This window comes from Colius striatus, chromosome 5 (genome assembly GCF_028858725.1).
Source record: "Colius striatus isolate bColStr4 chromosome 5, bColStr4.1.hap1, whole genome shotgun sequence".
NCBI classification, from domain to species: Eukaryota; Metazoa; Chordata; class Aves; order Coliiformes; family Coliidae; genus Colius; species Colius striatus.
Window position 1 is genome coordinate 38,603,344 of NC_084763.1, and position 66,182 is coordinate 38,669,525.

Below are 66,182 nucleotides of genomic sequence, written 5' to 3' on the forward strand. Positions count from 1 at the left end.
TATGGACTTGTGGGGACAGTGATACCAGACTTAACTGGTTATTTCATTTGTAGTCCTTTATGGTGTCTTTAGATTGTTTACGTTCTATATAGCTGTTGGTATATAGGCAGACCTGCTTGAGCAGAGGGTTGGACTAGATGATTTTCATAGGTCCCTTCCAGCCCCTACCATTCTGTGATTCTATGGAGCTTCATGAGGGCTGGTCAAACCACCTTCTAGTGAAGTTTGTTTGGAGGAAGTGCAGGTCCCTGGCTTTCTTAGCACATAGACCAGGCGTGGTCGCAAGCAGAATTATGCATAACAGCTCTTCCAGTTCTATCACTGGTGTTACTGTAATTTTTTTTAGGACTGTGTTCCCAAGTCTCGTTTTGAAAATGTGCAGAACTCATTGTCAGCAAAGTTAGTGAAATACTATCAAACAGCACACTACACTTCGTAGTACACCTTATCTCTGTATGCTTCTGCCTAGTCCTGTCAAGGCAAATTAATTTCAACAGGTGCCTTATAAAAACTTGAGGAAATTTGGAGGTATATTTGAAACTCAGATGTTTCTCAGACACAGCATCTTGGTTTTGGCCTAGGTTTAAAAGGGTCGGTGATATAGTTCATTATTTAACGTCAATGGAAATATTCTTTCATCGAACTACCTATGGTAAAGCCTTAGTTGTGGCCACGTTCTCAGTTGGCCACTCAACAATTAGAAAAAAATCTTCATGAGCAGAGCTTTTCAGCCATAACTGAATGGTATGAGGGAATGAGTTAGGAGTCTGAAGAACAGGAAGAACAAAGCACAAACATTACTAACAAATCAGTGGAATCAGAGGTGTGCAAATCTCAAGACTGTAAGGTAGAATCTGCCATTTCTTGTGTTGTTTTTACTACAAGCCATAAATATCTCTTTGGATATACTCAGAACTCGACAGGATGATGTTGATGTTGTTGATGTTGTTGATCTTGCTTTGAGTAGGGGATTGTGGTGGTTTAGCCAGGTGTCCACCAAGTCATAAAAACACTCCCACTCCAAACTGGACAGGAGAGAGAATGAAATATAATGAACAGTTTGTGAGTTGAGATAAGGACGGAGAGATCATTCAGCAATTAGTGTCTTGGGTAAAACAGACGCAACTTGAGGAGAAAAAGGTTTGGTTTATTAAAGGAATAATCAGAATAGGGAGATGAGAAATAAAACTCAGTCTTAAAAACCCCTCCCTCTTCCTGGCACTCCTCTTCCTTCCCCCCTAGAGGTGCAGGGGATGGGGGTTGCAGTCAGTTCATTACAGATGGACTTTGCTGCTGCTTCCGAGGGAGAGGCCTCCTCACACTTCCCACTACTACAGTGTGGGGTTCCTCCCAAGGGAGACAGTCCCTCACAATCTTCTCCCACATGGATCCTTCCCATGGGCTGCCCCCGTGGGAGGCCTCATGACTGAGCAGTTCATGAGCTGTTCCTCATGAACTGCTCCAGCATGGGGCCTCCCACGGGGGCAGCTCCTCACACCCTGCTCCAGTGTGGGTCACCCACCAGCAGAACAGCCCTTCAGGTACCAACTGCTCCAGCCTGAGTCCCTCGCAGAATCACAAGTCCTGACAGCAAACCTGCTCTGGTGTGGGCTCCTCTCTCCCCACGGGCTCCCAGGTCCTGCCAGGAACTTGCTCCAACGTAAGAGTAACAGCTTCCTTCAGGCCTCCATCCGCTCTGGTGTGGTGTCCTCCACGGGCTGTAAGTGGGCCTCTGCTCCCCAGTGGCCTCCATAGACTGCAGGGGCACAACTGCCTCACCATGGTCCTCACCACAGGTCACAAGGGAGACTTCCAGGGCCTAAGAACCCTCCTCCTCCTCATTCTCCACTGACCTTGGTATCTGTGGAGATATTTTCATGTTCTCATTTCCTGTCACTACTGCAGTTGTGCAACCACATAACTTCTCCCTCTCAAATATGTTATTCTGAGAGGCATTACCTCAGTCACTAATTGGCCAGGCCTGGGTCAGGTGTGGAGTTCATCTATGAATTGAGTGGCATTAGCCCTGTCAGCTATAGGGGAAGCTTCTGGCAGCTCTTTGTTTAAAGAAACCACTCCTGTAGCTCCCCCTGCTACTAAAAAACCTGGCCTGGGCAAAACCATTACAGGGATGGATCCAGTGATCCTCAAGGTCCTTTTAATTAGACCCTTTTGTGATCCAGTTAAGTGTCAGGGGTGGTAGATTTGGAGCTAACTTCCATTTGCAAGGAGGACAGAGGTACAGTAACTAAGGTTCAAGGCTGCTGGTACTGTAAACTGCTACAGAGAAAAGCAATTATGTGATTGTCAGAGTTCTGATAGAGATGTGATTTGTTACTTCCTAGCTGAAAAGGCAAAGAGTAAAAGTATCTTTTCTGAAACTTAAGTTATACAGGGTGGATCCAGAGTCAATTGTTGATCTTTGTCAACCTTGTTTTACGTTATTCTTTCTTCTAAGTGAATATGCTTCCAATTGGTTTTGCTTTATATCCTGGGATGCATCACACACGGGATAACCAACAGTCAAAACAGGTGATTATCTCACTTTATTCAGCATTGGTGCAGCCTCCCCAAGTGCTTTGTGCCGTTCTGGGCCCCACAATTGAAGAAGGATGTGAGTGTCCTTGAATACATCCAGAGGAGGGCAACAAAGCTGGTGACAGGACTGGAAGGCATGTCCTGTGAGAAATGGCTGAGGACTTTAGGCTTGTCTATGTTGGAGAAAAGGAGTCTGAGGGGCAACCTCATTGGTCTCCAAAGCTTCATGAGGAGGGGAAGTGAAAAGGGAGGAGCTAATCTCTTCTCCCTGTTACTGAGTGGTAGGATGTGTGGGAGTGGTCCAAAGCTATGCCAGGGGAGGTTTAGACTGGATGTTAGGAAGCATTTCTTTACTATGTAGGTGGTCAAACACTGAAATGGGCTTCCCAGAGAGGCAGTCGATGCCCCAGGCCTGTCAATGTTTCAGAGGCAGATGGACAGTGCTCTTAACAACATGCTTTAATTTGTTCAGCCCTGAGTTGGTCAGACAGTTGGACTGAATCATGATTGTAGATCGCTTCCAAACAAAATAGTCATCCTATCCTATCCTATCCTATCCTATCCTATCCTATCCTATCCTATCCTATCCTATCTTCATATAAGTTTCACAGAAGGCTGAAGTAATTTATCTAATGGGTATTAGTTTTGAATTGTGTGTTATTTCTGTTATTTTCTAATTGTCAGTAGCTTTCTCTTTTAAGTTACTTCTAGCACCAGATATAAACGTATACAAGGAAAAATGGATTCCTTCTTTTGGCCACCTGAAACCAACAGCTTTCGACGTTTCACCCCTGAGTCCTTGGCAGCTATTGGGGACAGAATTGCTAAGAAAAAAGAGCAGCAAGGCAAAGATAAAAAGAAGAAAAAGGACCAAGGATTTGAAGAAGATAAAGTTACTCCTCAGCTTGATCTGAAAACCTACAAAAACCTGCCATCTCTGTATGGGGACCTTCCTGTGGAGCTCATTGGAGAACCCCTGGAAGATCTTGATCCATACTACAGTGATCACAAGGTTTAAACCTTCAAAGGCATTTCTTAAATTTAATTTTGTCTGATGAACTCTCAAGAGATAGTAAAAGCTCTGTTCAGGAGATGCTGGTTTTTTTTATTGTTCTGTAGACAGATCTTTGAACATTACTAGCATTTTGGGGGGCAGGACTGCTAAGGTATGCTCTGCATTCTGTAATGAAAAAGCATTTTAAGTTCCAATCAGAGTTAATTATGAAAACATGATACACTTGACATACACTTTTATAGGAAATATATTCTGAGATAACTGATGCTTTATTTTCAAGAGCAGTTTCTATGATGTCTGTGGGGCTGAACCCACTATCATATAAACAATGCCAGTCAAACAGTAGATTGTGCAGAAATCATTGACTTTCTGCAAACGCTTTTGCTGAATTACAAACATTATGCAAATTCAGAGACATTTTTGAGTTATTTGCAGTTCTTTGTGCAGCAAAACTGTATGTTATCATGAAAGTAAATTAATTTTCCTTGATTTCATATCTCATCATCTTTATTTATTGAACTATGTTTATAATTGCACATATTCCATACTAAGAAGTGGTTTGTGTTGTTGCCTACAGTAATGTGTAATCCCTTCTGAATGAATTGTCTATTCGGTGATCACTTACTATTGAGAGGGACTTGACCCTAAGGAGCAGAAGATTCCATCCAGTCCTAAGTTGCTGTCTGTTATGTATACCAGCAAGTCACTGGAATACAATAATTTAGTTGGAGAACAGAGAGAAAGCTCTCATCTTCCAGAGATGTTTTTTTTCCCCTCAAAGTAATCAAAGCAGTATTCTTGATGAAGTGAAACTGAGGCCCAATTCAGTTGAAGAAATTTACATACAAGCTGGTGAACAGCGTTTTTGATTTAAGAGATTTTTACTTAGAGTGACAACTTTGAGATAGCTTAGAGGGATGTTACAGTGTTAATTGATAGTTTAGAGGTATTTCAAAATTAAACTTTTTGCTTTGACTGGACTAGGTTATGTCAGTCCTACACAATATGTATTTTGTAAATAAACATTTGTAGACTATGTATGTATTCCCATTCCTACTTTATCCTCACAGGCAATGATGCAATTTTGTGTTGCTGATGTCTTTCTTTCAAAATGTAGTATGCCAGGTCACAGCTCCAAGTGAGAGTATAGGAAAACTGTACTCATAATTGCAGTTAGATACAGTTCTAGATGTACATTTTAGAACCTAAACATTTAATTTTATTAAGAAAAATTTGTTTCATTGAAATGTTTCATGTGCTATGAATCCTTTTTTATAGACTTTTATGGTGATAAATAAAAGGAGGACTATTTTCCGGTTTACTGCCACACCTGCCTTGTGTATATTTGGCCCTTTCAATCCAATCAGAAAAGCATCAATTAAAATTCTGATCAATTCATATCCTTTTAATGGTTTCCTTTATTTCCATTTTAAAACACATTGTACAATCTCCTGTCATTCTATTCCTCTACTCATAGTGTAAAAGCAAGTTCATGTTCATATTAATGCAAATGTGGCTGTAGTAAGGATTTGAAAAGTTATACTGAATCTTGTTTTATGGTAATTAGGATATTTACACTGTGTTGGTACAAGTAAAAACGACAAAAACCTCACATTTAAAGTCAGATTTGCAGATACTGCTCTGAAACGACATTTACAAGAAGAACATTGAGGTGCTGGAGCATGTCCAAAGCTGGTAAAGGGACTGGAGAACAACATTAAAAAAAAAAAAAAAACCAAACAAAAAACCCCACCCCAAACCCGTAACACAACAGTGACTCCCTAATTATTAAAATGTGAAGGATGTGATTTATGGCAATTCTTCGCTGAAAGAGTCTAATGTTATCCTAAGCATTATATTTCACAGTGGAGTTGAGAAGGTTCTGAAGAGTGCCCACTATTTATATTTTTGCAAAAATATAAACATATTTTCAAGAATGTAAAAATATGAAGGAATGCAAGAGCAAAACCATAGGCTGAGTAATTTCTTCTCCTTCTGCCAAACATCTGTTTTAATTTGGACTTTCCAATTTGTATAAATAGATCCTTTTTATAGGAGCTTATAGCTGACTTTGAATGTGTATTCATGTTATGAGAAATTACTGGATTTGCTCTTCAATTTCAAATAAACCTTAAATGTAAGACCACTGTTTGGTTTATAAAAAAACCTCACTTTTATTAGGTGGGAAAAAGTGAACTTGCATGAAAGAACACTTTTTCTTATGTATATTTTCATCATCTGTCTCATAAAATCAGAAAGCTTTCTGAACTTGTAGTAGTATATAGGTGTCTCTTGCAAGAATGTCTATTTGGGCTCCCAGTTTCAAGGAACACTGGTTAGAAATAACTAACCTTTTAAAGCTGATTTTCTAGGCCTAGGCTTAAAACCTTTGTTATTATGGCATTGTGGTGCATTTTTCTTTTTGTTTTTTTTTCATTTATCGATGTTCCTCATCTGTCAAACATATTACGTCTCACTGATACCTTAACTTCCTAAACTATCTCCACAGGCATATAATTCACTCTTACTTTTAAATCTTGAAGTTTAACCACCTGAGCAGAAGTTTGAGCTGACACAAATTTCTTTGGAAAGCACATAAAAAGTCCAGAGCATATTCAAAACTAATGTGGTATTTGTTTATCTGCAGGGGATTTTGTGTGTAAATCAGCAACTTTTCTAAACTGTATTGTTTTATAATACAGCATTTTTTCCTTAACTTATTATTCACATTATTTGTTGGCTTTATTACATGTACTGTGGTACTCAATTGTGCTTCCATGGCTGTAAAGGACTTTCCAGAAGCACTCAGCTGGACTGAGTAAGTATCTCAGTTCCCATTTGTTTACTCCTTTTCTAAGGATAGTATTGTGCTGGACTGAAAAATTTAAATAATTTAATGATCTAATTCCAGCTCCTGAAAATTCTCTGACAGACCTCTAAGGGAGATTTAAGGTTGTGATTATCATATCCCACTGTCTTCTGTGGAGCTTTAGTGCCTTTTCTTAGACTTAGACTATATGCCCTTTTCTGTATGTTGGCTAATTTTGCTACCTGGTGTAACATAGAAGGTTGCCCCATTTTAAGTCTTTTATAGAGACTATGCCACAGAATTCTAACTTAATATCTCTCATTCTAAGGCAATAACCTGAATGTGTGTTATGGCTGGCTCATACAAAAAGCTACAGGAAGATAAATATACATTTCAGTCTTTCCTAGGGACACTCCTGGTTCTCTTGTTTATGCTAGGAAGCCATCTGTTAATAATATCTTGTTACCTTTTGTAATTGTACACTGTAACCAATGTGACTTGAGTTAATGTTCTAGATTTAGATCTTGAAAATGTGTCTGAAACCTCAGATGTTCTATAATTTTAATTCCTCTTATTTTGGGGTAAGCATGGTGAGAATGACAGTTTAATTTTATATAGGATTTCTTTCAGTTATAGAGTACTGCTCAGAATAAATGCAAACTTTACAGGCTACATTAAATCTTTGCTGTTATTGTTCTGCCAAAATGTTAAGGCTTTGAAATTTCCCAGCCTGCTTTAGAACATACAAACACAGTCTCAAAAATTTTTCATAAGGAAATGTGAGCTATCCTTCATCCAGAAATAGTGTGGTATGCTTATGTGAACATTTGTGATTATAGTTTTACATGGAAATCTCACTAAAATTCAGGAGGGTGACTTCTTATACCCATGATGTTTCTGAAATTAATGGAACCTGTCCTATTTTACTTCACATTTTCTTACATTCATCTTCACCCAGTGACTAAATCTTAGAAAAGAGAGAAATGTGCCTGAATGTATCTCAAGATCATTAACATTTTAATTTCTAGAACTTTAATATCCAATTTCCTTCTCAGATATCTTTTTACTGGCATATATACTGTTGAAATATTGATAAAAGTAGTAGCAAAAGGATTTGTTTGGAATGAGTTTACCTTTCTTCGAGATCCATGGAACTGCTTGGATCTTGTCGTCACTGTCATAGCGTAAGTAGAACTCAATTTTTCTTTCACCATCGAGGGACAAACATACAGAAAAAAATGCTATTTGATATTCCTGAAATTCTTTACAGTGGTTGGCGTCCTACCAGCTCAAAAGTTTCTGTGATTGAATCACTTTTTTGCATATCTTTGAATAGAAAAATAGTCACAGACCTTAAAGCAAGACCTAAAAGCAAAATTCAGCTTAGAACTGTTTCATTGTTCTCAATTTGGTACATATTTAAACTTTGTAAAGAGTCAACAGCCAAAACCAAGCATGCCTCCGTATTTTGTCTTAGCTGTGCTCTGAATCAGATGGAACTCATTTGAGCGGATGCAAAGTGAGTCACAAGAGAAAATGAAATCCCAAGAATGTAAAGTGATGCTTAAGGGAAAACAGACCTAGCTTTGCATACACACAAGCTCTGAAATAGCTGTCACTTGTGGGGAAGATGATGTTGGTGTTAAAATAGACAATCTCCTGAAAACACCACTTCAGTGTGCAATCATGATCAGAGAAGGACATAATGGGTAAGAAATAAAGACAAAAGCAGAACACATAGTTGTTACACTGTGTGGCCTGTATTCTTCTTCTGTAGTTTTGCTCCTGACATCTCAAAACATGCTTGAAGCCTGTGGCACAGAGCCAAAGAGAGAATAAACAATTTATTTTTTTTCTCCAACAAGTGCTGAAGGCACAAAATGAAGTTGTCAGATGGCAGAATAAAAGGGGAGTAGTTTTTTCCTCTGCATGTAGGCATATTCCCATAGGAGGTTGTGGATGCAAAAAAACTCAGTTGCATGCAGAAGACTTCTGGACAAAATTCTGGATGACAATGCATTCAGGGTTATTTTTAACACAAAGGTACAATGTCTTGTTTAAGAAGTCCTTGAGCTATAATTTTGCTGGAAGAAATAGGGGAAGTGTCAGTGGCTTGATTCTAAGCTTCCCTGTAAGCATCTGTTACCGGTGAAGACAGGGTAATAGGTCACATGGATAACTGCTGTGGTCAATTTTAAATTCATATCCAAACCAGCTAGCTAGGTGGACAAGAGCCAAGGAAGAAACCAAGTGAGAACTTGCATCTCAAGTACAGAATGTTAATCTCAAAAAAAAAAAAAATAGTCTTGCAACAGTGAACAGATTCACTTCATGCCCAGCCTCAGAGCTTTCAAAGCAAGTCTTTGTCATTTAGCTGTTCTGAATAGTTTTCAGTTATCTTGTTTTAATTTATTGTAGGTGTAATTTAGATTGGAAGAGACCCGTGGAGATCATGTAGTCCAGCTCCATGCTAAAAGCAGAACCATTTTAGATTACGTTGCTCAGAACCTAATCCAGTCAAGTTCTGAGTTTCTCTGAGCATGGAGATTCAACAACCTCCCTGAGGAAGCCATTCCAACCACATTGTGGGGTTTTTTTATCCCAAATTTCTAATTGAAATGTCTCGTATAGTAACTTACATCTGCTACCTCTCATCCTTTCATGGTTCTTATAGGTAATCTATAAACCACTAAGAAGCTTAAACATTGTTAATCATCAGTAACTGTCAAGCAGTCCAACAGCTATATGAACAATTTCATTTTATGGTCCTACTTCCCTGCCCATACTCCTAATTCATCTGTGTTCAAGCAGATATGAGCAGTTTGCAACATACCATCTCCTGGGATTTTTTGCTCGTATTGTGCAACAAATGAAAGTATCACTTAAGGTACTTGAGAATTATATAATCTTACAGGTTAGGCAAAGCCATCCAGTTCTGAACTATTGCTACAAAGTCAGGCTTTGAGTGGGAGGTCACCTCCAGAGATACTTTCCGACCTACGTTTCTCACATTCTGTTACTGAGACTTTTTAGGTTAAGAATTTATATTACCAGTTATCATAGAATGGTAGGGGTTGGAAGGGACCTTTAGAGATCATCTAGTCCACCCCCCCTGCAGAAGCAGATTCACCTAGATCAGGTCACCTTGTCATAAGATGAGCCACAATTCATGTCCATTCCAAGGTGAAATAAGGCTTATAAAATAAGGGGTAACCTGTTAAAGTGCTGTATAGATTGTGTAATTCTTAAAATCCTCATTTCCTCAAATTTTCAAATTGTTGAAACCATTAAATTGAATCTAGTTTCAGTACTCAAGTTCTTAGCTGACTATTAAATAAAAGAAAGATAGCCATGTAGTACAGAATTAACATGTTGTAAAAGTAGTTTAGCTTAACTCCCTTCACCTAAAGTATTGAATAGTTTTGAGATAGCTGCAACAGGTATTTTATGTGTTCGTCTAAATAAGATTATCCACTGTATGAGAGGATGTGGTTATGACATTGAAGGTTTTATATTTATTTGACATTTCGGTAGACAAACACTTCAAAAGTTAAGCATCCAAATCCTCACTAAGTAAGAACTTACTGTGTTTCTTCTCAGAAGCACTATTCAAAAATCTAATTATTTTATATCAACAGCTAGAAATGCACTTAAATTCCTACCTTTAGACATTTACCTTAGGACACACTCAAAATATTTTTTTCTATATTTTACCTATTGCTGTGTGCTCAATATGCATATGCCATGAAAAGCTACGTCTTTGTCATTCAGTTATATGGTGGTTTGATTTTGTAGGTATGTTACTCTGTGTACTCTTAAAGAGAAGTTTTCAGCTCTTCGAACTTTCAGAGTACTGAGGACTCTGAAAGCTATTTCAGTAATACCAGGTAAGGAAAAACATATGTTACTAATTTTCTCTCTGCTTCAGCAGTATATTATTTCTAATTCCTCTGCTATTCTCGTCTTTCTAGTCAGTTTCTGTGATGGTTAATGGTACCTAAGGTGTGACTCATTTGCAGTCTGTGGTAACTCTCAGCAGAATCCTAAATGGATATTTTTTATCATATTTCCTCAAAATGATTTTGATACAGGCAAATTTTTGTATCACTAATGTTCAGTTTTGCTTAGCTCAGTGCCTTTTTGTTTTTCCTGAGCAACATACCCTATTCAATACATTGTCTTAACATAGTATTGCTATACCAACGTATCTCTGCTTTCGCATTACACTTTGTTACCTAAGTATTAGTATTCATCTTGTTTGTCACAAGGCAACTTTGTTGGCTCATGTTTGAATTGGTGTCCATCAGAACCTCAAGATCCTTTTCTGCCAACCTGCTTTTACAGCTGGGTAGTCCGCCACATGTATTTGTTCCCTTCCCAGTGTCATAAATGTTATTTTCCTCTTAAACTCATGACACGTGTGAGGCATTGTCTTCTAAGACAAAATTCCCTGAAATCAGCAGAAGCTATTATTTACTGTAATGTGTATTTGGCACAATGGGAAGTGCTCATTTAATGTTAATCAAGCACAGAAATCTGTCCATATTCATCAAAGCTCTCATAAGTGTTTAGATGACATCTTAATTTAGAATTTTCAAGTTAGCAGGATTAGTGGTAGGAAGAAGTAAAAGCTAAATGAGTTGTGATTAGGGATTTAAGTAAAAATACTCATTCCTGTGCTTTATTTTAACTCATTTAGTACTCAAGTTACAAAACCATTTATACTGCTTGTTTTTAACATATTTGCAACTATTGGTCATATGGGAACACTACTGCATTCATCTTCTCATTTTGCATATTATTGAATCTCATTTTTCTAGGTCTGAAAGTCATCGTAAATTCTCTTATTGAATCTGTTAAGAAACTCACTGATGTGTTGATCTTGACTGTTTTTTGCTTGAGTGTATTTGCTCTAATAGGCCTCCAACTTTTTATGGGCAATTTAACATCCAAATGTGTCCTCGAAAATACTACATACCATGACATATTATGTAAGGACGCCAAAATATACGTACCAGACAATGAAGGTAAGTTTTGTCCTTTTCTCCCTTTGCATAATCTGTTTCTCTTCCAATGTATGTCTTGTTTTTTCACAGAGATGTTAAAATATAGTTGTGTGTATTTCTCATTAGAAGATACGTCCTTCCATTTGCACAAGTCTCTGGGACAACTGAAAGTGAGATTAGTGAACCTTGCATTTGGAGAAAGATGAACAGTTTCTGGGATAGAAGAGATTGAAATTTCTATAAGCATTTACTTCTTTATCTATGCACATTGCAAGGTGATCTTAAGTTTAGGAGTACTGCACAGAGAATTATTTTTTTCCACTACTTAATCTGTATTTTGCCTACCTCTCACAGAGATTCTTATTTTTACTGGAGAGCAAATAAAATCATACATTGTGAGTTGTGCAGTTAATAGGGATAGATCTGTGGAGAAACAGCCCTACACACCCTTTGTCCTTCACAGAAATTTGGTGCATCAGAGTGTTTTTTGAAATGCAGTAATATACGTTTTATTGTCAAGAATGCAGTAGGGACAGACAACTTCTGATTTTATGATTCCTTGATTTTTTTTTTTGTTAGATATCTGCTACAGAATGAATAAATCTTCTGAAATATTGCTTTGTGGGTTCAGTTCAAATCCTAAGTAAGTGAATAAAACAGTTTTAGTACTTTCTTGTTTTTGCTCCGGATGTACTGTGGTTTTATTTTTTGCCTATATGAATGGTCATGATTTTTCAGGAAGGTGAGATGTCTATAAAAGAAAAAACAGCTATATAACATCAGAAAAATGATGAAGTACTAAGATGCAAGCAATTATATATGTGCTTTGTTGCTAACCACTAGTAGTATAATGGCAATGTAGAATGATTTAAAGGAGAGGAACAGATCAGTAAAGAGTTCTGAGATATTAGTAAGCTGTCCTCATCTTGGTGAATTATTTAAAGGTAACATATTTCCATTTTTTTCTGTACGTATTTGTTTGCATGTATCCTACATTTGTGGAGAGTTTTCCATCTAGACAGAGCTAGAGTGTCTCAAATTTATTTGACTATACAAATGGCTTTCTAGGACTGTCTATTCTAACTCGGCCCCTCTGACAGAATTACACTGGGGAGTAATGAAATAGACTTTCAGATAAACTGAACAAATCTGGGTACTTTCAGATACCATCTAATACTGCAAGTAAGTATTGTTTAATATTTCTTTTGTGGCCCCTTAGAAAAGAGTGTCCAGAAAACTATACCTGTAAGAAGATTGGGAAGAATCCTGACTTTGGTTATACAAGTTTTGATCATTTTGGCTGGGCTTTCCTTTCTTTATTCCGTCTGATGACACAGGATTACTGGGAGCGTCTCTACAGACAGGTAAGTACTTTTGTTGTCTGCTAGAATGACTTTAGCTGTACAGTTTAAAGTTTTATGTCTACTGGAAAAGTCTGCACCCTTTTTAAAATTAGTGACAACAAATTTATATTAAAATCAACTTAATCATTAAGGAAGCAGCTTCAAGTGACAAGTTGTAACACCTTCTGGAAGTAGCAATGGATGGGAACAATCCTGCTATGAGTACTTATTGTTGGAGAACACACTTGGGTCAGTAATTAATAGCTAAATGTTTACATGTAACCACCAGAGGATGCAGATATGGTATCTGGCTAGTAGATCTGGCTAGTGAGGTCACTGCTGCTGCAAGGGATATGAAGAGTTGTTACATGCTCTGTTTGTCTTACTTTTGAGTCCTCACTCCTCATAGTATTTTAGTTCATAGAACTAAATCTAACTTTTAAATTCTGCTTTTTTACAAAAATGAGGAATTAGCTGGATATTAGGAAGAATTTTTTTACTGAAAGGGTTGTCAGGCATTGGAACAGCCTGCCCAAGGACGTGGTGGAGTCACTGTCCCTGGAAGTGTTTTGGAGACGATTGGATGTTGCACTTAGAGAAGAGGTCTAGTGGTTGATAGGGCTGGGACAAAGGCTGGACTCAATGATCTTAAACATCTCTTCAAGCTGAAATGATTCTATGATTCTATGACTAAGATTGCATGTAAAGAACTCTCTATATCCCTTATATCTATGCAGTGCCTTTGCAAGAAGGGAATTATCTTTTGCCTTGTCCTGTAACTTTCACACAGTGCACTTTAACTTTTCTTTTCCAGCAATCTTTATTAACTGAGATTTTTTTAAATGGATACATCTTCTTTTTGCCATTTGGAAATCACACGGTTTTTAGTTTTTAATGTCTAAGGGCTTTTGAGCCATCTGCTGCCATAAAAAAAAAGAAAGTAAGAGTAAGTCCTGATTCTCTAGTTACAACATCTTTCATGATTGTTTAGATAATCCTACCTTTTATCATTACAACTGAGTTTCATTAATTTCATCTGTAGTCACCTGAATATCTCTTTGCAGCTTAAGTTGTCTTCTCATAACTTAAACTCTGACATCATTTGCCTGATTTGCTGGGAGATATTTCATTTAATTTTAAGAATGGATCTTGTTAATTCTTCTCTGCAGTATGTGGCATAATTATGTTTGACAGTCTGTTACATAAAGAGAAAATATTGTATGATCACAGAGTTTAAGAGATGAAATTTATTTACTTTAAGGCCAGGGGAACTCCTGATAAGATATACTTCTACACCTTCTGTATAACTTAGAGCAATGCTACTGTTGTTTAATGAAAACAGTGTAGTATGTTGATCTTTTGTACTGTAGAGGAAAGTAAATTGTTTAAAGTTAGTTCTATTTAGTAAAGTTAAATTCTATTGTAAATATTATTGTGATAAGAATTTATTACAGCTTTTACCTTTTTCTCACAGACTATCCGTACATCTGGAAAGAACTACATTTTATTTTTTCTGGGGGTCATCTTTTTGTGTTCATTTTACCTCTTCAATTTGATCTTGGCTGTAGTAACTATGGCATATGAGGAGCAAAACAGAGCTACTCTTGCTGAAACAGAGGCAAAGGAAAAACTACTTCAGGATGCAAAAAAAATTCTAGAGAAAGAACAGGTTTGTAAATAAGATAAGATGTGTTTCCTTTTGTTTTCTTCTGTTTGTGAATTAGGCAAATAAGGTTTTTAGTGAAACTTGTGCTTATTACAATACTTTCTCACACTTTTTAAATAGATATGTGTATGTATTTATATTTAAATATGTATAAATATTTTAAATATGTATAAATATTTGTGTGATGCAAGCAAACAGCATGAGTCAAGTTAAATCATATTAAGTTTTAGGATTTGCAGACCTGATATTGTATAGGAATGGCGTAAAAATTGTTGTTAAGACATCTTTATCTTTAACTTTTTATAGAAGATACCTCTGATTTAGCACTAACAGTCAGAAAAGTCAGACTTGTAAGAGGACTTACAGATATGCTCTAGCAAGTGTCCAATTTCATCATTAAGGTGAAAGGCATCACGAGTTTACCAAATTTCTCCTCTACAGCTATCGAGAGGCTTGTAAAGTTTAATGTTTCTCTGTCTGAAATTGTGGCTTGCCAAGCTGTACTGAGGATTTTCTTCTATGTTTCTAAAGGTTAAATCTATGTTTCTAATGTTAAATCTAAAGATTTAACATTTTAGACTTTAGTTTGAGCTCTTAGTCTTCTATTGTCTTTTGGCTCAAAATCCTTTTGAAAGCAAGAAAAGTGGAGAAAAAGGATATACTGTAATATTTTGTAATTCAGATGCAAAAGAATATCTAAAGTGGCAAGGACAAACCTGAATTGCATTAGCTGATAAGAACCCTACCTTATCTTTCAGTATTGTGAATAGCATTTTTTACTGCTGTCTTTTCACAGTAGTTTAACACTTGAAAGATAGGAATTGTTAGTGCAAAACACTGACCTTTCTCTTGTATTAATAGACTTTTTGCTGTTTCTTCTGACAGATGTTGGCTGCAGAAGGTAATAAGGCCTTACATATCATGTCTGAAACGTCAGTTGCTGACTTGAAGATTTCAAAAGAAAAAGAGCTGGACAAAGAAAAAACAAATTTGAGGCAAAGCTTAATTTTAGATGATCACAACAAAGAGGAGTATATATTTCATTCACAGCCTGGTCACTGCCACAAGAAACTTGTAAGTATTCAAAATAGATGTATTCATTAGATTTGCATTTGATAGATCAATTTCATGAGCAGAGTTCTTCCTTTATTTGCAATTTTTCCACTTTTAAAATTTTTTATCCTCACATACATTGTATTAACTTGTTTTTTAAAGCAATCAGAAAGTTAGATTTTGGGACCAGAGGGAGACAGCACTGTATGGACTTGAAAGGAAAGTTTGAAGTGACTGTCAGTAGCATACTTAAGACACATTATAGCCCTCTGCAGTTACTGCTTTGGTAAGATCCATCAACATCTCTGTTGTGCTGCATAAAGAAACATATAAAATCCTATAAATTTTAGAATTTCTCTAATGACCTAACCTTTCTTTTTTTGTACACATAGCTAAATATGGCCTAAATATTTAGGGATGGATTTAGTTTGGTATTAAGATTTCTAACGTTAGAGGTGTGATTCACTTGTCTAACTAAAAGCATCTAGTGACATTTTAGATGCCCATAGACAGGTTCGATATTCTGGGTATCTTTGGTGTCTGTGACACATCTTCCAACACTGTGTGGATAGCTCAAATACATTGTGGCATCTCAAATGTTACTGAACTCTTGGATTAGGCAACTGGATTGTGCTCCAGGTTTTTGTTTGAAGGTGTCTACATGTGATTTAGGTTCTAAACTCCTGGAGTGAAATGGAGAGTTAATTTTTTGGGATTAGAGGATTTCTAGAGTGTCTTACTTGGCATCCACCTACTCTACAGAAGGATACAGACATTATGTGTCATGTCTGCTTAGTCTGAGATTGTGGGTGTCCAGACGTTTCAATACGTCATCTCAAATGGCTTCAGACAACTGATTCAAACCTATTAAAAGATATACATCAATTATAATGGGATTTTAGAGGCATTGTGCACATGGACAAATTAAATGCAAACGCCTGAATATTAGTCAGAATCCCACATGCACTATGTCACAGCTTTATTACAGCAATGACTTTTAGCTCCTCTGCTCGTTGCTCCTTTCTAAATCCATTAAGAAACTGCTGTTAAGACTTCTCATTCTTCCTTTGCTTAATCTTGGAGGTTTTTCACTGTACCTTTGACACTGGCAAAATACCATCTATCTTATGGAAAGTCCTAATTATCACGTTACTCATGGTCCAGCATCCATCTAAAGTATAGATTTGTTACTATTTCAGTGTAACAAAGTCTCTGTGTGTATCTTTACTTGATAACTGCACCTGGAGTATTATGTTGAGTTTTCAGCTCTCCTGCAGAAGAATTATGTTGAGGTATCATGCAAAGCTATTGGAGGCTACCAAAATGATTAAGGGATTGTAGGGCATGATGTGTGAGGAGGAGTGGAGAGGCTGTTTGTTTAGCCTGAAGGACAAAGGGAAGAAACTGATTTTTGCTCTCTACTAGTATCTAACGGAAGGGTATGAAGAGGAAGGAGCCAATATCTTCATGCAGATATGCAATGGAAAGTCAAGGGGAACATGTTGCACCAAGAGAAATTCTGATTAGTTATTAAAGGGGGGGTGGAAATCACAGTGACAGAGGATAAACGTTAGAATAGGTCATCCAGGGAGAGTTTTGGATCTTTGTTTTTGGAGATGTTCAGAACATAGCTGGAAAAAGGCTCTACAGTTGAAGTTTGCCCTCCTTTGAGTGATGGAGTGGGAGGACTACTACAGGATCTTCCCAATCTTAATCTTTCTCTGCCTCCACATAGACATCCACATTTGGATACCTATTTTAAATATTTTAATCTTGGATTGAATCTTCAAAAAAACCCCAAAACCTCAGGTAATTGTCTATAATACTGAGTTATTTTCAGCAATACCCCAGAAGAATGCTTTTAATGCTCTTGTACTGGTTCAGCAACAGCCATTTTCCAGTACAGGTTTGTGACTTAGACCAAACAGAGTCCACTGGAAAAACAGATGGTGCAAAAGTAGATGTTTGTGTCCAAATAACACCTTAAATGAAACCCTGGTCCCAGACACACCTTTGATAATGCAGTCTTCCTTCACTCTCTCAAAAGTGTTTCTTCCTTCTATTTCTTTGGTGATCATTTACCGTGGCTAAACAGGGTCTCTAAATGTTGAGAACTGGAAATCATGACCAAATATACAGTGTTGATTTTAATAATAACCCTCACCCCTCTGCCTGTCAACATATTTTCTATGACACACCCGCTTCCCCCTTCCCCCTGGTAGCCTGTTCCATTTCATGACAGATTCTCTCTTGCTTCTGGGAGAACATCAGGATTGTTCCCACACATCTCATGGAAAATGGAAACTTTCCAGTAGCAGAGCTAAAGGAGTAATGGTGCGATTTCCTTTCGAGTGTCCTTGTAGGGGAGTTTTTATTAGATATCAAGTAAAATGAACTAGGGTTTCATTCTGTCAGTCAGCATGGTCACAATTTCTTCTAAATTTCTTTATCCTAGCTATATTAAATTATGTGTCTGAGTTGAAGGAGTTAAAACCATCCACTTGGCAGCAACTGCTAGCTGTCATCTCCTTTAATGTAGTATAAGTTTCTTACAGAGTGCCATTAACGTTTTCTCTGCCATGTTAAGAATATTATGCCATTTTGTGACCTAACTTCATTCTGCTGTACTTGAAACGCTCTGGCAATATATTATTACACCTATTGAGTCAGAAAAAGTCTCTCTATAACAGGTGTCATATTTTCTATAAGTATAAAAAATAACCTTTTATGGATGATTATCCCTGTTCAATTTTTTTCTTCTAAGCCTATGTCTGTGTCTGTGTTGAACCAGGAGATAAAATTTCTTTTGTTCCTACTCTGTACTTCAAAATTGGCACAAGTTGGATGCCAAATGCAATTTATATTTTTACATTTCACAAATAACATTTTCAGACCCTTCCCAAGGTCTTTTCCCCTCTCTATGTGCAGAGAATGGAAAAGTAATGCATATGTCTGTACAGGAACTTTTGGAAATGGGTAATAAATTGCATCAGAACTTGGTACAAGATATGTTAAATGGAATCCACTTTTAAGGAGTATATTCTGCAGAGGTTAAACTTCATTGCTGTACTTTCTAACAGAAGTCTCTACCCAGGTCCAGTTAATTGTGACTGTGTGAGGTCCTGATTTTAGTTGTATGTTGGATACAGATAATTACAGATGATCAGTTGACAAAAGAAGAAGGTGTTTATCAACCATGAGTGCTCTTCGAGATACTTAGTCTGCCCATACAAGACTCAATCCCTCTCACTCCTCTATATCACAGTTCTCACTTTGTCCTACAAATGTTGATATTTCATATAAAATTAAAAAAAGCCTAGAGCATCATTGAAGCAGTGTGAGCTCCCCCAGTGTAGAGTTCTACTATCAATCAAATGTGACAGTTTGCTTCATGTTATGGCTGCCACCAGTAGTACTGGCTCTGCTGAAACTGAGGACTCTTCGAACTATCTATCTACTCTCTACTATCTACTTTCACAAAAAGGGACTGAAGATACTAAGTCAAAGAGAAAAAAAGAATACTGTTTAGAAGCTTTTTAGTAGGATGTTATGAGTTCTGTACTAATTTGACAGAGAGCTTCTCATCATCAGTCATTTCTTTCAGATAAAGATAGATGAGCAGCAGTAGCTGGTTTGGTGTTGATGAGTTCTCTTAACCTTTCTAAAAACACTAAGTCTGAATACTTCTGGAATACTGTGTCCACTTCTGGGCCCCTCAGCTTACGAAGGACAGGGAGTTGTTGGAGAGAGTTCAGCACAGGGCCACCAAGATGATGGAGTGAAGCATCTCCAAAAGGCTGTGGGAGCTGAGGCTCTTCAGTTTGGAGGAGACTGAGGGGTGGCCTCATTAATGTTTCCAGGTATGTGTCAGGAGGATGGAGCCAGGCTGTTAGCACTGATGTCCAATGATAAGACAAGGGGCAACGGGTAAAAACTGGAATGTAAGAGGCTCCAAAGAAATATAAGGGAAAACTTCTTCACTGTGAGGGTGAGGGAGCACTGGAACAGGCTGCCCAGATGGGTTGTGGAGTCTCCTTCTCTGGAGACATTCAAAACCCACCTGGATGAGTTCCTATGTGACCTACTCTAGGTGGTCCGACTCTGGCAGGGGGGTTGGACTGGATGATCTTTTGAGGTCCCTTCCAACCCTTAAGCTTCTCTAGTTCTGTGAATCTGTGGATTTTGACAAGAAGAATGAGGAGTTTAGTGAGGCTAGTGCACAATTTTTTCTAGTTTCTCTCCTTTATGACATCAAACATTATAGCAAGGAATGAAAGGATAAGTTGCACTGTTAGCTGGGTTGTGATTAGAACAGTCTGATTGATTCTCTTAGATTCTGAAAAAATACAGGTAGAAAAATGAACATTTCAGCACTGTATTCATTTTATGTGTGTCTTCCACGACAGTTCTATCAGCTAAGTTTTGATTAGCTTTTTAAGTCATTACAGAGAGATAAAACAAAATAACTATTATTAAACCCCTGAGGCCAAGGATGTCAGTGTCTATCCCTTAATAAGTGTTTTATAGAATATGTTAATAAATACTGTCACAAAAGTTTGAAGTAATGATTAAACAGATCTTTACTTAGATCACAGAATGACAAAAAGAAAATGAAACTACTCAAGCTGTGCCAAAAGGGAATACTAAGGTACTGTGCATTATGATGTGGTCAGTTAGTAGCTCCCTGTCAGCTGGTAGTTCTAATGATGTCCTCTCTGATACTGGAATCTTCATCCTTTCTGTTCTTCCCTGTCTCAGAATCTCATCTATTCTTTGCAGCCTATGTTTTACAATTGTCTACTTAGTCTTTAAAAATTGTGTGTTTCTGAGTATTAACATATGATGAACTGAATCTTTGATAATGTCATCTTTGATAATGTCATGTGTCTCATGAGATACAGGTGTTGCCCTGTCTGTTCTTTGGAGCACATCAGGAACACCAATTTTTTTGTAACTTCTAATGAATACAAAAATAATCCCATTCCTAGTTTTAAGCAATTCAAGATGAATATATATCTTGATAGACTTAGTATGGCTGGGACAACCAATAACTTTGATTCACCAAATAACTGTTCTCAATTAAAAAAACATTTTGTACTTATTAATAACCAATAAGTCACCATTCAATAATTTATTAAAACTAAACATCAGTGTTCTTTTTATATGCACTTTGTTACTGGAAAGTTGAAATAATTTTTTTCCTTTACTTCCCCATTAATGCGTGTTGTGACATTATGTCACTGTTACATATTTTCAGAAGGAAACAAATTCATGAAAAGTACTACTGGTTTTGATGAAATATCCCTTACCTTCAAAATCACATACATGATATTGTATTGTTTCATTGTGCATTTCTTTTTCAACAAGGTAAGGCTTCATTACAATGTGTATTTAAGAAAGCATTTTTATCTTATGCTGGACATAATTTTTATATTGACATTTATTCATATTCCCTTGTTATATTATCTTCTGTTCTCTTTCTAAACAAAGAGGCAGGTGCTGCTGTCCTATGACTTGTCAGTGGACTCTATTAATGATCCCTTTCGAAGACAGAGGTTAATGAGTGCAGCCACTGTTATTACAGATAATTTAAGTAAGTAATTCTGTAGTGTTTTTCCCATGGTGATTGTGTAACTTGACCTGAGAGAGCAAAATGTCACAAGTAGTCAGCATTATTTTAAAAGTCATGAGGGGAAATTATGCTGCAATCAAATGTAAATTTTGATAAAAAAAAATTCTTGTGTCTCATATAAATGTAACTTGCAGTTAGCATGGGTAAATCATCCCTGCCCAACTTGATTGCTAATACAATGAAATGACTGGGGTTTGTGGAGGAGGGGAAAGCAATGTTTTCATTTACCTGACTTTAGCAAGGCTTTCCACACTGTCTCCCACAATATTTTTTTAAAATCCAAGTTAAGGTGTTAGGGTCTGCATGGGTGGACAAACAGTTGGACAAAAAGAAGTGGTTGGATGTTTGAGCTTAGTGTCTGGTGAACAGCTCATATTGTAACTGAAGGGAGGTGACAAGTGGAGTACTAGAGAGGTATATCCTCTAGGTGAACCTACTTCTGCAGGGGGTTGAACTAGATGATCTCTAAAGGTCCCTTCCAACCCCTATCATTCAATGATTCTATGATTCTATGATATCCTAGGACATGTCTTCTCCTAAGTGCCCTGAAGGAGGCAACAGATATCTTGCCTTTGAATTTTGCAGATGATACTAAACAGGGAGGGGGGACTTATACAGGCTGGAGGAATGGGCCAATGGGAACCTTATGAAAATTCAACCAGAACAAATGTAAACTTCTCCATATCTGCAAGAACCACTTACAAAAATAAAAGCTGTGAGCTCGCTGGCTGGGAAACAGCTCTGCAGGAAGGGCCCTTGCAGTCAGTGAGCTGAGCATGAGCCGGCAACATGCCCTTGCAGCAGCAATGGCTAACGGTATCCTGGACTGTACTAAAAGGAGCATAGCCAGCTGAAAAGTAATTATCACCCTTTATTAAGCACTGACTAGACCACATACTCTGCCTAGTTTACCACCCAGCACCCCTAGTACAAGAAAGACATTGAGGGCCACCATGTCTGGGGCTGGAGCACTTGTTCAGTGGTTCCTCCTTGAAAGAATGTTTTGAGAGGAAGTTAGTATCAGCCTTCCAATGTGTAGGAAGACATTATCAAGAAGATGGAGCCAGGCTCTTCAGAGTGGTGCACAATGGGAAGATGCAACTGTGAGGGTGAGCGAGCCCTTGCACAGGGTGCCCAGGGAGGATGGTCTCCTTCTCTAGAAGTTTTCAAAACTGCCTGGATGTGTTCCTGTGTGACCTGATCTAGGTGGACCTGCTGGATGATCTTTAAAAGTCCCTTCCAACCACTAACATTCTGTGAGACAACAGGCAGAAACTGAAAGAGGGCTTCTGACTGTGTGCAAGGAGAAGTTTTCACCTTGAGTAGAGTCAGATAGAGGAACAGGTTATGTGTAGGGGTGAAACAATTTTTTTCAATTGTGCCGTTCTGCTCATGTGAGATTGATTTTTCTTTGAAATCTTTTCCATGACTGTCTCTTTCTTCATAGTATGATAATCTCCATAAGATTATTTGTATGTCACTTTCCCTCTTTGTCATTTAGAAATGCAAGAGTCAAAACTGAGATGCCCTTTACTATGGAAACATTTTGCTCAAAAGTATCTAATTTGGAACTGTTGTCCATCCTGGATAGCATTTAAAGAGAAGGTGAAATTGATAATTTTGGATCCATTTGTTGATCTCTTAATCATGGTTTGCATTGTCATAAATACCTTATTCATGGCTCTGGAGCACCCTGGCATGGACCGCAGTTACCGAAAAATGATTAGTAGAAGTGATAAGGTAAGTTGGGTCTGTGTTAGAGTAAATGTGTAGTTATAAGCCTATGTTTGTACTGGAGCAGTCTCATAAAGAAACATGCATTTTCAGTGACTTTTTGCTGAATTTCTTTTTCCTCTTTCCAGGTCTTCACTTTGATTTTTGCAGCAGAAATGATCTTGAAAATCATCGCTCTAGATCCTTACCACTATTTTCAGCAAAAATGGAATATTTTTGATAGCATAGTTGTTATGATTGGCCTAATAAGCTTTGAGGAAAATCTGTCATTTTTCAGGCTGGTAATTATTCCTTTATTCTTTTTTAAAAGTATGTGTATTGTATGGATTTATGAAAGATTACAGCACAATACCCTTTTCCTGATGGGTCTGTTAAATCAGTTCTTCTTGTTAATAAACGGTAAGCCAACACAAATGTTTAATTAGAGTGGATGTTAAATGAATATTGAAGAATATGTCCTATATTTTTATAATACTGTGTATACTGGATCCTACAAATTCTCTGGCACAGTGCAGACTTTGGAGATTTGGCTTAGCAGAGTTCACTGTTTCTTTGTTAGGTTTGTACAACAGCAATTAGGAAAAAATACTACCTGTTTGTTTTCATGAGCTTAAGTATTGCAAAGGTTCTTTCACAGCTATTCCTTTTAAGAGATTTGGAAAATAACATAGCTTTTGTCAAGGCTTAGACTTGGCCTTGAGGTATCCATCTTAAGGAAAAGGAGGAAAAGCTTTGAGACATCTATGTCTAATGTCACTTTTTTCCTTACATGCTTACTGTGTATTTAGAATGCTAAATTTGCTAATTACTTCTAACATTCTTCATAGCTTTTCAGAGTCACTGCACCTAGAAATTCATTTGAGTTCTCTTTAATTTTGTGTACCACAACTGAGAGATTTTAACAGCTCTGAATGCTAATTTCACTAAAAATGTCCTTTTTGCTCAGGAGAGTGCATGGAACAGATTTCATCTGTTTTTTCAGATCCTATTTTAACTCTGTTGTGTGAGAAGTAGAAAAAAATCTATTTTTCAATTTTAGTCTGATTACATTTGATTTAGTCCAAAATGAAGTCCTATCTTTAGCCTCATCTAAGTATCTATAAGCCACTTGATTATTATTACTATTCTAATTGCTGTTAATACTAATAAACTTACACACGCTCATATCTAACTTAGCACAAACATTTTGAAAGCTTCCTGTGGGAGTTCTCAGTAACATTAACCATCTCAGCTTAAGCACAGTGCTTTTGGATTGGAATAATTAAACCCCCCCTAGAATAATTAAAAATCCTTTTGGGGAAAAATTACGATGGTGTTACTGAAGTAAAGGCAATGTGGTAAATGCAGGAATTGATCTGTATGTGTGCTGTGCTATCGACGCAGTGTTCACCACTTACATTGTTCTCTTGTGTTTTACTTACAGCTCAGAATCTTCAAATTGGCAAAGTCCTGGCCAGCCTTAAATACTCTTATGAAAATAATTCTAAACTCAGTTGGTGCTCTGGGTAACCTCACTCTGGTTTTGATTATCACTGTATTTATTTTTGCTGTAGTAGGAAAGCAAGTTTTGGGCCATTATTATAAGATTAATTACTGTAAAATAAACACTGATGAGAATTTACGCTGGCATATGAAGGATTTTTGTCATTCATTCCTGATTATTTTCCGAATATTATGTGGAGAATGGATTGAAACCATGTGGGAATGTATGGAAGTGGCTGGAAAAGAGCGATGTCTTCCCATTTTCTTGCTTGTCTTGGTGATAGGAAACCTGGTGGTGAGTTTCAAGCTTTATTTCAGTCCCTATGTAATCCATCCAATTACACTAGCATCTTTTTTTTCCAAGGCAAGCCTTATCACCTGAAAGGTGGTCACACCATTACCTTTTCTGGATGTTACTTAATATATGATTTTCTTCTGTAGTTTTTTTTTTTCCTTTTCTCCTGTCTTTCTCTTTTCACACAAGGTAGCTGCTAAGCAAAATACACGAAACTATTCCTTCTATCCTGAGTATAGAACTGCAGCGCTTTTGATAGTTTTGTGTCTGATTCCATTTTTTTTTTTGTTGCTAGGATCAAACAATCAAACTGTTCAATGCTTTTAACGATTCCAACTTATTCTGATGTTATAAAATTTCACAGTACCCAGATTTTCTGGTTTGTGTGACATAATTCTGATGTGTACATATATACTGGAAGATTAAATATTTTTTATCTGCTTAGCTTGTTGTTCTATACCAGATTTTTTTCATGGTAGTAATATTAAAATTTATCTTTGCCTGCCATTTTTCAATGTATCTATCTCCCTGTACATTATAAACATCAGAACACGTGAAAGTATATTTGATATACCCAAACCCTCACTGTCTTTCCTTCCAGAGGGATCCATATCATGCTATGTTAATATCCCAGTATAACAGTAAATAATTTCATTGCAGTGGTTGGTGAAAGTGAGACTGAGACTTTTTTTAATTGAAGGGTTTTCTGAAAGACCTTATCTGTTAGCAGTAATGTCTCCAACTTACTTTTGTCTATTTTAAGGTGCTCAACCTATTCATTGCCTTGCTGCTGAGTTCATTCAGCACTGATTCCTCAATGGGACAAGAGGAAAGTGGACAAATGAGTAAATGTCAGATTGCTATTGCACGGATTCATAAGGGCCTGCAGTCTGTGAAAGTCAGAGTGTTAGATCGTTGTGGCAAAATAATGAAACAAGACCTCACGGGGAAAATTTCTGCCGAAGACATAGAGGAAAATAACTATTCAATGACAGATGTCACAAAGGATGTGGACAGCAATTGCTTTGACAGTGGATGTTACAATACTGAAGACAGCTCCTCAATAATGAAAAAATATGAAGAACTTTTAAGCAGTCGAGATACCTGTGTTCCCATTGCAGTAGCAGAGACTGACACTGATGAAGGAGATGATGAACACAGAATATACACAGACTTAGAATACAGAAAACAGGTAAGGAGCATTACTCTTTGAAAAATATTTGCAACTTGTATCTATAAATGTAATCTCAAAGACTCAACAGGAAATGGTATTCTTTCTGTAATTTCTGCCATTTTACTTTGTTCTTCTAGTAGCTTCAAAATGCAAGAGCTACCAAGTGGTCTTAGTTATTCTGTAAGAGGTTGAATATCCACTTTTTTGTCATTGTCCTTCTTGATAGCCATAATTCAGACACTGTCTGGTTTATTTCCATTTATTGCTGTTAATTGCTAAATGAAGTTTGATCAAGACAGACAATCTTTCTTTTTGTCTTCTTTGCCTACAGATGGCACTTGAAATGTTTAGAAGGCAGGCCTCTTGTGTTGCTTACATGTTGCTTCTCAGTTGCATGGAATCCAAAGGGAATAAAAATAAAATCTTCACCTTAAATAATTTCTTTCTTCTTTTAAAAACCCTATATTCACTTTTATGATACTTTCAACTCCCCTTTTGTCATGTTAGGCAGGATTAAGCTCAAGTCTTTTTGTTTGTGAATGGGGCATTCATACTGCCATCCTGGTCAGTAACAGAATCACAGAATGACAGAATGGTAGGATTGGAAGGGACCTTTAGACATCATTAAGTCTAGCCCCCCGCCCCCACCCCGCTAAAGCAGGTCCACCTATATCAGGTCACAGAGGAACTTGTTCAGGTGGGTTTTGAAAACCTCCAGAGAAGGAGACTCCACAATTCTCCTAGGCAGCCTGTGCCAGGGCTCCCTCACCCTCATAGTGAAAAAGTTTTTCCTTGTGTTTAAATGGAACTTTTTTGTGTTCCAGCTTCTTTCCATTACCCCTTGTCCTGTCATTGGATACAACAGAAAAAAGGGATGTTCCAGCCTCCTGACACTCACCATTTAGATATTTGTAAATATTAATGAGATCCTCCCTCAGTCTCCTCTTCTCTAGACTAAAAAGCCCCAATTCCCGCAGCCTTTCCTCATAAAGAAGATGCTCCAGTCCCCTGATCATTTTGGTGGCCCTATGCTTGCCTCTCTCCAGAAGTTCCCTGTCCCTCTTGAGCTGGGGAGCTGAGACAGTGGAATTAATTTGCCTCTATATAGGCATTTAGGAATATTTGAGACACTTCAGATGTCTGTCACATCGACATGGGACTAACAGGAGCTATAGGAACTCTTTGACATCTGAAGGCCACACCTGAGACAACACTAGGTATCAGACACAATAGGATTACTCCATTTATATATCTGAATCTCGAGAAATGCACCTCATAGATATCAAATGCATTATTAAGCTCAAGTCTTTCTGTTTGTGAATGGGGCATTCATATTGCCATCATGGTCAGTAACAGAATCACAGAATCACAGAATGGTAGGGGTTGGAAGAGACCTTTAGAGATTATCTGGTCCAACCCCCCTGCAGAAGCAGGTTCACCTAGATCAGGTCACATAGGAACATGTCCAGGCAGGTCTTGAAGACCTCCAAGGAAGGAGACTCCACAACCCCTCTGGGCAGCCTGTGCCAAGACTTCCTCACCCTCACAGTGAAATAGTTTTTTCTTATGTTTAAGTGGAACTTTTTGTGTTCCAGCTTCATCCCATTACCACTTGTCCTGTTGCTAGCTACTATAGAAAAAAGGGATGCCCCAACCTCCTGACACCCACCTTTTAGATATTTATAAATGTTAATAAGATCTCTCCTCAGTCATACAGCTTCTAAATGCACCTCTATGAAAGGTGCCTGACAGTTCCTGTTCATCCTGTGCTGTTTAACTATGCTATGTGTGTGTCTTGGGTACCCCATGGTATCTGAAATTACTTTGTCTCCTCACTGTGTTCAATAGTGTCCCTTGCTACATGTCCATATTACTTCTATGTTTCCCACTTTTGTGCTTCATGTTTTTGCCCATTTTGCTTTCTTGATTACTTTTATTCCTTATTTTTTCCTCTTTTTTCTTCTCTCAAATGACATATTATAGTTCTAAAAAAATGGAATTTTACCTGATTTATTTCTTTGACAAGAACATCTTAATTAGTTTGTGACAGCACTATTAATTTTATTAAATGTGATATGACTGCTTAGAAAGGATGCAAATGCTGGGTTGACAATCTGTCTGCATGAATGGGGTTGGACTACATGACCTTTTGAGGTCCCTTCTAACCCTTAAGATTCTGTGATTCTGTGAATGCATTGTAGTTCAGAATCATTCGGTCATCCTCTGAGATTCTTATTCCTGTAGAAATATTTTTGCCTATAGAAGGTGAATGATAAAGATGTTAAACAGAGCAGGCCCCAACTCTGAGCACTGGGGAACACCACTGGTGACTGGCTGCCAACTGGATTTAATTCCATTCCCCACCACTCTCTGGGCCTGGTCATCCTGACAGTTTTCCACCCATCTCAGAGTAGGTTCATCCAAGCTATTGGCAGCCAGTTTCTCCAGGAGGATGCTGTGGGAGACTGTATCAAAGGCCTTACTGAAGTCTAGGAAGACCACATCCACAGCCTTTTTCTTTATTGTCTTCAGTTTTATAGGTATGTAGGTTACCTACTAATGATTCTCTAAGATGCACATACCCTACATACATTTCTTTACTCATAGGCTTTCCCATCTTCAAGCCTTTTGAGCCATGATTTCTATCTCTGAAAATGAAAAGATAATTGAATTTGCATAAAGAATTCAGTTTTCCCTGCAGTAAAGTTGTGTCATAATATAATTTGCTCTAAACATTTTCCTTCTTCCAAATATGATGCAGGTGATTGCAAGCAACCAAAAAACTTATTAAAGCAATGGAAATCAAGAGTATGGAATAGCTTTTTCCGTCCTATTATTTGTAATTTTAGTTTGATAGTTCAGCAAGAGTAAGATAATTTATATGCTGCAGATTTTTTGCTGGTGGAGGGAGGGGGATGTGGGTGGTAAGTTTCTTTAGTTTTAAAAGTGGTAACATTAAGAAGAAGCAAATAAATTCTATTCTCTACCCTTCTGCTTTGCAGAAATGTGATGTTGGTAGCTGTTCTGAAGCCAGCACTGTAGATCCAGTTACTCTTCTGGAGATATTTTCCCATCCTAAAAAGTCACATCTACCTAAGGACTGTTTTGGAGAAAGTAAGAATCTTTTATGTTGTAAAGGTGTGGTGGTTTAGCCAGGTGCCCATCAAATCATAATATCACTCCCCCTCCTAAACTGGGCAGGAGAGAGAGAGAAATAATAATGAACGGTTTGTGAGTTTAGGGCAGGGAGATCACACAGCAATTAGCCTCATGGCCAAACCAGACTCAATTCGGGGAGAAAAAGGTTCGATTTATTAATGAACAATCAGAACAGGGAGATGAGAAATAAAACTGAATCTTAAAACACCTCCCACCACCTCACCCTTCCTTCCAGGACTCTCCTTCCTTCCCCCAACAGTACAGTGGATGGGAGATGGGGATTGTGGTCGGTTCATTACAGATGGACTTTGCTGCTGTTTCTTCTCAGTGAGAGGCCTCCTCACACTTCCCACTGCTGCAGTGGGGGAAGACAGTCCCCATTGGAGACAGTCCTTCACAAACTTCTCCAGTGTGGGTCCTTCCCATGGGCTACAGTTCCTTACAAACTGCTTCAGCATGGGGCCTCCCATGGGGGCAGCTCCTCACACCCTGCCCCAGTGTGGGTCACTCACTGGGAGAACAGTCCTTCAGGTACCAACTGCTGCAGCCTGAGTCCCTCACAGCACCACAAGTCCTGACAGCAAACCTGCTCTGGTGTGGACTCCTCTCTCCCCACAGGGTCCCAGGTCCTGCCAGGAACTTGCTCCAACGTGGCTTCCCACAGAGTCACAGCCTCCTCCAGGCATTCACCTGCTCCAGCGTGGGTTCCTCCACGTGCTGCGAGTGGGTCTCTGCTCCCCAGTGACCTCCATGGACTGCAGGGGCACAGCGGCCTCATCATGGTTTTCACCACATGTCACAGGGGAGTCTTTCTTTCAGGGCCTAAGTACCCTCCTTCTCCACTGCCCTTCATGTCTGTGGAGATGTTTTCACATTCTCACTTGCTGTTGGTGCTAGAGTTGTGCAACTGTACAGCACCTTCTTCTCCTTCTGAAATATGTTATTCTGAGAAGTGTTACTTCAGTTACTAATTGGATAGGCCTGAGTCAGATGTGGGGTCCATCTAAGAATTGACTGGCATTAGCCCTGTCAGCTACAGGGGAAGCTTCTGGCAGCTCTTTGTTTAAAGAAGCCATCCCTGTAGCTCTCCCTGCTACCAAAAACCTGGCCCACCAAAACCACTACAAACAGTAACACTCAATGAAGCAATATTCAAAGGTATTTGTGTTGAGATAATATTTTCATCTACAAACTTTGTGTTTTACTTAGCTTTAGGTCATTCCAGCCACAGTATTACCCCATAGACGAAACAACACATTATTTGTATAGTCTCTAGAAGATCATTTTAAGACATCTTAAACTTTTTAGATTCTACATCTCTACATTACCCATGGAACCAATATGCTGTTCTTTCTCTTTTCAGGTTGTGTTGAACGTTTCACGTGTTGTGTAGTGGATACCACTAAGTTTCCAGGCAGAACTTGGTGGAAATTTAGAAAAACCTGCTACAGAATTGTTAAACACAACTGGTTTGAAAATTTTATAATTTTTATTATTATATTGAGCAGCGCAGCACTGGTAAATTTGATTTAATTTTTCAAATTTCAAATTGATGGCTTTCAGTAACAGAAAATAAACCTATTATTATATTTTATTTATTTATTTTAGTCTCATGTTCCTTTCTTCAGGGAGAGACCAGATTATAATAAACATGTTCCTTAGAATTTAAGAAGCTCTCCCCCACTTGGATAAGATATTTAAATCTATGGAATAGTAGTCTTCCTCATAATTCTTCATGGAAAATAATTCTTCATGGAACATAGTTCTTCACTTACTTATGTACTTAATTAGGAAGCTAAACAAGGGTCTGAAATTATTTAGGAAGGCTTAAAAAAATAAAAGAACTTTGAAATTTGTAGAGCAGAATAACTTCTCAGTGACAATTTAGATTTTAAATCATCCAAACATTAAAATTATTAGAACCTGACAGTGAAGACGACTGTAAACTGGTAGATTTATGTAATGTTTCATAGAATCATCGAATAGTTTGTCTTAGAAGAGACCTTAAAGATCATCTTGTTCCAACTCCCCTTCCATGGAAGCATTTTAAAATTGATTTCTGAAATTCCAGGCGTTTGAAGATATTCACCTGCAGGAGAGAAAAACAGTGAAAATAATCCTAGAGCGTGCTGATAAAATATTTACCTATATCTTTTTTATGGAGATGCTTCTGAAATGGGTAGCTTATGGTTTGCACAGTTATTTCACAAATGCCTGGTGTTGGCTTGACTTCATCATTGTATGTGTAAGTATTATGTTTAACTTATCTTAAATTTTGAATTTGGATATTTTTTATATAAAGAACTACATGTGAAATCTGATTATAAAAAACAAGGGTAAAAGACAGTTTCCAAAAGCTGAAAAAAATTGCAATCAAAATGACTTTAGGACAACTTTAAATGGAAATTCTAAGTAATAATCGAAAGTTGCTTAAGAAAAGTATATTAGGTATCATTGTCATTGAGGACTGTGTTGAATATAAAATTTTTTTTGAATGAAGAGAGAATTCAGTTACCAATCAGAAAAAAACCTGAAATAAATTAATTAAGACAATAGAAAGATGTGACACTGATGGCAGCTCTGGCATTTATAAACAGATAAAAGTAGAGTTGCTTCCTTGAAGAGGAAATGTTGATGGCAAAGAGGGTTAAAAAGTATTGGAAAAATCATTTATCAGAGAGTTAAAGACTTAGGAAAGTATGTTTTGCTTTGCAACCAGAGAAATATGAATAATCCTTCATATAACTATAAAGAGAAAAGCTGAAATCTTGAAAGTGAGATGGAGAATGGACAGTGTTCAATATTTACATGTTTATTCTGAATTCAGACAAAGTTAAACAATATAGTCTTGCCATGTAAAAATGAAATATGTGTGCTTGTCAGCAATACACTGGGAAAGTACTGAAGTTAATATTTTAACATAAGGACATCTGAAAAGCTGACTTCTGGGTAGCCTCTGAATAACTATAATTGAAAGTTTTGAAGTACTAGTAAATGTCCACACAAAAATCTAGTATAATGACTCTCACGAATATATAGCCTGACTTTTGCAATTACAGTTCTAAAACATCCAACGGCTGGACAATGAGAAAATAAAATGAAATAGGAAGGAAGAGGCAAATCATGAACAGTGAAAAAATTCCCTAATTATGAAAACAATGTTACAATGTTTTCAATTCATTTCCTTGCATACAACAATTTAAAATGAAGACTACAGGTGTTTTTTAAAAGACTCTTTGTTTCCACATCACCATCTTAGCTAATGATAAAGAATTATTGTATGCATTTCTGAGAAGAACTATGCAGAAAATAGGAATCTTTCATTTGAATAATCCTTTCTGGTCCTGCAGTGTATAAAATTACTGTAGCTAGCAATTTAGTTTTTATACTGGTCTTAAAAAAATTTATATGAACTGGTTTAAAAAAAAGGAAAAAAGAAAAATGTTTCAAATTAGAATGAAAACATAAATTATTTTAAAATATTAAGAAGGAATGAAGTAACATTAAATTGTGATAACTTTGAATATGTATTTTCTTCATTTGACTTACTTGTCAACCATACTGTAATTTCAGCCTATGATTGCCTACTGACACAAATAAAATATGTTATTGCATTCCACTTAATAATTTTGATTTTAATTCAATGAACACAGCTGTCATTTGTTTCCTGGGGATTAAATGATGTTTCCAAAGCCACATCATCACCTTGTTCCACTGAGAGTGCCCTGAAATCTCTCAGGACTCTTAGAGCATTGAGGCCTCTCCGAGCTTTGTCAAGATTCGAAGGGATAAAGGTAAGGTTATTGAGGGAATGTGTACACAGTTTGTCATAGCTGCCTTTGTGAAAGTTACAACTTGAATCTGTTTTGAGACTTCATGGCATTAGGATGGTTCAGACTGCCTACTTGCATCTTACGGCTGTTATTTTGAAACAATATGTAACTTTCACTGAAATTTATAAATACAAATGAAATAAAGGAGTTTAATTATTATGTCCTACCACAAGGAAACATTATGTGTAACAATGTGAACACTGGAACATTTTTCTGTGTTTCCAATTTTCATGCAATTTAAGAACAAACTCAACAAGATTTTTTTTTTTTAGACTTGCCCTTTTCTGAAACCCTTCTTTGGCTTATCTTAGACATGGAAAACTTTCATACAGTGTATTTAACAATGTCTTCTGAAACAAAATTAATATGCTTGAAAAAAATAGCAACCATTTTAATTGCTTGTCAATAGAGAAGAAGACATTCCACTGGTAACATTTCTGGAAGAGACTTATTGCTCATTATGAGTTTGCATTCGCCTCTTCTTCAAATGATCCTAAGTGAAGGTAGACAACTCAGTCTTCTGGAATCCAAACTTCTCTACCTGCAGTATACAGTCAGTTACCAGTGATTATTTGGTTTATTTTGCTACAGACAGCAAGATAAGAGAGAGGGTTATTTACAATACTGTAGTAAATGCAGATCATACAACCCATTCCTCTACATATAGTTATTAGACTCCATAGCTTCTACAGACTCATAATCTTATTTTATGCATTTGTTTTACCAAGGATAATTCTGGTTGCCATCTGGTTTACTTCATCCTTCAAAAAGACAAGATGGTCAGAATCACATGTTAAGACAAGGTTGAAGTTGGGCTGAAGGGTGGCTTTACATTTGTCATCTACTAGTTTTTGTATGGGTGGGAATCTGCAATAGATAGAGAAGAAGGAAAAATAAGCAATAGAACAAGAGGAAATGGTCTTAAGTTGTGCCAGGGGAGGTTCAGGCTGGATATGGGAAGGAATTTCTTTTCTGAAAGAGTTGTCAGACATTGGAACAGCTGCCCAGGGAGGTGGTGGAGTCACTGTCCCTGGAGGAGTTTAAGAGACAGTTGAATGTTGCACTTAGGAAAATGGTCTACTGGTTGATATGGCTGGAACAAAGGCTGGACTCTATCATCTTAAAGGTCTCTCCAGCTGAAATGATTTTATGATTCTATAAGTGGTTTTCTAGGAAGATATTCTTTTGAATGTGAAGAACTCATTTTTTTTCTTTCCTTACTTTGTTTAAGGTTGTTGTGAATGCGCTCTTGGGAGCTATCCCGTCAATCTTGAATGTTTTGCTCGTCTGTGTTGTCTTCTGGCTCCTATTTAATATTGCAGGAGTAAAATTACTTGGAAAAAAATTTTCAAAATGCATACTCGAGGATGAAAGTATCAATCTAATTGAAAACAAAACTGATTGTGCTGTCTATAATGGAAAGTGGACAAATAATGATGTAAACTTTGATAATGTTGGGATGGGATACTTGGCTCTTCTCCAAGTGGTAAGTTCCATAAAGATATGCTCATTTTCCTTCTAGGAAGTGTGTTGATCAGCCCAACCATGGGACACCACTGTGCTTTGGTTAATCTCACCGAAATGGGGAACTTCTTTTAGCTTTCATAAATATTTTTCTTATCTATAAGCTACTTGGTTCTTCCTAAAGAATACTTTATCATATGCAACCTTGTGTTAGAATCAAGCCCTGAGTTTCATGGCTTTTCAATATTGTTTTCATTTTGATTAATATACTAAGCCTGAAATAGTCTGCATGTTACTGGATTTAAAGTTATTCTCATTTTCATTTGTAAAAGTTAGTTCAGAGTGGATGAGAAAGAAAAAGAATGATGCAGTTTATTTATATTCCTGTATTTTCTTTTATTGTATATTATGAAGTATTGGGGTACTAATTTTTGATCTCCCTAATACCACAACTAAGGAGAGAAAGGCATTTTTAAAGTGGTTGTTACCCTTGCACCTTTTCTAGATGAAGTTCTTAGCCCTGTAACCTCCAAAGCACTCTACGATTCTGCAGTGTTGCTAAAAACTGCAGAAAGGAACTCTTTGCTCTTTTCTTAGAAATTGTTTTTTATATGATATGTTTGCTAGTTAAGCTGAACCTTTTTAAAAAAGCAGAGAATTTACAAAGATTTCAATTTAACAAAATTTAACATCAAGCCACATTTCACAGGAGTCATGCTAATTCTTTTTCTTTTCAAGAAAGATATTTTTATTCTCTTTACTAAGCTCCAGCGAATCATGCTTCCAAGCAGACTTTTAGAAGTGATGCACAATTTTTATAGCTTACTGCTCACTTTTCCACAACTCTTAGCACATTCATATAAGCACTACCTAATATTTTTATTTTTTTAGTGATAATAACCTTTGTAATGCATTTTTTTTCAGGCAACTTTTAAAGGTTGGATGGATATTATGTATGCAGCAGTGGATTCACGTAAGGTATGTCACTGAAATGAAATTTTAGTTCTTTTCTCTTTCCTTCTTTCCTTTTCAATCCATATAATTAATTTTTGAGCTTTCTTTGCAATATCAAGTCAGAAATACAAGCAGGATGAATGTGCAAACTACATAGTGAAACAATAATCCTTGGAGCACCAAATATCTGGAACTTACATAAAAGAAAACTGATCGAATAGGAGAGACTCTAAACAAAAACCTACTATATCAAGAATGCAAAGGGCAAGATGTTGCATGTTTTGGATGAGTCTGTTTAGGGAACAGTGTTCAGAAGGTTTTGAAGAAACTGTGTCTCTGAAGCAAATGTCCTTATTTTTAAAATGTGTACAGTAGCATCAAATCAGCGAGCATCTTTAGCAGCTGTTATCTTCCATATGTTTGACATCATTACTATTTCTTTCCTGTTTCCAGGTGCTCTTTCTCACCCTGTCATTAGTGCAGTACGTTTAAACTTTTCTAAGTTTAATTGAACTTGCATTTTCCCTATTCACTCAAGCACTGTGCTCTTGAATGTAGTGAAATGGCTGCTGATTAAAAAAAAATGTCACTTCTTGTAGGGCTGATCGTACTGAACTGGTTTTTAAAAGCTGCTTCTTGTCTGGGATAGCATTCAAAGGGATGGCGGTTCACTGTTATGTTTAGTCTGAACTGTTCTTTTAATTTCTAATTCAGAGCCTCACTTCTGATTGAAATTGTTTATTTGTTACCTAAGAATTTGCTAGAGCCAAGTTTGGCTATATATCTTTCTTTATAATTATCATTCCAAACAGTAACAAGATAGAACAAGACAGTTGTTCCACTCATACATCTAAATAAAGGTTTAAATGTGTAGAAATAATTTATCTCTCCTGACATTAAAAAGCTTTGCTATTATACATTAGAAATGATAAAGCTACAATTACTTGATTTTTACTAATATTATTTTTCTGGTTTGATTTTTTTTTAACAGATAGATGAACAGCCAAAGTTTGAAGCATTCTTATCCATGTATATGTATTTTGTCATTTTCATTATATTTGGATCTTTCTTCATGCTGAACCTCTTCATTGGAGTGGTTATCAGCAATTTTAACCAACAAAGGAAAAAGATAAGTACTACATGACCTAATTTAAGGTCTCCTGTAACCCCAATTTGATTAAATGAATGCAAGTTTGACATCTAGATTTCTAATATTTTCAGATAACCATTTGACTGGAGAAATTTAAAATAATATTTAGATATCAGGTTTTGAAAATAGGAGTCTTCTTTTTCTCCAAGTTTCTAGTAATTTAACTATAAATTCAATTTCCACCCCAAGTCCTTAATTTGTTCTAAGTAGGAGGATGAGGAGGAAGGAGTGTGTAGTTTTAGGAAAGAGAAGCCAAAAAAAAAGTTTTATAGACTTTGCTACAAGAGAGTGAAATTCTTTTCTTTTGCCTTGAAGATTTTTTAGTCTGGAGGAGACTGAGGGGTGATCTTATCAACATTTATAAATATCTGAAGGGTGGGTGTCAGGAGGTTGAGATGAAGCTAGAACACAGAAAGTTACACTTAAACACAACAAAAAACTATTTTACTGTGAGAGTGACGGAGTAGTGGCACAGGCTGCGCAGGGAGGGTGTGGAGTCTCCTTCCTTGGAGGTCTTCAAGACCTGCCTGGACATGTTCCTATGTGACCTGTTCTAGGTGACCCTGCTTCTGCAGGGGAGTTGGACTAGATGATCTCTAAAGATCCCTTCCAACCCCTACCATTCTATGATTCTATGATTCTATGATTTACTTTGGAGAACGGAATAATCCTTTTTGCTGAGAGTAAACAACTAACAAATGAGATAAGGATAATCAGGAAACACTGCTGCTCATGGACGAAATAACCACTGTTTTCCTGGTAAAGAAACTTGAAAGGATCTTGTTAGTCAGAACTTCTAAAACTCGCTACATTTCAAAAAACCTGTCATCAATAAAGTAAGCCTATAGATTAATTCACTGTGTTTTAAAAAATGTCTGCATTTATTGGAAATCAAAATTTCATAAAACCGAAAGGCAATATTTGCTGTAAGCTGGCATTTCTTTTTTCTTTTTCATTTCACTGCTGCTGCTTAGGGATTTTCATTGAGATTCCATATAACAAAGTTAAACTAAACTTTCAGAGGTCTCAGGGAATAAATCAAGGTGTAGATGCAATACTGAACGTTGTTACATATTTATTTCACAAAATACTAATCATTTGGTGCTTTTATGATGAATGGCTTCTCCTGAATACTTGCTTGAAAGTGATTGCTAAGTCATACAGGTGACATAGATGATGGTAAGATGAGCACTAGAAATTCAAGAGCCCATTGTAGAATTTGGTCCCAAAGTGCTTAATCCTCCATTTACTTGCTAGCCCAGCAATATGCTTCTGTTTCTGACCTTCCTAAAAATATAAATGGGCAGTATTTTACTTGTCAATGAGACTTATGTAATTTTTAAAAGATGAAATAGATTTATAAAACTTCAAAAAGGCCTTCACAATTGAGGAAACTGGCTTGGGAACACTGCCCATGCTAGACTTCATGATCAAACCCTGATCAACTTTCTGCAGTACAGTTATTTTCAAAGAATAATGGGAAAAAGAGAAATGGTGAAGACATATTTTGTCTCTGTACCCTCTTCCATCCCACTCACAACAGCTGTAACTTACATGTTTTATACGTGAACTTGCTGGTGTTTATTAAGTTGACTGCTTAAACTTCAATTGAACAACAGTATTCTTTCCTTTTACTTAGGTGGAAAAGATCTATTTTTGACTGAGGAACAGAAAAAGTACTATAGTGCCCTAAAAAAACTTGGATCCAAGAAACCTCAAAGACCCATCCCAAGACCATTGGTGAGACTGACTTAAGTATAATATGATACGGGATATAAAGGTGGTGACCATATTTAACTTCTGTAGCCAGGCATCTGGAAGTAAACTTCACATTAGGGCCCATTTTCTTCTTCTTTCAATATACTATTTACATTTTACTCTCTTTTTCTCAATCCCATCTAAAGCAGTCTTTCCTTGTGGATATTGATTAAAGAAATTTACAGTGTTTTCCAATGAGCAACCTATATATAAAAGTTCATATTATGCATCTGATATTCTGAACATAGTCTTGGTTACTTAAGTTGCATCTTCTACAACTAGAATGGAGTATTACAGATGAGAATGAATAATGAATAGTTGTGGCGTTTTAGCCCTGTCTGGGTGCCAGATGCCCACCAAGTCGTTCTATCATTCCCCGTCCTAAATTGGACAGAGCTAAAACAAATATAATGAGAGGTTTGTGAGTCAAGATAAGGACGGGGAGATCACTCAGCAGTTAGTGTCATGGGCAAAACAGACTCAACTTGGGGACAAATGGTATATTAATGAACAATCAGCACAGAGCACTGAAAATGCAAAATAAAACTGAATCTTAAAACATGTCACCTCACTCTTCCTTCTTCCCATGACCTCCCAGCAGCACAGCGGATGGGGGTTACGGTCAGTTCATTACAGATGGACTTTGCTGCTGTTCCTTCTCATGGGGAGGCCTCCTCACACTTTCCACTGCTACACTGTGGGGTCCGTCCCACAGGAGACAGTCCCAAACAAACTTCTCCAGTTTGGGTCCCTCCCATGGGACACAGTTCCTCATGAACTGCTCTAGCATGGGACCTCCCACGTGGGCAGCTCCTCACACCCTGCCCCAGTGTGGGTCACCCACCAGCAGAACAGTCCTCCAGGCACTACATGCTCCAGCCTGAGTACCTGACAGCATCACAAGTCCTGACAGCAAACCTACTCTTATGTGGGCTCCTCTCTCCCCATGGGCTCCCAGGTCCTGCCAGGAACTTGCTCCAACGTGGGCTTCCTATGGAGTCACAGCCTCCTTCAGGCATCCACCTGCTCCAGCATGGAGTCCTCCATGGGCTGCAAGTGCATCACTGCTCCCGAGTGGCCTCCATTGACTGCAGGGGCACAGCTGCCTCACCATGAGCTGCACCACTGGTCACAGGGGAGTCTTTCTTTTAGTGCCTGAGCACCTCCTCCCCCTCCTTCTCCACTGACCTTGGTGTCTGCAGAAATGTCACATTCTCACTCCCTTCTGTTGCTGCTGCAGTTCAGTAACTGCACAGAAACTTCTTCCCTTCTCGCATTAATCACAGAGATGTTACCCCAGTCACTAATTGGCCAGGCGTGGGTCAGGTGTGGGGTGCATCTATGAACTGACTGGCATTAGCCCTGTCAGGTACAGCGGAAGCTTCTGTCAGCTCTTTGTTTAAAGAAGCCACCCCTGTAGCTCTCCCTGCTACCAAAACCTGACCCAGAAAACCACTACAATAGTACGTGCCCTGTGGCTGCTATTTACTTTTAAATAAGCTTATGCTTTATTTCTTATGGTTTCTGAAGTTTTAATTCGAGGCCTGGCTTCACATACTAAGTATCCAGAGTCTTTCTTATTTCTGACATTTTAATTAGAGTTGCTTATCCTAGAGTGTCTGCTTCAGTAAGTTTTTCTATTAAAAGAGCAATCTTAGCGTACTCTGAATGTGTTCTTGCTGCATGACTTTTTGGTAAGGAAATATGTTTCTGTGATCCCTGAAAATACTTAGCCAAGTACTGAGTGTTTTCTTTGAAGCTCTAAAGAAATAATCTAAACAAGCTTCTAGTAGCTTATTGTTAAACTCATATTGTCTTCAATTTGCTTCCTAAGCACAAATTGCTGATTAATATTTGAACGAAACCTGAGTCCTAGAAGTAGCACTAAGCAGTCCTTTGTGTTCTCTCCACAGAATGCATTCCAAGGATTACTGTTTGACATAGTATCGCACAAAGCATTTGACATGACTGTCGTGATTTTCATCTGCCTGAACATGGTCGTTATGATGGCAGAAAATAGCCAGAGTGGCATCAAAGATGTTCTTAATAAAATCAACTATTTTTTTGTGGCTGTATTTACCACGGAATGTGTCATAAAAATCCTAGCCTTAAGGCAATACTTCTTCACCAGTGGATGGAACATATTCGATTTAGCTATTGTGGTCCTTTCACTAGTTAGTAAGTACCAATAATTATTAGATCAGGTAATGCATCTTGCAAATAGTAAGCCAAGTTTCACTATGAAGTAACCACTTACATATATCTGATAAACAAATTCCAGATCCATAGTACTTTTTCAAACCATATGCTCAGTGATTCTTTCTAAGAGGATCTATTTTTATTTTTCCCTGAGTTTTTGCAGAGTACTAGCAGGCAAATTGATAGTTTTCAGGGATTTTTTTTTTTTTATTTATGAATTTTATTAAGTGAAAAACAGATTAAGAATTTGATGCAGTAACATCTTTTCTATATTATTTTACTTAAACTGTTGCCTTAATGTCTTTATGCTTTTGATTTACGCGTGATCATGTTAGCAGTTGTTTTCACAGTAAAAGTAAATTCATTCTTAAAAATACATTTGTGTAAAAAATGAGGAAGATTTATTGCATTTTCCAGGACTTTGTTTTAAGAAGACAGATTCTGAGGGCTGATTTAGAAAAAAAAATAAATTTAATTGCTTAGCACTGTTCTGAGTCTGAGCCATAATTATTTATACTGTGAAGTCTTATTAAAACTGGCTTGGTTTTGCATTGCTTTTCAAATAAGACTACCTGTTTATTTTTTCTTCCTCAAAGGGTCATATATAGCTCTAGTTTCTTGTAACTAATCTGAGTTCTCTGCTTCACCTTTAAGCACAGTACCCTTTGCTATTTCATGCAACTCAGAAAAACTTCTTAAATCTTCTATTTAAGTTACTACTGTATTATTACTGCAATGGTAGAATCATAGGATGAAGTCTGATGGAGGACAAATTCTGAAAGACAGTTTTCCTTTATTTTCTTCCTGATCTCTCATTCAAGAATGAAACAATAAAGAAAGTCTCCCATTTAGCACGTAACTTAGGCCTGCAGAAGGAGCAGCAAACAGCAGCAGGGAGACAAGCCCCACAGCTTCCAGCCAGGAGCTGAGTGGATTTAAAAGGGTTTTTTAAAGTAAAGTACTTGAGCAGTACGTCATTTCATCCCCTGAATTTAAAAAAATTGGGAGAATACAGTCTCTAAACTATACACAATCAGTATCTCTTTAAAATCCAAAAGTGTTGCAATTTGTCTTCCTTTTCCTAGGCTCTTTTGTAAGCAGATGCAGTAATGATGATAATATTTTCCTTGAAAGTGATGTCATCTGAACAGTGCTACTTTCAACACCTAAAGCATAGAACATAACAAAATGGACATAACTAGGAAATGTCACTGTTATGGCCTCACAGCATTTTGTTCTCTTTTTCATTTCAAAGGTATTGGACTCTCTGAAGGCTTTCAAACTTCCTTCTCTCCCACGCTTTTGAGAGTTTTTCGGTTGTCCCGAATTGGCCGAATCCTGAGGTTAATTCGAAAAGCTAGAGGAATTCGAACTCTGCTTTTTGCGTTGCTGATGTCTCTGCCTGCTCTGTTCAACATTGGTCTTTTGCTTTTTCTGGTCATGTTTATTTATGCCATTGTGGGCATGACAAACTTTGCCTGTCTTGGCTGGGAAGGTGGGATTGACAACCTTTTCAACTTTCAAACCTTTGATAGTAGCATGCTCTGTCTCTTCCAAATTACAACATCAGCTGGCTGGGATGGTCTTTTGGCCCCCCTGTTGAAAGGATCTGGTTCATGTGCTCCCAATTTGAATTTAACAGATGATCAGAAAAAAAATTGCACGAATAAGGAGGTTGGTATTTTGTATTTTGTAAGCTATGTTATTATATCATTTCTCATTGTTGTAAATATGTACATAGCTGTCATTTTAGAGAACTTCAGTGTTGCTACTGAAGAAAGCACAGATCCTCTTTGTGAAGATGACTTTGATATGTTTTATGAGACATGGGGCAAATTTGATCCTCAGGCAACACAGTTTATTGAATATTCTGCTCTTTCTGAGTTTGCAGATGCTCTGGCAGAACCTTTACGCATTCCAAAGCCTAATAAAATTCAGCTCATATCCATGGACCTTCCCATAGTTAGTGGAGATAAAATCCACTGCTTGGATATTTTGCTTGCTTTCACTAAAAGGGTCTTGGGTGAATCTGGAGGTTTTGATGGTCTTGAATTACACATGGAAGAAAAATTTATGGCTGCCAATCCATCTAAAGTTTCTTATAAGCCAATTACTACTACTCTTAAAAGAAAACAAGAGGAAGTATCGGCTCTTATTATTCAAAGGGCCTTCAGGAGGCATTTGATGCAGCGCTCTTCTGAAAATAAACCGTTCTTATATCATCGTAAGCGTTGTAAAAGTACTGCCTTTGAAGACAAAACACATGAGAAGGAAAGCCTTATTACATCCATGCTTAATCAAAATAACGGTAATAAGCTAGATAAATCACGAACTACTTCTTCTATATCTCTCCCTTTATTTCATGATGGCATTGCTGGAAGAGATAACAATAATGTGGACATATAGGGTTACCCCAGGCTGCAGCATTTTTGATTAAACAGTTATTTTCCAATGGAGAAAATATTTTGACCCAGAAGCACAATACTCTAAATTTAGAATAATGATGGCAGCCTTCAATTGTTGTCATTCTGTCAATTTTTGGCGTATTTCTGTGTTTACAGAAGAAATCTGTAAAAGATCAATTGTAACTGTAACATGGTTTATAAACACACAAAGTTGTAGAACAACTTATATCTCTTTAGAGATAAAGCCTGGTATGAAAAAAATTGGAAATTGTAGCAAAATTAAATATTTACTGCATTTTCTGTGAAAGAGCTCACTTAAAACACTTGATTATAATCAGCCATAATTTTTGTGGCTGATAGAACACAATTTCTATGTTGTTTGGGACCATCTTCCTCCTTGGCCTTTGGATGGAATTATTTATATGTAAGAATTATTGAGGTGTCTTTACATGTGCACCTAAATGGATTTAACATATCATCCTCAGGTGCCTGTGCTTGAACTTTGTATGCAATTTGTTCTCCATATCATTCAGTGTATGAAAATTGTGATAATAATAGTTACCAAAATCAAAGAATGTTATGCAAGAGGTATTGCTTCCAGAAAATCTTAAGAATTATTGTACATAAAATGTCATCATTATATTTCATCCAAAGTATTAGTAATCTGAGAAGGATTTCATGGTATATCTTACGGAACAACATTTATTAAAGTTAGAGGAAGTATTTGTTTCATTGGTTTGGAAAAAAACCCCATGTATGAACAACATGTATTAATATTACTTTTACTGGGTTTTTTTTCAGTTTAAGTTGGTCAGGTGAAGTGTCACAGTGACCTTAAAACTAATGAAATAGGACTGGTTTAGATTCTTCAATAAAGAGTTAATCTGCTTAACACATTTTTGTTTGTTTTATGAAAGGTATTTCAGTTTATTACAAGATATAATCTGTTATTAGAGTAGAACCACGGTAATATAATGTTCTCAAAATAGCTACATATTAGCACAAGAAAACTGAAAATGTTTTGCGTCTTATAGGGAATCAGAAAAGGTTGAGCTTTTTCAGGCCAAGAGTGGGCAGAAGAGTAAGGTCATTACTCATTTTTACTGACATTTCTCTTGTTAAACACTGTCAAATTATCACAGAATCCAAGCTATTTGTGGGACCAATAAAGACCCATGAAATATGAGAATTAAAGAGTTCAGATACAGTATGGTTTAACCAGCTTTATTATTTCCAGAACCAGCTTCTGTTGAGAAAAAGAAAAAAGTTGATAACAAAGGTCTGCAGACCTCTCAGTGTCAGCAGCACTGGGAAGCAGGAGGCAGAGATACTTGGTGGGCCTGCTTGCTAGCTGCTTCTGTCCAGCTTGGATTGCTTTTGTGCCTGCAGTGCACAGTGCTGCTTCTGAGGTGAAACTATCGATTCTGTTGGTGTGAGCCGACAGGGTTGGGTTTTTTTCAACCTTTAGATGGCAGCATTTACTATGTTTTAGAATATGGCCAGCCAGTGAAGAGGCTGTCGAACTTGTACACTTCAGCATGGAGGGATTAAATTGGTTGTAAATAACTTAGGAAATAATGTCCTAACTCTTTTATTTTTTTTCTGCCTTGGGCTCTCAAGCTAACCACAGTTCTCAGTAGGTGCTCATTTGGTGACTGTTCTGCTTTTTACATATAACAGATTGACAGATCTTAATTACTGGTGATGCCTGCGTGCTTGGATCTTCCAGACAGGTAGTTTCAAGCATATCTCTATAGTACTGTAGCAGGAAATGTTTGGTAGGTAATAGTGCTTTGTTCTTGCAGCTTGGAAAAGAGGGAAAGACTGGAAAAGCCATATGAGAAAATTATAAACAGTAATACTATTTAACAAAATGCCTTTTAAGAGGAAAAAAAAAAGATCTTTACCATTTAAAATTATGTTGTTTGAGTGTAACAGCAGCTGTCATGCCCTGGTGCAGAATTGGAAATACTTCTTTCTTTCCATCATAGATGCAGCAATTTTGGACAAAATCACACCTGGTATGAACACATCTTAGTGATTATTATGTCTCAGAAACATATAAAAGAATCTGAATTCACCACAGTGAATTTGCACCACAGTTCAAATTTAAAACTCTGACCAATTTTTTAGTCTTAGTTAAGCATTAAAATAGCCTTAAATAGCATTAAAATAGCCTCAGTACACAACAGGGTCGAAGTGAATGGTGATACGCAGCTGTTGTTGCTTCTTCACACTAGAATTGCTAGAACAAGATGCTGAGGCAATGTAGGGTTTCTTTAAGAAGCCTATATATGGTGATATATAAGAAGCAATCAATAGGGTTTCTTTAAGAAGCCTATATATGGCGATAAGTTAATAGCAGTGAACAGGTGGGAGTTTGTGACAATTCTGGTACATGGAACTGTTATTTCTTCCAAGTAAAACTGCCTGGACATATATGAACTTCATAAGAGATGGTCAGCCATACCTGGAACACAGTGGAAGAATATTCCTTTCTGTTTATGAAGTTTGATACTTAAATCAGCAAAACCAAAGGATTCCTCTGGATAGGAAACCCAGTGCATGTAAAGCTAGCAGTGACTTCCTTAGGACTGACATTCTAATAAGTAGCAACATTTGCCTTCTTAGTAGTGGTGCAGAACTTCATGATTACATTGCTATTTATCACTTGCCTGTGTAGAAATAGTTAGCAACTAATCACTAGTAATGAAGAGATCTCTCCTACTGTTGTGATACCACTGTATCTCTCAGAACAGGCTCCATGAATGTTTTGTGCAAGCTATCTTTTCACTTTTTGGAGATGAATCTTCAGTTACTGTCAACCTTGCAATGTTTTCACTATCTATGCAGTTTCTTCAGGACTCACAGGCCCTGTGTGTAGTTAAGTTATTCAAAAATAAAAGTACCAAAAAGAGAATCTCATTGTGGCATCTTTTCCCTGCAGCTACCAAAGATTATTGTGCTTGACAAGTATGTTGTCTGCAATGTCACTTTCCTGATTCAGTATTGTCCTGGCAGATAGGATTACTGTATGTATTTTGGGCAGGTCTCACTCCAGTCAGCCTTCTCTGTGCTTTCCCAGCCTTCTTCCTTTTCACTTTTTAGCTTAATATACAGTCTGCTAAGTTTCTGTGGTGACAGACCATGCAATAACTACCTGTGAAAGCCAAAATTTATGTGCACATTGAATAATTTGGCTCTTACAGGTAGATAATGGTGTAGAAGAAAGAATTATGTGACTTTCTGCCACCTCGCCCTTTGCCTTTCTCCTTATATTGGAATGAATCAAGTGGTTTCTTCAGTTATTCCTAGGATCAAGTAACTCTTTTCAGTTTCAGTAGTTTAACAGTTGCTGAATTCACAAATTCATAGTTATTCCTAATTTGTAGTAGTATAATAAAAAAAAATAATTGCCCACTTTGCATTTCATCAACACCAAGAATTCTAGGGAAATGGAACAGGAACGGAGTATCAATAAATCCATTAGCAAATTCACTTACCACTGCATCTCATCACAGATGCAAGATAAGGGTAAGAAAACACCACAGATTGTGATGACTAACTGAATAACAGCATAACGATCTTTCCCCTTTGGAATCCCTCAGTGTAATCAATTTCTAGCAAGAGGAGGATAGCCTGAAATGAGATATTAGAAGAGCAAGAAATGGTACAACTAAAAGGTCAGTTTGATTATTTGAAGCAGCTGCTACCAAAAAAACCCACAACAAAACCTCAAAAAGGACGTAGTAGAGGACATCAGTTTTTTGGGGGGAAGAGATGAACTTTGGATAAGAAAGGACTATCTGGTATGTTGAACATACACACTTCAGAAATCACTGGCAGTCATATATTGACTGCTAAATCTAGAAAGGTTGAAAAGAGCATCCCTTATGCTTTCTCTGCCTACACAGCAAAGATTTGAGTTCCAGAAATGAAAACTATATCATAGAAAAAAAGACTCTATCAATATCTGAGTGGTCCTTATTCCTAAGAAATACATATAGAGTTCCGAGAAAAATGTTTGATCTGCCCTGGAAGACCAAATGTCTGCTATTTCTGATACTTTAACAAAAGGAAAATGTGTACTTCAGTCTGGCAACAAAAAGTCTAACTGCTTTAAATGGACATATACTGTCACAGTTTGTCTCAGGTTTTACTAATTCAACCACAGCTTTCCAGTGCTCTGCTACCAAGTAGTAGTCAACAGCTATTTCTATTATCTGTGAGTTTGAGCCTATACAAATAAGTATTATTGTATCAGTATTATCAGTATGCAGTTCTAATCTCTGTACCAGAGCGTAAAAAATTACTGCAAATTAACAAGACATTCTTATCTGTCCATCCCTGGCAACCAAACAACAAGTCCTCTCTAACTTTTACAACATCACATCAGATTTCTTTCAGAGATTTTCTTCAGTACTCCCAGTCATTATAGATATTTGCATAAAGATATTGAGTGGTTTTCAGAGCTGAATGTTTTAGTTTAGGCTCTTTGCTCTACCAATTTCAGAGAAAATATGTGTAGGCGTCAACTTAGTAAGTGGTTTTATTGATCTACAGAGACTTTTGAAAGATAAATAGAGATGTTTTGGCAGCCCTTCAGGAAAATATAGCCGTTTGGGTAAATCTGTTGCAGTTATCGGCTTCTTGATTGCATGGAGCTAAGGCAAAACAGGGCAAGTTGATTTTTGTTGATTTAGTTATAGTCATTAATTCATAGCTGCTAGAGTTCAGGGCAACACAGTTTCCTCTTCTTTCCAGGTTCAAGGGAAAATGGACTTATGCAGGAGCAATCAAAGATTAAGAGGTTTATAGGTTAGACTTAGGACAACAGTCACTTTACCTTGCTGCCCAAACACTGGGTAGGATTTGTCCTCAAAGATAGATTAGTCACTGGAAAGATCAACTCTTTTGTCAATTTTCTTATATATTTTCATACCCTCTTGAAATTAAGGGAGTAGGAACTGGAAATAGTATTTTAACAGTGATCCTACTACGCTACTACTCTTGGCATTCTCTGTAGAATTTATCAGTCAATATTTCATTCTGCTACTTCCAGAATTATTGTATGTGTGTGTGGCTATGGCTAGTGCCATTATGCAGGCTTAATGAAGCCAGGGGAAATTCATCCTTTTGTTCTTTACTTGATACGTTTTTTTGCTGTTGCTGCTAGTGAAGCTTGTAACTGCTGCTGCCAGAAATCCATGTTTGTGTAAGAGGACAGATTCTTCAGTAACCATACCCACAAATTCACTTAAATACTCCCAGCTGCTCCTTTCCTCTCTTCTGAACAGCATCTGTGGAAAATTTCTCCCTCTTTTCAATGAAGCAGCAGTAAGTTTAATCCAAGTAGCAGCAAAAAGACCCCACCACAGCACCTTTGGAGAACACCACTCCATTCCTGCTGACACATATGTAGTGTCCAGCACTCATTTCTCACATTCTTTTACATCCCCTACAACATAAAACTTGTGCTTATGTCCATACTACTTATCTCCTACAATTTGTTTTGCCTGCCAGCTGTACAAAAGGCAGAATATCTGCTGGCTGCAAGAACATAAAATATAACGGTAACAGTTAAGGTCTCCTACTTTCCCCTGAGTAGAAGACTTATCCCTTAACAAAGAGCTAATAATCCAAGTGACAAATACCTTCTAAAAAGTCCAGATAGGAAAGAGAATTCATTTACAAGCATGAATAAAGTCAGTGAAAGCCACACTTTCTTACATACCCTGGAATCCACCAACAAAATACAAAGTCATAGGAAAAACTAGAATTTTGTTAATTCTCATACTCATGTGACTAGTCAGTGTTTATTTGAGAATACTATATCTAAAAGTATGTTTGTACTATATGTTTTGATCAGTTTTGAGCCTGTAGTTTCAGCCTGAAGCATGTTCAAACCAATCAGTGCTTAAAACTGTTATCTACTTTGCCTGAATACTTTATCACATAAAACAGAAGATGTATTTTAAGATAAAAATTTATCTCAGTTTTATTTTGTTTTGTCATGTTATATTGTTTCATTATGTACATGGTGACATCCATAGACATACCTGGTTGCCAAAAGAGAATCTTATTTGTTAAATTGGTATTGCCCACCTTGATTTTCCACATTTACCCCCACTTTTATTCTGAGGCAAGGTGTATTTTTTCCAGTATGTCTGCCCAAGAAAAACCTACAATGGAGAAAGACTATGGAGGAGATGGGGAGAGGCTAAGTGCCCAAGAAGTTCAAGTAATGTAGGGTGCGGCTGATCACAGCTGTTGTAAAGTCAATTTAACACAAGGTGTCCAGTGGCCTTTGTTTTAGGTAAACAGCTGTCAACAATTGTGTGGATCAGCTGGAGGTGTAAATGTTTCTCCCCCAGTTTATTAAAAGGTAACTTCTTGTTGAGTTTGTGAGAACAGTATGGAGGTCTGTATACATGGCTCAGCCCAACAGACAGTACAAAAACTGAACAACGCACAAGAGAACCTCAAAGAGTTTGAGCTGTTTCATCCGTCATCATGATGATGAGCACATTACAGAGAGGGTGGTGGAGATCACATTGGTATTGAGGTTGAACTGTATATTGCAATTGCTGTTTCCCTAATTGTAACCTTCTATTTGTATTGTGATTTCAGCATATTATGTGTGCCTCCGCTAAATTAAAAATCCTGTGTAACATCAGATACCTTCAAAAAAGTCCATTTGATATTAAACATCACATTCACAGAATCACAGAACTTTAAGGGTTGAAAGGGATCTTGTATGGAATATCTAAAAGAATCTGTTGAGAGACTACGGGACTCTGTCAACCAGGCATGGCAGTTCTTTCTGCTGTTATCCAAACACAAGGATACAAATAAGCTAACATTTAGAGACAGGCTTTTCCATGTGTTAAAGATGAGGCAATGGCAAAAGGAAAAATAGCAACTTTAGAACCTATTCACTCAATGATTATGGAGACAGTAACAACTGCCATCTTCATTTAATACTATAAATCTTCTGTGTTTATCTGTGTATATAGAAACAGGTATTTTAATTGCAGTGCAATTAAATTAACTTCATAATGTTTCATAGCATGCCATGAATAATATATAAGAAGTGAAATCTGTCTCCCTATTTCCCTGTTTGATGATGCTGATTAGTGGATTTGAATACTGCATCGAGCTGTTGTAAAGGTGGGAACAATTGTCTTGATTGATAGAGGCTTTCATTTCCAAGTGCCACATCATTGCCCCACTCATGTTATAACAGTGCACGTTGTCCAAAGAGCCATTTCTCACTGGAAAATGCAATGGTTCAAATTGGGTTTTCTGGCTACTGCTTAAACTGTGCCCATACTTCATAGATTTAGGCAAAGAGGATTGCTGTAAATGTCTGTGGAGTAATAAGCCATTTTCTCACAAGACACTTCCCGAAGGTGAGATAATAAACCTGCAGTCTCTGTCTGGCCTCAGACTGCAGGAAGAAAAGGAAATCTCCAGAAATCTTATAAGAAGTTCTGCCCTGCTAAAACACTTAGCAGTTGGGTGATATGTGGTATATGTACCACAATTAATAAACCAAGACAGTCGTGCAGTTGCCTCCTTGTTGTGAAATGTGGAAGCATGTTTGCACATTTCCATAGGCCAATATTTTTGAGATTTTTTGATGTAATCAAACACAGCTATTAAAACTCTCTGTAGCTTTTTCTTGCAGTTTCAGACAACAAGTGTTTATGGGCCAAACACTTCACAAATAAAAGCTTTTAACAGTCTAAAGTAGCAGTTCCTATAAAACTTCTTGTGTGTGTGTGTGTGTGAAAAATGGTGGATTTTGCAGCCTTAAAAAATAATCCCCATTCAATACCTCAGCTCTAGTATTGTGAACTGATAATTCAATTTGGAAATGAAAAGACTCTTTATGTAAAAAAAATCAATCTCACTGGAATAAAAAACTGAATCCAATTTCAGTAAATTTAAGATGCTGAATGAAATTTGTAGGTAAATGTGATCACTTCCTTTTCCTAATTGCTTTTTCTCTTCCCACATTTTTTTCCCTTTCAATTGAAGTTCTTTATATCATGTATGACACTGCATGATAAAAATGTTACGGTTAAGATGTGAGACCTAAAAAATGTATTACTGTAAGTAAATAAGAACCAAAGTACGTATAAAGTAAGTGCTCCCTAGTTAAAAGACATTTGATTTACTTGGAAAAACCAAACCAAACCCAGATTTATTCCTTTATATGTGCAAGTACCCTTGTGTGTTTATGATATGTTAAAACATGTGTCAACTGCAGTAGACAGATTTCTTGAATTTCCTCTTTTGGAGGATAATGAAGTTCACGTGTTGCAAGAAATATTTGGATGGCTAACACAGGTGAGACATTGGTGTTATTTCAGATAGTAACTTCCTCTGGCCTTTATATTGTTTTGACAGAAAAATAGTTGTGGCTGACAAAGAGCAGACGCTCTAGAAAGTTGAAAGATTTTGATAGGAATAGATCCCTTTGACCTTCCAATTGCGTGTTCCTATTTCCACAAATTCAAAGCTCTAGTTTTAGCTTTAAAAAATGAGGAGGAGATGAATGATGAAACAAATGCATTCCTTTTTCCGTTCTGTTTGTTGATTTTGATAGACTTTTAAAGCATGCCTTCTGAAAGGCAATTTAGGCACTTCTCTTAGCATCGTCCAATTATGCATTGGCTGCATCTCACTGTATCTATCAAAGTGTCACAGAAGCTTTCATGTAGGCAATATATTGCCTTTTGAGACCCAAGAGAAGGGACCCCAGAGTCTTCTCCTTAAGTAGGTGTTGAGAAAATTAGTCCCATCACAATTCAGCATGCATTAGTCCATTAAAGAGCTGGAAGAAGATTCCTTTGTGCAAATGACCAAATGGTTTCACTGTATATTTATATTAGTCATTTCCTGTTGTTCTTTAAAGAAAGTTCTTGATCCTTGATATTTAAAAAGTCTTAATTTCCACATCAGCATAATTTAATAAAAAAGAAAGAAAGCACTCTCATGTATTTTAAAAGCTAATTAATTATTTTTAAAATAATCACATTAAATTCCTTTTTGACTCAAAGAACACACTGATTTCTCAATTTGCCATATTGTTATCCTGTGATTAATGTGGTTCCTTATATGTAAAACTTCTCTTCCTTCCCAAATAATTTCTGATACTGTTTCCAAATGTAATTGTAGATAGGATCTTTGGGCCCTCAGTCAGAGGACTTTTACATCTCACTTGGAATGAACATGCTCAATTCCAACCAGCAGGATTACAGCTCATCAACTATCTAGAGATTCCAGTCTGAAAAGCTTCATGGTAGTGAACCGGTACTTGGCTATGAAGTTCTTGCATTCTTGTCATGCAAGAAATTGAAAGATAAATGAAAATGTTAAAAAATTGGGGGAAAAAAAAGTACTGTAGGCTCTTTTCTCTTCTGGCCCAGATGACAAGAGTCAGTGAGATTATCATCAGACAGGAAACTGTAAAGAGGTTTCTGCTGAGGGAAGACCTCGCAGAAACATGTAATAGATGCAAAACTAAGTTATCAAGCTTACAAAGGAAGAACTGAATATTTCTGCAGAAAACTGTTGATGGTAGCAGGCAATCATGAGGTCCTGTGTCCCACACAGAAAGAATAAAAGAATAAAAGCTGTAAAGTGCAGAGCTGGCCTAACAGGCTACTGGGGATTGTTCAGCTTAGGTCTTTTACAACTATTTTGGACTTGGAGGACCTCATTCTCTAAATAGTTGTCCTGGTTTAGGCCCATCAGGGAACAAAAGACCATGATTAGCCTCAGGTACCGAAGACCTGAGGATTGCCAAAGGTCAGGGAGAGCTTAATTGCCGCTTAAAGTCCAGGACAAAACAGAGCAGGCTTCTCGGCTTGGGGAAGAAAACAGAAAATAATTTAATGCAACACCCACTAAAGCAAAACCATAAAACCCCAAAACATAACCAAAATAAAACAACACAGAGTGGTTGTAGAGTTCGACCAGCCCTTTAAGAACACCTTCTCCCCACTCCTCTCCTCTTCCCTGGCTCAGAGCCCTGATCCCAGTGTTTTCACCTCCTTCCCCCGTGAACGGCCCAGGGGGGCAGGGAGTGAGGGTTTCAATCAGTCTGTTCCTGATAGCTTCTGCTGTTTGTCTCTCCTCAGGGCAGGTGGGCTCTGCACCCGTCCTCCCTGCAAGTCCGTGGGGTACCTCACACACACGGCAGCCCTGCATGGGCTGCTCTGACGTGCATTTATCCCAAAGGCTGCAGCTCCTCTCTGCCTCTTGTGTGGGGCTGCTCTGCGGCACACAGGCTCTCCAGCACGGCCTGTGCCATGGCCACCTCCACACACAGTCCGTCACCCGTCCAGGTGCACTCACACGGAGCTGCTGGTGGCTCTCAGTCCTGCCATGGCCCTCCATGGGTTGCAGGGATACAGCTGCATTCTCACCACGGCTTGAAGAGGAATCCCTGGTCTAGTGCTTCTCCTTCCTTCCTTTTTATCTGACTGTGGGGTCTGCGTGGTCACCTCCATCTTGTATCACTCTTACACCTCCTACCAGCACTTCAAATTCCTGTCCCTAAATAGTGATCGCAGAGGTGCCAGATTGGCCCAGCCAGGCCGGAGGTGGGTGTGAACCCAGGAGCCGAGGGGGAGAGTCCACAAACTCTTTACTAGGTCTTCATTGCAACCCGCTCCCCCTGTTACCAAGCGAAAACAGCTCCTTGCTAAACCATGACAACAGTATTGAACAGTTTTTTTCCCAGCAATTCTAATCTGACTAATAATGTGATGTCTAAATCACCATTCTCTGCCAAACAGATGCTTTAGTCAATCATTATGTATTGAATGACTTGTCCACTTGTACTCTCTATATAGATCCTTGAAACTGGCTGCTCCTGAAAGCTATAGTTTATTCTTACCAGCTTGGACCTTCATTCCATGGAGTAATATCTTCAACTAACTAAAGCTGCCTAAGATTTGCATCAGACTGTCAAGTTTTTGTGTTTTGCTTCTTCATAAAAAATAGAAAAATGGATAAAAAAGTTTTCTCAAAGAGTAAGCATCCCGTGTCTGATATAGCTAGGGAGATCTCTAGATATACCTTATGTTACTTGATGAAATAGTTTTAGGATGAAATAGTATTAATTTTTACACTAGATTTATTTCACTACCCTAATTCTCTTAGTATTATTTTGATAGACCACTGAGGAAAGAGAAAAGAGCAATCCATACTTTTTCCATTTGAGTAGACGATAAGCAAATTTTCTCGATTGAGATGTGCATTGGAGCATTTAGAAAGCTGAAGATTACTATATGTAACACAATGATTTTAATACATACTTACAAAGAAAGCAATTTCCTGTTGCTCTGTGATACCAATTATCCATTCAAAAGAGTCTGAATTTTACATCGCCATGATCTTTTTTTTTTTAAATATAATTTCATTCTCAGATAAAAGGAAATGAGATTCCTTTATACTAGGTCTTTATTTTGACAAAAATGCCAATTAACTACTTTATACCATTTAGACTTCACTATTATGTGAATCAGAAAATGGCTTCAGCTATTCTTTTAAAATAAAGCAGCAGTGTAATATGTTATAAAAGCTATTCTAAACTCTGTGCAGTAAAAGCCTTCATAAATCACTAAAAGCTCTCTGCAGCATCGTTTCCTTGGTTTGAGACTGGGCTTCAAATCCCACATATGTTAATACTCATCCCATAAACAGCAATTTATGAGGGTTTCCCCTCTTGACCAGAAGGTCCCAGTCTCTGTTGTGTTATAAAAGGGCTATAAAAAAGCTCCAGCCCAATACTGAAAGGTTTCTGGTTTTGTAAAATCACAGGAACATTGTTCAGATGAGCATAGCTCCTGAGCTGACAGTTACGCATTGTGGAAGTTTGTTTCCACACCATCATTTCATTGACAGAATAAAATCAACAAAACATCCCTCATCAAAATGGAAATTTTATGATATATAAATCTCATCATGGTGATTTCTTTATAGGAAAGAGAAAGCATAAAACAGGTGATAAGGTCCTTAATTTATGTGTTTAAAACCATTTAAGTTAAGCAATTTTAAATGAAACTAAGATTGTTACACCAAAATAGTACATACAGAGAAGTTGCAAAATCATTTTGTTCTAGTCTATGTTTGTTGGCATTAGAAATAACAATGGATTGCAATGGAAAAGCTATAATTTATTATTTTAGTTATAGGTACCCTCCTTAGAGTATGTGAGATTTCTTTTGATTAATAACCATATCATTCAACATTGTGTATCTGAAATCTGTCCAAGAATCTTGACATCAACTATTGTTTGCAGCAGTGAAGAAAAGGTATCACAAGACTAAGATTTTCCTTTCACGGGTGAAGAATTCAGCTCTGTTTTACACATTAGATATTAAAACTTTATTTGATTTTCACCTCCTTTCTCCTACATTGTGCAGTTGAAATGATTCTTGTTGATGCATCTTTATGAAATGAAAAACTAATGTTGGTCACCAAATGAAAACCTGTGCCATATAATTAAAAGAAGATGACAGTGAAATGCAAAATGAATTTACAGTTAAGATTTCTGAATCATACCTAACTTCTCAGAAAGGAGCAGAAATTAATCCTTACTAAAGTCAGCGATGTTATGAAATTCTGGACACACATTCAAGAGTAATTGCACTTGTGCAACTCATCTGCTTTCTCCCAATTAAAGCTGCTATTGTATTCATGGTGCTGTTCTTGTTACTACAGCAATGAAATCTATGCAAAAAGCTGGATACTGACTGATTGCTGCACCTGATATATAATTTTTCACAATCTACCTTTCATTCATTATTTCTTAAATTGCTGTGTAAGAGCATAATTTATCATGACAGATAGGTATGTACACACACACACCAATCACTGCATTGTCAGGAAGTATGCAGAAATAAGTTGGTGTTTATTTTTGAAAAACTAAGAAAATTATTTTGTACTGGTTCTAAGTAAGCATTCCCTACCCCAAAGTTATTACTATGCTACTGAGGCTAAAATTGAAGGGCAATTTGAAACACACTTTAAGCTGCCTCATCAGCTTTACTGTAAATTGAGCTAACTTCACCTTTAATGAATATTTTTCTTTTCTAATAGCAAACATCCATCACAAGAATATATTTCACTTGTCTTTATTAATTTCTCTTATGTTCAAATATCTATTTTCTTTACACATGGAGAGTGCTTTTTTACTCCTTAATTTAGCAACATTGAGATTTTGTCACAGCAACATTTACATTTCTAATGTTTCAAATTCCTTTCAGCTTGAGGTTTATTTACCTCCTGCTGCTCTCAGTGACTTGAATTTGCTGAAGCTGGAGGTTTTTCACTTTTCCTCCTGGTGGAGGAGAGGGTAGTCAAACAGCTTTGTTGTTAGTACAGTAGTGAAATGAGGATTTAATTTTTGATAGGGAAGGTAATGTCAATGACAAAGCTGCCTCACCCTTCTCTGTTCTGCAGGGAATCTATTTTCTCCCCACACATTTAAAAGGAGGTGGGACACATCTAAACTCAGGGGACATTCATCAGCACAGACAAGGGAGCCTAGACAACTGCTTCTCTTACCTTCAGCCAAGTATGCAATTTATTTGGCTACAGCAATTCAACATTTCTGTTGCCCTTTGCAGGCTACACAGGGAGTTGTGACCCAAAGCCGCTTTGCAGCACAGAGGATGTGAAACATCTGCTTTCTCAAGCAATCACTGGGGTAAAACTGCTTGACTGCTAGAATTGATTTAGTTGTCTCTTTGCCATGAGTAGTCAATGGGCTTGGACAACAGCACGCACAAATAATATGATTAGAATGCAACCTGTAAGAAAGTGTCCTTTGAAAACACTCTGGGATATTTTTAATTACTGAAAGCTAAAAGCTTAGCTTCAATCTAGTCCAGCTGACAAGTAACATGTCCATCTTAAAGTTAGCACAAGGACCTAGGAAAATCCGAGATAAATATGAGATGTCATTCCTGCTTTCTTTACTCACAGATGACAATAATTCCTTCTTGACTCTAGAAGCTGTAGGTAGAGAATAGCTGACAGTGAGGAAGCCAAGACTAGCTGCTGTTTCAAGTCTACTTTTCATCTATAACTCTGGGTGAAATGCAAATTAATCAGCACTGGGAGTGGATATGAAAGCTCTCTATGTAACTGGTATTAGAGACGCTTCATAGTGGCATTCTTAGAAGTGTTTAGAAGCTTAAGTCACATTGATTGCAATGTTATTCAGACACTGAAAACCTGTTGGGAAATCATATATTTCTTTGAGGGGTATAAATATATTTTAAAAGCTATCCTTGTTGTTTGTCTATTCTTTCCAAATGAATGCAAGGTGCAGATATTTATACAAGGAAGGTGAACTTTACTGGTCTTTGCAGATACTTAAGCAAAGCTTCAAACAGCTCAAACTTCATTAAATTAATGTTAGATGGTTTTAAAGCTATGTGAGGCCTGTGACAGACAGATGGCTTGCAGGGAACAAGAGACAATATAAACTGAATTTATGTCATGGTCTGAGGTTCATGAGACTGATCTGAACGTGCCACTTTCTGTAAGTGATGTTAATTTAAACTGCAATAGTGGTGACAATTGTGAAGTCAGATGGAATAATAAATCTTTGATATGTTTTAACCTGCCATGAGATTTCCTACATACATTTCTGGATAGTCTTCCTGATTATTACAGATGTGATTCTTTCCATGGAATTAAACCTTCTATGCAGTGCCCTATCCAAAGTATGCAAGATATGGTTTAACTTCTTACAGCAACACTCATCAAGTTAAGGTCCTAATGAACCAAAGCTTTTGCCAAAAGATGGCAATATTCCACCAACAGATGAAGGTTAGTTAGCAGGTAACTGCTCTCCCCCATTACTCACAGTTCTGCAGACTTTGAAAGAAAGTAACTAGAAATCTGCAAGAACAGAAAATAAAACAGCATTTGTCCTGATTTGTCTCAGTATATTATAAGACTACTTTCCCATAAAAGTTTTCTACTTCATCCAGAGCTGCCAAGGACAAAATACATTTAGGGTATCCTGATTCAAAGGACCTTCCAAAGGGAAGAATCCAGCACCTTAGTCTCCTGGGTGAAAACAGTGCTTACATTTCAAATGCATTCTCATGCTGCAGAGATATCATCTCATATTCCACCCCAGAGCCAGTTGATTTTCCTTCCTTAGAATCATCCCGTTCTAACTAACATTCTATGATTCTAACTAGGTGAAATGTTAGATGTCCTGAAAACGAACTGTAATCTGAAATCAGCTCTTCTAAAATTGCACAAGTCCCTCCTTGGAGAGGAGGGCTCCAGCTTTCCTTTTGTATTTTGGAAGTGTAAGAAATTTTGGTCTTATGAACAGAAGTTTACTATGCTGTTTAGCTTCAGAGCCACAGAATGAGCCCTGTTCCATTTTGTAATAGTTCAGAGATGGCTACAAAGAGAAAGTCTTTCTCTGGTCCTATCCAACAGTAGCTTCAGCCATATAGGAGTTGCAGGTTTCAAGAGTGAGTGAACTCTTCCAACGTCTTCACCTACTCCCTGCATATATCATCATCTATATGTAATTCATCTGAATCATATATGTACACTAGCATTTTGTGTATATGTGCATGTAAGACACATACCTATGTATGTACATGTATACACACACAGATACAGAGAGATAACAGTCATCAGTTTTCCTCTCTTTCTACCCAGCTTCAGTCATATATTAAAAAGTATAATTAATAGGTTCACCATCATACATTTTCTGACTTTACTGAAGCAGAGAACTGAAACTGAAATCCTAAAATGAAGACCAGTGCCTTCAATAAGAAAACTGTTATAGTACAGACAGCTCTCACTGTGAGGCTGACAAACACATTTGTCCTCATGTTTCCCATCCACTTCGCTCTGCTTCACTCCTGATTTTCTGTGAAAGACACTCAGAAATCCAGGGAGGCAACAATATCTTAAAGAAATGCTCAGATTGGAGCTTCCCCAGCTTTGCTTGCTGAGGTTACAGCCTTTCCCATGAGACCGTGTATAATCACATCAGTTACTTTGATAGCTAAAGAGACGCCTCCCTCAACACCTCCAATGTACAAATAACCCAGTTCCTGAAGGAAGAGTATCTCCAGAGTGAAGAGGTTGCTGAAGGGGAAATAGAGATGACAAAGGCAGTGAGGAGGTTTTTCCAACTATTTCTTGGGAGATAACTGGACTGAGATATGTTTCGCTTACATAGAAAGAAGTGACTGCTTGAACCTTCACTTAGAGGGGATGGAAAATAATGTAAGTCCTGTGATTTACTGCACTTTCTCTTAGAAAAAAAAAAAAGGGGGTTTGTGGTAGGGTCTTTTGCGACCTTTTATTTGCTTAAAAATAATTACTGAACCTAAGCAGAGTGGTGTGCAAAGAAAATGAAAGTGGGGAGGAGTGAATGTTTATTCCCTCCAGTGCAATACATTTGCATCAGAGTTTTCCCGTTGTTTTTGATTTGCTATTTTGCCAAAATGGTCAGAAATACCACATAGAAGGGTGAATAGGTAGACAAGGAAGATTTTCTTCTGTGCATAAAAGTGACAGAGATAGATATTTCATATACAAAGTTTAGATTCTTTAGTGATAGATTTTATTTCAAAGTAAAGAAAAAAATTAGTAGCCTTAAGTTTTATAACGTTGCTCTCTTACATAGGGTTATGCTTAGGAGCATTATTGAGACACCGACTAACCTTTTCTTTGGAGGGAGACTTAAGAAGAATGGATCTTGTTTTAAATTGTTTGCTTTTTCAATGCTTAATTATATCTGTTTTATTTGTGGAGTATCCTGACTGTGTTTAGTGAATGCTTTTATCCACATAAACTATGGGGCAGATAAAGTAATAAGTGAATATTGATAGAGAAGTTAATTAACAAATGATGCAATCAAGAGAACACAAATTTTGTTGTTGGGTGGTGAATTGGCAGCAGAAGACATTCTTTTAGAACTCACAGAAGCAAGTCTCTGCTTTGGCAAAGCAAAAGACATTAAAAGTTTCAGGTTTTCATATGAAGCAGCTGCAAGGGCTTTTCTCTTCTAGGAGGGGCTTGCACATGTCTGGTTCATCACAGAGACAAGAGGAAAACCTCTAGAGAAATTTAAGTGGAATAGAGCTGTATGTTACATGAAGGTGTTTTATTAGGATGATAAGGACAGTAAACTGTTGAGGTAACCAGTACAGAGACCTAACAGAACCAGGTGCTCTGGAGGTTCTCCCCATAGTACTCATACTGTTCCTTTACTGTTTTTCATAGGTTTTGATTCCTTGTGGTAATACATTTTTATTCACTTTGTAATTGTTTGACTTGGCCTCAGATTATTTTCCATATCAATGGAGAAAAGTTCTTAAAAATTTGGGTCTATTTCTCTAAGATGAAAAGGGCAAATAGTCAAGGTAATTATGAAAAGGGGGGAATTTAATAATTACATTAGTTATGTCATTGTGAAGTGATAGTATTAAATTATGTACCTAATGAGAGCAGACTATTCAGAACAGATTTCTGGTTATATGTATTTTAATTTGGGGTTATTTAGCCTGGAGAAGAGGAGGCTGAGAGAAGACACAATCAGTCTACACCTACCTGAAAGGGGGTTGTAATGAGGTGGGAGTCTGTTTCTTCTACCCAGTAATGAATGATAGGTCAAGAGGAAATGGGCTCAAGTTGCAGAGGGGAGGTTTAGTTTGGAGATGAGGATGAACATTTTTCCTGAGGGGGTTGTCAGACACTGGCACAGGCTGTCCAGTGAGGTGGTAGAGACAAAGCCATGTAGCTGAGATGCTGGGGGCCATGGTTTAGTGATGAGACTTCTCAGTGTTGGGTTAGTGGTTGAATTTGATGATTTTAAAGGTCTTTTCCAATCAAAATGATTCTGTGATTCTAATTTGTTTAGAAAATTGTGGCAGACAAAAGGCTATGTAATTTGAAAATTTCATACAACGTGGAATCATTACTATTTCAGTTCTATACTCAAGATGGGTTCTTTTGGAAAACTTTATTGTTAAAAGTAATTTCACTGTGTTTTATTAACAGGAGAGTTGTTTTTTTTCAGGTTTGATTCCATAGATCATTTAGCTTTGTTATGAACTTGGGGAAAAATATTTCTCTTACATTGTACCTAAACTTTTGTCCTCCAAAGCATACATTCAGCTGCCAAGAAATCTTTCTTTAAGCAAAAAATACATGATTAAACCAGCCTTCAGGATGACAAAATAGCAAATCTGTGACACTTTGGTACATTTAGTATTTTCCATTAATGGTAACAATCCGTGTATTTCATTGAGTTTCTGTACTTTTTGTTGTAATCATAGAATCATAGAACCATAGAATGGTAGAGCTGGAAGGGACCTTTAGAAATCATCCAGTCCAATCCCCCTGCCCAAGCAGATCCACCTAGATCAGGTCACATAGAAACACGTCCAGGGGGGTCTTGAAAACCTTCAGAGAAGGAGACTCCACACCCTCTCTGGGCAGCCTGTGCCAGGGTCCCTCACCTCAAGAGTAAAATAGTTTTTTCTTACATTTAAATGGAACTTCATGTGTTCCAGCTTCATCCCATTACCCGTTGTCCCACCACTAGATAAAACAGAAAAAAGGGATGTCTCAACCTCCTGACACCCACCATTTAGATATCTGTAAATATTAATGAGATCCCCCCTCAGTCTCCTCTTCTTCAGACTAAACAGCCCCAGTTCCCGCAGCCTTTCCTCATATGAAAGATTTTCCAGTCCCCTGATCATCTTGGTTGGCCCTGTGCTGAACTCTCTCCAGAAGTTGTCTGTCCCTCTTGAGCTGAGGAGTCCAGAACTGGACACAGGACTCCAGATGAGGCCTCACCAGGGCAGAGTAGAGGGGGAGCAGAAGCTCCCTTGACCTGCTGCCCACACTCTTCTTGATGCATCCCAGGATATCATTGGCCTTCTTGGCCTTGAGGGCACATTGCTGGCTCATGGTTAGTTTATTATCAATCAGGACTCCCAGGTCTCTCTGCAGAGTTGCTCTGCAGCAGGTCAACCCCCAGCCTGTACTGGTGCATGGGGTTGTTCCTTCCCAGGTGCAGGACTCTGCACTTGTCCTCATTGAATCTCATGAGGTTCCTCTCTGCCCAACTCTCAAGCTGGTCAAGACCTTGCTGAACGGCACCACAGCCTTCTAGGGAATCAGCAAACTTGCTGAGGGTACACTCTGTCCCCTCATCCAGATCGTTTATGAAGTAATCAAGTCATATTAATGTCAGTTAATTAATGTGAACTGATATATTGTTTGTCTTGCCTTTAGAGACTTAAAAATGAAAAGAAATATGTTACCACGTAGTAGTGTATTTGAATACAATTCCAGTAACTCTTACAGAAGTGTATTTAAGCTCTTGCAAATTTGAGGTAGAGAGAGTTTAGCTCTTATTCCTTTAAGAGTGAAAGGAATTCATATTCCTCCTGTTGCTGAAAAGCTTGAATATCCATAAAATCTGCTGTAGAGCACTACGGGAATTAATTTTGTGGTTAAAAATCAAAACTTCTCTCTCACCTGGCTCCTAAAGTAGCCTGGTAGCACATGATCCTTCCTTCCACTGTTGTCCCTTTGTCAGGATCCACCCCGCAAAACTTGTTGAAATGAATAAATGGATTTCCCTTCATCCTCCTTCTTTTCCTCTTCCCCACTTCACAGGGCTGAAAAATGAGAAACTCACATTGTCTGGCCACATTTCTTATATCTGCCCCCAGACTAGCTGATATTTCTTGATACAGGACTTCAAAATGAAGACATATTTCATTTCACACAGGGTTTCTAAGAACATATAGTATTCAAGTTAGGAGAGGACGGAGTCTTAATCTCTTTGGTTTTTAAAACTCCACTCCTGAGCTTTCTTGTCTCATCATCTGTGTCCAGCAACTGGTAATGCAACTAGTAACTTCTTGGTAACCGCATAGGAAAAAGATTATTATCTTGGGTCTCTATGCAATTGTCACCAGCTAAGACCACAGTGTGAAAGATCAATGGACTCAGTTATCAACACACTTCAGTCACAGATAGATGAAATTTTGTGAGCTACATGACTTTCCTGTACCACAGCCCCAGTCTCCCTGTGCATAGTCCAGGACTGTGGGAGGTCTTCTCCACTCCTTGGGTTCTTCAGAACTTGGAGAGATGGTCCTGAATCCTAGTGTTGAGTCATGTTGTTTCCCAACAATCTTTCCTTGTCCTCTGGTTACCCTCATTGAGGTAGTTACAGAAATAGGCAGGGAATGTTTTGATGACAATGACTCAATTTGAACCGTGCTATCATTGTCACATTTACTGGTCATAGAATCATAGAATGGTGGGGGTTGAAAGGGACCTCTAGAGGTCATCCAGTCCAACTTTCTGCTAAAGCAAATGTACCTAGGTCAAGTCACACAGCAACATGTCCAGTCAGATTTGGAAACCTCCAGAGTAACTGTGCTAATGATATCAAACTCACCCTAACTCCTATAGTAATGAAATATCTAACTCATCCTATAGCAAAGAACTAACCTATGGTCACTAAAAGCTTTGTAGCTCTTTTCTCAGATTCCTATGCTGCCACAGTTTCTTAAATTCCTTTATGCTTGCAACTGGCTATCTGACAACTTGTCAATTGACTGCTCAAGCACTTCCAGAAAGTGATCTCTGTACAGGTTTAAATTATTTATGACAGAAAAGTAGCTGAAAATTAGTCCAGCCTTACCATGCAAAAGAAAATGTAACTTAAGGCTTCACTAATTGCTAAGAAGGCTTACTCTGTAAGCAGTCACTAAGGAAGCAATGTAATATAAGGCAATCTCAGAATTTTCACATGTTCACAGTTGCTGATGATTAATGATGTTTAATCAGTTCTATTACTGACTGTAGAATTACTAAGCTGTGTAACTCTGAGATGTTTGCAGTGAAGTGAGATGATTCCCACCCAAAAGGTCTTTCTGGATGAATTGTAACAGGTTTTACCATGTCTTTGCAAATAGTTTTGTGAATCTCCATGGTATCTGCTACCTTCATTCTGCAATGCTGGGAATTGTACAACTGCAGTTGTAAATCCCAGGCTGAAAGAGTAGGATTTATGTCATGCTAAGTCTTCTTTTATAAGAAAAAAAAAACCAAACAAAACAACTTGTGTTTTTTGACCCTTCAAGTGCCTTAATCTATATGTTTACAGAAACTAATGAGCAAATACACTGATCATTGTCTCCCTTGGCAGTCTCAAGGGAGTGATACTGGATGGTGTCATACAGACCTGTGAAATATTTCTTGTAGGTTGCCATAAATGGTCTGAACTAGGTATAATATTTGTTTTCCTTAAACATAGGCATTTTGAGGAGGAGTGCCTTTTGTTTTTCCAATGTATGCAATGTTTATTTTTTATTCTCACAGTGATGCATTTTGGGAAGAGAAGAGTCAAGAGGTGTAAATTGAAACAAGGGGCCCAAATGGATTGAGACAGTCAAGTCTTGGAAGAGGTTGCTCAGAGAGGTTGTGCAGTCTCTGCCCTAGGAGATTTCCCAGGATAAAGCCCTGACCTCACGACTGACCCATTTTGAGGAGCAGGTTAAACTAGAGACTTCTTGAGTTTCCTTCCAGTCTGAATTGTTCTATCATTAAAAAAATTACATGTGTTAATACACGTAAGTTATTTTCATACATGTTTTAAAGATCAGTAAGACAATGTCAGTTTGGTTTGATTAAATCATCTGCCTCAAAATACAGAAAAACTTTTAAGGAAGGAACAGTTCTACAAAAGATTTGAATTGCTGTTAACTTAAATCTTTCCTTATTCACTTCTAGAAGACTTGTCTTATCTTTCGGAATTTCAAATGTAGAAAGATGCAGCACAGTCCAAGTCTACCATAGTAACTTTGAGTGGTGCAGTTGGCATGTCTTTCCAACATCCACATAATGATGTTCTTGTCTCCTGAAATAATTACTGGAGATACAAACAACTGGAGGAATCTACAGTCCCTACCTTTGCTCCTCCTCTCATCGGATGTTATCACTGAAAAAGATACAAAAATGAAAATGAATCAGCTACACTGAAAACGGTAACAACATTTCAGTTGTTCCAATAGTACAAGCCTTTTCCATAGACAATCTTCAAACATCTATTATTCCAGTTACTTAAAAAAATAATTGCTTATATCATGAAAGCCTTTTTAAATCAAGAGGACAGTTTCAACCGACAAGAATTGCAATCATTGCAGATAAAGAAAAAAAAGATATGATAAGGTAATCAGGGCCACTGTGATCATACTAGTTACTTTGGTCATGTTGATTACAGTAATAGTCAATATGTTTTCACTTCTTTCAATAATAGATCATGAAGCCAGGAAATCAAGTAACTAAGAACAAGTTTTACTTATTAACTAAGGATTGAATTGAAGTGACTGTAACAGCAAGAAAAGGAGAGAACACATCTTTAATAGTAACCTTGTTTCCTAGTCTGTCACAATGAGTATTCCTAAAGAGGAAAACACATTTGGAAGAAAGCAATCTTGCTTTGGAAAGCTATCTAGCTAAACATTTGAAAAACAATTTATAGAAAATGTGTTTAACACCAAAGGGCAAATCATAAATACTTTTTTTGTTGTTGTTTTCTTATTATTCTTCAGTCATGTTGCTTTCATTCAGTATTTTCTAGTCTTCAGCCGGTCAAAGGATAAGAAAACTTTTACAGAGGTGTTAAATGTCACACTATTTTATAGACATTTCAGGTCTCAAGAAAAGGCAAAAATGGTACTTTATTGCTTCTGTGACATTAAGGGCAAAAATGTTTTCATATTAATACTTTTTACTTTTTTTGGCCAAAATGCTAAATCTAGCCTTGCTCCATCTAGCAAGGATCTAGCAAGGATTATTACTCCACTTGTAATAATCATTAGCTTTTTATTTAGGATGAGGCAGAGTAGCTCATAATTACCCATGAATTAAAAGCATATTTCAGCCTTCTACTCCACAGCTTGCAGTGGTTATCAATGGAAATTTTACTATTGCTGTGTGAGACAGCAAGTACAAGATGTTATTTCCTTTCCTTAATGTTTGTTCACCTATGGTGCAATTTATAAAATCACCAGGAAAGTCTCCCATGCTTGGTCTTTAGCTTAGCCCAAGGATCTGCAGACTTAGATGTACACTCATGTTTCCATCTGTTTCCTGGCTGTAGCCAGCAATATCTTCTTAGATTTTGCTCTGCCCTCTGATAGTCTGAGGGAGAAAGGTGTAATTTCTGTAATTTGAAATACAGTCTCAGGGAAAAGTAGAGAGAAAAATGCAAAGAAATCTGCAACAATCCCAGAATTTTAATGGTGAACTTTTGAGATCAGATAGACTTTTATGGGAGTGCTGTGGATATGCTTGGATGGTTTGGCACAAAGCAGAGCAAAGTAATTATTGTGGTCCCTCCGTGCATTGCACAGAAATTGTGTCATTTCATGCATCATTCACAGCTCTCATTACCGATACCACAACAT

The 66,182-nt window shown here is 37.4% G+C and overlaps 1 protein-coding gene across 1 annotated transcript; it reads left to right on the plus strand.

Annotated features, from left to right (window-relative positions):
• Nucleotides 1–3,277: 3,277 nt before the first annotated feature.
• On the plus strand, nt 3,278–42,670 carry LOC104558108 (sodium channel protein type 5 subunit alpha-like). The gene is given in 25 exon segments (XM_061997416.1): nt 3,278–3,550; nt 4,832–4,950; nt 6,282–6,371; nt 7,418–7,546; nt 10,158–10,249; nt 11,183–11,398; nt 11,948–12,011; nt 12,588–12,732; nt 14,186–14,380; nt 15,263–15,451; nt 20,921–21,023; nt 22,564–22,802; nt 22,925–23,077; nt 24,220–24,573; nt 25,337–25,765; nt 28,750–28,861; nt 30,270–30,424; nt 30,978–31,185; nt 32,612–32,700; nt 33,971–34,225; nt 35,128–35,181; nt 36,149–36,290; nt 37,947–38,047; nt 39,979–40,243; nt 41,520–42,670. Coding segments are annotated over 25 exon segments (5,322 nt in total).
• Nucleotides 42,671–66,182: the final 23,512 nt, after the last annotated feature.